General features: G+C 41.0%; 1 protein-coding gene across 1 annotated transcript; it reads right to left on the reverse strand.

Annotated features, from left to right (window-relative positions):
- Positions 1-14414: 14414 nt before the first annotated feature.
- On the reverse strand, positions 14415-38066 carry PPP2CA (protein phosphatase 2 catalytic subunit alpha). The gene is made up of 7 exons (XM_032837775.1): positions 37725-38066; positions 22672-22881; positions 19663-19836; positions 19052-19141; positions 17968-18129; positions 16770-16888; positions 14415-16003 (listed from the first exon to the last, which is right to left on the reverse strand). Exons 1-7 carry the CDS (start codon positions 37824-37826, stop codon positions 15931-15933), a joined length of 930 nt encoding a protein of 309 aa, XP_032693666.1. The 5' UTR covers positions 37827-38066; the 3' UTR covers positions 14415-15930.
- Positions 38067-67296: the final 29230 nt, after the last annotated feature.

Consider the following 67296-nt stretch of genomic DNA (forward strand, 5'->3'; position numbering starts at 1 on the left):
TTTTCTGCCTTTTAAACAAATTCTCCAAGAGATTCTTAAGCCCAGGGTAAGTTGAGAAACCTGTTTAAGTAGGTAAGGTCTCAGTGATGAATTACTGCAAAGAAAGGGCCACCAGTGTCTGTCAAAGATGACTCATTTAGCCCCACACTTTATGAATCAACCCTCTCCATCCTTCATACTCTCCTCTCAGGATGGACAAGGCTGTTACAGGACTGTCGGGTGCAGGCTGGTGACCAGTTATCCCTCATTTATTCATAATCACCAGCCCAGATCAGGAAGGACCAGCCCACCACAAGGTCCTCTAGGTGAGTAAGAGTGCAAGGAAAGGTGGGGTTCCTCTGGCTTCAAAGCTGGCCCCACGAAGGTCGAGGTCTTGTCCTAACTTCAGTCACTCCACACACTATGTGCTCAAAGCTCTTTATTCTACAGAGGGAGGAAATAAAATCAAAGAGAAAGGACATTCCCACTGTCACACAGCCACTGTGAAACAAGCTCCAGCCCCATTATGCTGCTGGACAACAACCCACATACTGAATTTTAGCTACAGCCCTCAAATGCCAGGAATATTTTCTGATTTACTACTGTTTCCGGCATACTACTTGCAAGGAAGCTAAAGGGCTCACATTCAAGTCCAGGTGGGAAAATCTGCTTTTTGTGGTAAATTCATTTCCAGAGATTATCTCCCTTTGTAAATTGAGTTTGGTTGTTGTCAGTTGTTCACAGGAGAATTCTTATGAGGACCAGCTCTCTCAGTGCGTCTGAAATGGGACTTTGCTACCCAGAATTCATTTCACACTCCCTTTGTCAGGCACCTACCCATGGGACAGAGTGAACTCTGGAGGTGTGTTCCAGCCCATAGGACTGCATAAGCTAAGAAGTAATCCAGTCCCCATGAGATCTCTGACCTTCCTTCTTTTTTCCAAAATCTAAGCCTTCCATCTAAAAATCAGACTACCTTAATACTCCAGAAAAGAGAGGGCTGAATGCAAAGAAAAAAGTCAAATTCTTGGATCTTGATTTGCAAAATGAACTCTTAAAGTAGATGGACCTTTTAGAGCAAGAAGATTTTTTGGACTACTGAAATCCCACGAGGCTGAAGGACTCAAATCTTAAATTGTATACCAGCAACAGCAGAGTTAGGACAAAGAAGGTATGACGATACCAGAACCAATTTTCCAAAAGGAAAGGGGTGAGAAAAAAATTGCAGCGAAGAGCATTGCAGTTAACTCTTGGTGGGGGGGCAGTCTCTGAGAAAGGCCTCTCTCCCACCCCCTCTCCCCATCCTCTCTGTGCAGGGATGGGGAGAGCTTAGGAACCCCAGAAAGGTTTGTAGGCTCTGAGAGTAGAGAGAATCTATGCCCTAGTCTGTGAGAAAAGTCTAAAGTCTTCCATTATGAGAAAATACGGGATCAGTTAAATAGAAAAGACAGCTGGGTATGCCTAGGCAGGTGGCCTGAAAGTATCTCAGGCTCATACCTAATATGTAGGGATCTCAGAGTCCCTCTAAATGTGTCCTAAAGCCCTAAAACATCATGGCAGTTGCTCAAAGAGGGAATAGATGGCAAAGAAGGGGCTAGTGCGATGTAATCAAGGGAACTTGGTGGACCCAGATGAACCTACACCATCCAAGCCAGAAGCCACACACAAATGCAGCCGTCTGTGGGCACAGCAGAAACCAAGGATGACAGCTCACAAGGGGCCAGGATGAGGTGTGCCTGCGTCCTGGGGCCAGTACAGGAGGATGGATGATGACTGAAGATGGGACAACTTCCAACTCTCACCTCCCACTCCATGCCATGACTGCATTAGCTCTGCAGGATGGAGCTCTGACTAGAGAGAAGAGGGACAAGAACCCTCAATGTGATTGAGTGTACCCCTGCAATGTCTGATCATACACTCACTTGACTGGCTGTGCCAGGAAGTTAAGCACATTGCATTTCTGCCATCCAATATAACAGACAAACAGAAAGTAAAAAAATAAAAGACCTATGATTTTGGCATACCCATGTTTTCTGACTTCAAAATTACGTATGGGGGCACCTGGGTGGCTCAGTCATTAAGCAACTGCCTTTGGCTCGGGTCATGATCCCAGGGTCCTGGTATTGACCCCTGCATCGGGCTCCTTGCTCAGTGGGGAGCCTGCTTCTCCCTCTCACTCCCCCTGCTTGTGTTCCCTCTCTCTCTGTCTCTCTCTCTGTCAAATAAAATTTTTTTAAAAACCTATAAAATAAAATCATGTGTGGTCACAGGTGCACAAGGATCCTGCAGACCTGGTGCTTCCCGCTTGCTGCCCACATCTTGTGTCATCGGGAAGGGCAAGTGGTTTCCTCTTTGTAGCCTCAGACTTTTTATCTGTAGGATGGGGCTTATCGCAGTACCTGCTTCACGGGATTTTTGTGCAAATTAATTATTTGAGTCACTAGGAGAGCCGAACTTAATAGCTTGGCCACACCAAGTACTTCGTAAGGATGGGGAACAATTGCAAGTCTCCCAGGTAGCTGGTGGGAGTGCAGGCTGGTAGACCAGAAGACTGCCAGTGTCTACGGAAGCTAAACCATACATCTACCCAGTGGCTCAGTCATTTCAATTACAGACAAACACCCAACAGGGATACATTCTAACGTGCACCAAAAAATATATTTAAGGGATGCCTGGGTCGTTCAGTTGGTTAAGCGGCTGCCTTCAGCTCTGGTCATGATTCCAGTCGGGATCAAGTGCTACATCGGGTTCCTTGCTTGACAGGGAGCCTGCTTCTCCCTCTGCCTCTGCCTGCCACTCTGCCTGCCTGTGCACGCTCTGTCTCTCTGACTCTTTCTCCCTGCAAGTAAATAAATAAAATCTTTAAAAAATATATGTTTAAGAATGTTCACAGCAACTTTAATAGAAAAAGCCAGGAATAACAAATCCATCAACTGTAAATTAAAAAACACCCTCATGCATTCACCCAGTGGAAGAGTAAACAGCAAGAAAAAAGAAACTCCTGGCCCCAACAACAGCGTGGATGAATCTCATAGACGTAATGTTGAACAAAAGAAGCTTGATGCAGGAGTCCTTACCGTCTGAGTGCACTGAAATGAAGATTGAAAGCAGGCAAAAACTAATGTAGAGAGATAGCATAGTAGTTACCTGCCACAGAGGAGGGAAGCTTCTGGGATGCGAGAAATTCTCTGATCTTGATCCAGGGGATAGTGCCATGAGTGTGTCCATATATAAAAATTAACTGAGCGGTACTCATATTTGTGCACTGCATACTAGTAATATATCAAGTTTTTATCAATAGGGAGGCATACAATGTGAGAATGTATGTTGCATGCTCAGCATGGTGCCAGTGTCAATTTCTCAAGGAATTAAGAAGTTTTTGAGCTGCTGTAGCCTCTCCTTTCACATGGTTGTCCAACCCTTCACAGCCAAGGCTGGAGGAGTAATGCAAGATGTTGGGAAGGAAGGTGGGAGATTGTTGCAAGGTTCCTCTGCACAGAGTGGACTCACCTGTCCAGGGCCCAAGAGTCCCAGCTGAGGCCTTGGACAAAGCTGCAGAGAGTGCCCCCTCCTCAGCTTCCTTGCTTCTAGTGCAGGGCCCTCCTCTGGTAGGCTATGGACCCATCCTCGGGAAGCTGCTATAGAAGTTCTAGGCAAAAGTGGCATCCACACCTAAATGGAAGAGGAGAAAACCTCCTGACCCATATCTGTGCCCAACACCATCAGAGACTTGTGGGTTCCAGGCTGCACTGAAGGGTTATCAAACCAGAGTGGGCTTGCCCAAGAAACTGAGACAGCTGATGTATGTAACCTGTCCCAGGCCACACAGCAGGAAAGTGGGGAGGTGGAACTGAACCATGGATGAGTCAAAGCTTCCCAGAAGAGCATGCGATACCTCTGTTCCAGCTCCCCCCGGGAGAGAAAGTCCATGGGGATACATGGGTACCAAGATGGCTTCACAGCGCCCAGCAAAGGCAAGGACAGGGAGGTGGTCGGTCGCCCTATGATCTGGTCCTGGCCAGTCCCCAAGCACTGATTGGCTCTGGCCAGCAGATGGTGCCAGAGGGCCAGGAGTCATGCAAAACAGCCCCCCCAACTGAGATGCCCCCAGAAGCTGCCCTCTCTACTCTCCAGGACAGAACCTACTCTCTATTCCAGGACAGAGCTGCCCTCTCTACTCTCCAGAACCCTGGTGTGACCATCAGAAGCTGAATGCCAGTACAGCTTGACTACACACCCACAGTGTGACCCTGGAAGTAGCTTCCAGCCGTGTAGGCCACAGCATCCCTCTGTGAAATCAAGGTCACATGCACAAGTCCTGTCAACAGGGGCCAGGTATGCTCAGTCAAATGCAGGGTGGTGTAGGCCGCCAAGGGCTGTTTTGTAGAGGGTAGAGGAGAGCATCATGACAGGCATGTCCTACCATCTTCCACTATATCCTCCCTAGCGGAACCACAGGACAGCAGCCCCAGTGTGGCATCTGAAGCCCAGCACACGGGCAAAAACCACAAGAGAAGGCAATCTGTCTGAGAGGTCCACAGCACAGCCTGCCAGCTGGCTACCCATGGAGCTCCAGGCCCGACCCTGAGATGCTGAACATTCCAGGAGCCAGACTTGGGGAGATACCAATGAGGGGAAGGCAAGTATAACTTGCTTTTTATATTTTTATTTTTTGAAAGAGAGAGCAGGGGCAGAAGGAGAGAGAGAATTTTAAGCAGGTTCCACATGCAGGGCAGAGCCCAGTGTGGGGCTCAATCTACCAGCCCTGAGATCGCGACCTGGCCTAAAATCAAGAGTCAGAAGCTTAACTGAGCCACCCAGGCACCCCAGCAAGTATGACTTTAATATCTCTTACAAACCAAGGGCTAGTTTGTGAATTTTGAAAGCCTAGTTAGGAAGGCCTGTTTGCCCAGGGGCCACTGAATGGCAAGGACGTCTTCTGGAGAATCTCTTGAGTACCGGCCCAACCCATGACCAGAAAGCTGCCAGTGTGCTCTGTGTCAATCAACCCGTTCGTGAACATTTACCTGGTAAGAGAAAGTGGTAAACAAGACAGAAAAAGGACTTTGGTGTTGGGGGGGGTCTGTCTTCTAGTGGGTAAGATACGATAAGCACACACAAATAAGAGAATGTTAAATAGATTAAGTATTGTGAGGAAAATAAATGCTGATATAGAAAGTGAAGCGGGGGAAGGCAGGGGCAGCACTACATGTAAGCAGAAACCTGCCGAAGAAGCCACCAGCCATGGAAAGAAGTGGGACAGCCATTCAAGGAGATCAAGTGCAAAGCCTCCAAGTTAAGAATGACCTTGGTATGTTCCAGGAACATCAAGGCCAGCATCATCAGAGCTTAATGGGCAGAGAGTGAAATGCAATGAAGGCAAGGACCAAAGCATGAGACTTGTCAGCGAAGGCACAGGAAGGTTGGATTTTATTGTTTGTATTTAGCATCCTCAGAGGACGAAGGGTAAGCAGCAAGCAGCCCGATCTGATCGACAGTTTAGAAAGATCGTTCTGTGACTGTGTGGAGCATGTAGGGAAGTAGTAAGATCTTTCAGGAGGCTCAACCCAGGGCCGGGCCAGTGGAGTTGGAGAAAGATCTATGTGGAGGTGTATAGCTAATGGATTACAAGTGGAGGATAATTGCATTTATGGTGGTGGTACTATTTACAGAGACAGGAAACACCAGGAGTTTGGGTGGGAGATCAGGACTTCAGCGTGAGCTGCATCTTAGACATTTGAGTCATGTCGAGGACACAGTTGGAGTTATAACTCTGGAGCTCAAGGGAGAACATGGGCTAGAAATAGACTTTTGGGACTCTTCAGCCTATAGATGGGATGAGATGAAATCATCTAGGTAGAAGAGACAGAAACCTAAGCACTGGGTGACACTAACATTTACCAAAAGACTTGGGAAGTAGCAGTCAAAAAGACAGGAGGAAAACAAGCCCATCGAGTGTCATTGTAGACAAGGAAAGAAATAATTTCCAGGAAGTTGTTTTGGTCAATTGCCTCCAATGCCAAAAACAGATTTTTATTTTTTTAAGAGTAGCCTTTATGCCCACCATGGGGTTGAACTGCTGACCTTGACAGCAAGAGCCACATGCGTGGGGCACCTGGGTGGTCAAGCATCCAACTCCTGGCTGTGGCTCAGGTCATGACCACAGGGCTGTGAGATGGAGCCCAGCGTCAGGCTCCGTGCTCAGCATGGAACCTGTTTAGGATACACTCTCTCTCTCTCTCTCTGCCCCAACCTTCCACCCCACTTTGTCTCTCTCTGCCCCAACCTCCCACCCCACTCTCTGTTTCGCTCTCTGAAATAAATAATCTTAAAAAAAAAAAGAGAGAGAGAGAAAAAAGAGCCCCATACTCTACCAACTGAGCCAGCCAGGTGCCCTTAAAAACTGGAATTTTTGAAAAGATTTATTTATTCCAGAGAGAGAGAGAGAGAGAACGATTGGTGGCGAGAGGGGGAGAGGCAGAGGAAGAGGGAGAAGCAGACTCCCTGATGAGCCAGGGAGCCCGACCGGAGCTCTACCCCAGACCCCAGGATCATGACCTGAGCTGACAGTAAATGTTTAACCAACTAAGCCACCCAGATGTCCCCAAACTAGAATTTAGTATGGTCAGAAAAATGTTTACTCCGCTTGGCAATGTAATAATAACCTTGATAAAGGCACCTATTTAAGTGGAGCAACGGCCGAGAAGACAATGCAAGAGAACAGATAACAGTTCTTCAAAGTTTTGCCAAGAAGAGAGGCATAGAGAAGGCACAGATGCTTACAGGGGCTGTGAGGTCAACAGAGTTTGTTTTCAGGATTGAAGATACTGGTGCCCTGCTTGTATGCTGTTGGGAATAAGCCAACTGAGGTCAACATTACAGGCTGAGCTGCAGAAACGTTGGTGGAGGTGGTGGCAGGAGGAAGAAAGTATAAATTGGCAAGGTCATCGGAGTTCTGGAGTTCGGGAGAGGAGGTGCTGGCAATTTGAGAAGAGACTACATGAATCAGTCCTCCTGAAGCCTGAGAAGGAATCTCTGGAAGCAGAGGGGATTGTCTGGCAGTAACTATGGTCACTTAGGCATTTGGATAAATGAGTCCCTGCCCGTACAGTTGCGTCCATTTCTCTGGCCAGGTCCTGCTGCTCAGGTGCAGGCGTCAGACTCTGGACAGAAAGTCCTAGCCCGGGCTACAGAAGGTTCCCATCCTGCAGCTTCCTGCTGCCCCAAACCTCCTCCCCTCAGCAGGTAAAAGCAGAAATCTCTGGAGATGTCATCCTGTGAGGGTCGGTGTTGCTCTACAAACTACACTCTAATTTTCTTTTAGAAGAAGGCTGACCTTGTGATAAATAGTGTCTAATACACTGGTGAAAATGGGTAGCTCCTTTTCATCCTTTGGGTCTCAGCTCAATGTCACTTCCTCGGAAAACACGAGCCTCCTTACCAGCCCAATCAGTGTGTTGTTAAATTTAAATAAAATTTATATAAACTGAAACATTTAAAGCTACTACGTCAATATGTATTATGCCATCAGGGTGTGGTAAAAAGGCACCTCTTACAAGAGACTCTTTCGTCACAGGAAACAAGCCTGGGATGGGTACAGGGGAAAGGGTGGGGGGAGGGGGTAACTAGGTGATGGGCATTAAGGAGGGCACACGATGGAGTGAGCACTGGGTGTTCTCTAAGACTGTTGAATCAGGACCTCTACCTCAGACACCAAGAATACATTATACATTAATTAACAGAATCTAAATTTTGAAAAATTTAAAAACAGGGTACATCCTTTTACCTCCTTGCCTCGTACCCTGCTTTATTTCTCGTCATAGCACATTGTTCTTATCTGACTTTTGTATTTATCTCCCAGGAACGTAACCTCCACAAGGGCAGACACTTGGCGATGGACATGGCTGTATTTATACCCAGTGCCTACTAACACCTGGCATGTAACTGCTACTCAGTAAGTAATTAGTTGGGCACTTTTAAATCTGTTTTCTCCTGTTTGCCCTTTTAAAGGTTGTGATATTTGAAAAGGCTCCTGGCTAACATGGAGATGTGCTCATGAGGAAACCTGGAACCACACACTTGGGATCAGAGCCTCATTCTACGCTTCCTCTTCCCTACATGCCATACCGTTCTGTGTTTATGAAGACAGGACACAGCCCTCTGCTGCAATGAAAGTCAAAATGACTCCTAAGCCCTTGGAGACCATCTAGTCTCTTGTCTGACTCCAGGTACCTGTGACAGACCACCAGCCACTACCCACACTCTCCCCAACCATGCAGTTCAGCTGGTGCTTGGCAGTGGCTGACTTACCCATGGACATTACTCAGACACCAGGCAACATGTTTTCTTGGTGCACTGCTCTGCTCCCCACCCCCGATGGAAGCAGCCCCTTACTACACTCTGGCTCAGATAACTAAGCCCTCTTGCTAGAATCACATACCCCACCCCCCACACTCTCGCTTTCCCCCTTTCTTCATATTCTTTTCATCAATTTATTCCTACCTCTCATCTCCCCCTTCAACAAGTATTTCTGCCCTTTGCCTCAAGACTTGGAAAGCCTTGAAATTCTCTCACAAACAAGAGCCATCAATATAGCACAAGGCTTGGAAGGTCGGGAGTCAGCAGGTCCCGGAGTCCTAAGGTTTTTAAATGCAAAGACTGGCTCCTGCTGACCCAAGACACCAGGTCACACAATGAATGGACTTAGGACTCAGATGTGAGTCATTCATCCAGCTGCCACCTCCCCCTCCCTCCTGCCAGAACTCAGAGGAGAGCCAAAGCAGAGCCTGGATCCTGCAAAGCTGATCCAGCAAAGCTGGTGAGGGTGGGAAAAGGCTTCCTGTGCCTGTAAGATGAAGGCACAGAACATAGAGGGGTGGCCACCTGTCCCAGTCTGTGGACGGAAAGTCCTGCTTAAGTCCCAGACAAACCAAGACAAGTGGTCACCCTGTACTGGAACTGGGCCCAATTAAGACCACACTCACAAAGCCTTGGCAAGTTACCTTAGTTTTGCCTCCCTGTTTTAACATTAAATTACTTCAGGGACCCAGCATACTTTGCACCAACTCACTACTAGTTACTTGTAAAATAATGGTGGTCACACTACTCAAGATGTTAAAACCGAAAGAGATGTGCGAGAGCATTTGCTACCATGTTTCAAAAAGGTAATGAGTACCCACACGCAAAGCTAACCTAAGTTGCCCCAAAGGAGGCAATTTAAATTACACGATTATGAGGCATGATGACCACCTACGAACAGGTAGGTTTGTATGCTAGTATATATGCCTGTGGAGGTACCCATAAACCATTTTTTTTTTTTTTAAGATTTTATTTGACAGAGAGAGAGCATGAGCAGGGGGAGCAACAGGCAGAGAGAGAGGGAGAAGCAGGCCCCCACTGAGCAGGGAGCCCGATGTGGGGCTCAATTCCAGAACCCTGGGATCATGACCTGAGCCGAAGACAGACACTTAACCCGCTGAGCCACCCAGGCGCTCCTTCCTTTCCATTTTTAATACATTTGCCAATCCAAGGCAAATGTGAAAATTCTTTTACTCTCAGGAATAGGCTGTAGTGTGAGGTGCCGAGTTGAAAATTATATTCTCGATCAGCCTCAGCAACTTCAAAATGTGGTTTATATAAATGTCCTTAAGACACACAAGTGAAGTCATTCCATTAGCTCCAGGAATGCAGTGACCAGGATACTTGACTTGGGCCAACCTCAACAGGGCCAGAGTGCAAACCTCCCTCGCCATGCTTCCCAAAGGGCCTGGCACACACTCAGCTTCTTGAAGCTGGGGTCAGACACAGAAAAAGTAATTTTCTCAGGAACCAAAAATTGTGGAGGGTTTTGCCCACCCTCCAAAGGCTGCTAAATACTTATCTCACAGCAAAGGAAAAAGAGAACTCTAATCCTTTCTCTAAGTACAGGATTCTGGGGCAGATGCCTGAATAGCTCTACCTTCTCTACCGTTTTAAACTCTTGAGACAGTAAAATGATCCATGTAAAATGCCTGGCACATGGGAAATGCTATATTAGACATGATTCATCATTAGCTATTTCTGCCATTTCAGTCTGATTGTCCAATACCTACTGTTCTTCCAAGTCATTCTGGATTCAACTACTGTCTTTACGTTAAGTAATGGTCATTCCAGCATTCTCCTCATTCACAGATGCTGAGAGCATCAGAACCCTAAACTAGTTCAGAATGTCAGCTGTCACTATAAGATTTTTACACTGAGATTATGTATTTCAGAAGCCAAACATCACTTACCCTACATTCTTCTAACATACGTAATGATGTAGGCTCTCTGCCATTCAGGTTGATAGAAATGTTCAAGTGCTTTTTTTTTTTAAAGTAAGATTTTATTTATTTGACACAGAGAGAGACACAAATAGGCAGAGCGACAGGCAGAGGGAGAGGGGGAAGCAGGCTCTCTGCTGAGCAGGGAGCCTGCTGTGGGGCTCGATCCCAGGATCCTGGGACCATGAACCGAGCCAAAGGCAGCTGCTCAACCGGCTGAGCCACCCAAGTGCCCCTGTTCAAGTGCTTCTAAAAGGTGGCTTCAACAAATACTCTTGTGAAGATCGATAAGTCATCTAGTCACATTTCTGGTCCTATTTTTAAAATCTGGCTTCTGGGGCACCTGGCCAGTTTAGTCGGAACATGTGACTCATTCTCTTGGGGTTTTGAGTTTGAGCCCTACATGGGGTATAAAGATTACTTAAATAAACTTAAAAAATAAAATCCTGGCTTCTAATTTCTAGAATAGGGTTATTTTTCCTAGGACATGATGTGAAGTTGGAAACACCAAAAGGCCTATGACACAATCAAGATTTTTTTTAAGTAATCTCTACATTCAACCTTGGGCTCAAACTTACAACCCCAAGATCAAGTCACATGCTCTACCCACTAAGCCAGTCAGGTGCTCCACCGAACATGGGGCTTAACTCCTGCCCTGAAATCAGAAATTGAATGTGAACCAGCCAAGAGCCCCTCAAGATTGTTTTAAAGATATCCAGGGACACCTGGGGGACTCAGTCAGTTAAGGATCCGTCTTCAGTTCAGGTCACAGTGCCAGGGTCCTGGGACAAAACCCCATGTAAGGCTCCCTGCTCAGCTGGGGAGCCTCCTTCTCCCTCTGCCTGCCACTTCCCCGTCCTGTGCTCTCTTCTCCCTCTGACACATCTTTTAAAAAAAACAACCCAAAGCTAAGGGCAAAATATGCTGTAGCAGCAGCAGGCAAAGAGGGTATAATCAGATCTCTTATCACCTTGACCTCTTCAAAGTCATGAGAGGTATTGCACTGCCACCCCAAAGATCTTGATTTGAATGTGCCAGCCCTTTACAACCAACTCCAGTGTGGCTATGGGGAGGTAGTGGTGAGCTGGGGTTTGTCTGTCTTTGTGGTCTTTTAGTCATGGATCACTGAAAGGATTAAAATAAAAACAGTAGTTTTGTGTGTAACAAAGAAGAGATTAATCACGCTTCTTTTGTATGATTCTGGGAAACAAACGTATGCTCAAAATCAGTTTATATAGCTTCTCCAACTCCTCTGGCCTGCTGCATTCAAAACACCTCCCAGACCCTTACTACTGCTGGCAAGGTACTTGAAAGAAAGCTGGACCCAACACAGGAAAGGCTTTTTCTACACGTTTTACAGGTGTTCTATTTCACTGTACCCCATAACCTGGCTTTTTCCCTGAGACATATTTGGACACAGCGGACCTTGGGAGTCAGGAGGCCTCCCCCTTGACCAGCCTGACAAAAACCTACCTACCAGCCTTTGCCCCTGCCCTAGTACTATGCCATGCTGAAGCAGTTTTGGATCTACTAAGCATAAACCAAATTAGAGCACTGAGTCTCCTTACAGCTCCGAAGGTATGCTAAGCCTTGAGGTAGGGCACTCAGCGGTGTCTGGCATTCCCAATGGCTTTCACTGAACCTTTCACTTAGGTCTTCGTGACTCCAGAGCAAGCACTCTTTAACTCTCCTTTCTATCACAATTCTGGTCTTTGACTTCCACCAACGGGCCCTGGACCTGCTGGCAGCTACAGCTTACCGTTGCACTAGGAAATGTCCGCTAATCATCTTTGAAGAACACAACTGGTACTGTCCATAGAAGCCTAAATGGACTTTCCCCAATGACAATACTCTGGGGATGGGTAAGGCTATCTCCAGAGGGACTGCCAAGGGGTCTAAGTAGCAAAATGAGCCGCATGTTGCATTATTAGTACCCTTTCAGGGAAAGAAAACTCAACAGCCCATCTACTCATCCCAAACCTGTTGAGGATACAAACTACTTGAACAAGTAAACTTCAGCCATGAGATCTAGAGAACTGATGGGTACCAGAGGGGAGTCGGGTGGGGGGATTGGTAAAATTGGTGAAGGGGGCTGAGAGTACACATTCTGAGGAGCACTGAGTAATGTACAGAACTACTCAAACACTAAATTGTACACCTGAAACTAATACAAACACTGTATGTTAACTATATTGGAATTAAAACAAAACCTTCAGCCATGAGAATTTGTGTTTTGCCTTAAAGAAAAAGAAGACATGGACTCTTCCCCAGCATTTACTATCTATCTCTTTTACCCTCTGGGAGAGAGATTCTGGTCCAGCTATGACAGGAATCACACATCTAGGGTTTTCTGCTCAGTCCTCTTACTCTTCATTACCACTGATCTCTGCGAGTTCAACTTTTAAACAAATTTCTGTATTACAAATACTCATAATCCATATTTTCTTTCCCTTGAATTTAGACACCAGCTGAAAAACACTAACATATTTATAGGACAGCACTAGGACTGCAACAGTGCCATTTCAGCAACACCCCATTTTTGTCTAGATGGTAGTATCTGTATATACAGAATAAAAAGGAAAAATATAATATACTCATAGTCCTAAGACATAAGCTTAAACAAAAATTGAAACAAGAATGGAGATCATCAGGAATGCCCAAAATAATACACCCATAACCTTCATAAAACAAACGTACAACTGTGAAGGGAAAAAACCCAAGTTAATCAGAAGAGTTTACAAAACCCAGAAATATGTCAAAGAATGTGAGAACAGATGAAGGCTTAAAAAAAAAAAAAAAAAGTTGTAGCTCATGGGAACAGAATCCACTACAAAGCAAACAAGTCCATCACTAAACTTTAAGGCCTATTTCTAGGAACACATTACGGCTTTTTGAAAACTAAGGGACTACATATTGTACAGGATAAAACTCCCTGTTGAAACAGTCACTGGGTATATTTTATTTACCAGAAACTACAACCACCACCAATCACCACAAAGGTCAGTATTCCTAAATTTGTAGCTGGTATACTGAAAAAGTGAGTCTTAAATCTAAATTAAAATTATTTGGGAAACTTAAAAACACCTATGCCTGGATATGCCTTCAATTTAAATCAGAATCTCTGTGGGCATCAACGCTAAGAAACACTGAAATTACCAGCTTTATCCTACTAATCTAAAGCTAAGTCTTTCTGAAAAATATTAACTATGCTTGCATTTAAAACATTTACTGCAACCAAGAAAAGGAAAGAAGTCACCTACTTTTGCTAAGAATATTCCGTCTAAGAAATGAGCACACCATCTACCATTTCATTTTACCCTTCGAAGTTCCAAAGCAACTTCTCCAAGTTATCAGTATGGAAATCTCAAAGCCCTCATTTTCAGTTGATGTCTGATTTTTTTTTTTTTAAAGAAAAGCTTTTTAAAAAGTAATTATAAAAATTATCTTTTAATCTGCTACTAATTGAGAAATCAGCAACAGCAATTATCTATTTTTAAAGGGAAATTACTATACTTAACCAAAGCATTTTTTTTTTATACTTACTTCATTATCAAGTAGGTTATTAACACTTTCTGGTTGAGAAGGCTAAAGCTCACTCACTCCGTACAATTAGAAACTTAGTTCAAATTCTGGAAACTGTTCTAAACCCAAGCCATTTTGGCCACAACCCTTTTCTGCTAACCACAAGAATTAGAGAATTTGTACACCTGAAGGATAGTACCACATGTTGATTAGAAGAAAGGCATTTTCAAATCAGTTCTGTTACCACTAGACCTGAAAAACAGCTGCTTGGTATCTAGATCACTTGGACCCTGGGTTAAAACTACTCACACCGATGTATTTGTTCAAAAAGAAGGGCATAAAATGAGAAAGCAGAAACACAAATAGATATTTCTTACGAAAGCATAAAATAAAATGGAATGGAGACATGTAGAAAAACAGTGTTTTTTGCTTTGGACCATCAACTCCACAAGCCACCAAAAATACTGTCAGTTAGGTCCGAGGAGAGATAAAAAGAAAAAGACCTTTTTTTTTTTTTTTTTTTTTTAAATAAGCGTGTGTGTACGTTGAGTTATTTTCCTAAAGCATCTTAGATATGAAAAAACTTCCTTATCAGTTCCAAATTCAACACAATACAAAGCAAAGGAACTTTTATTACTACATTCACACAAGTAATGATTAAGTGCCCTGAAGTTTACCCTGATAGCTGAAGATTACCAAATATTAGTTTCCACAGAAGAACTGTTTTAACTTTCTAATCCTATTCAAAGGAGAAAAGGGTGGGAGGAAACTCAGTAAGTGCTTAGCACTGCCACTTCATTTCAAATGCCATTTTTGTCCTTGGGTGAATGCATATTACACCAAACCATGATCTAGCAATAGTTTTCTATTTGGTTTAACTAGTAGCACTTAAAGAGCTTAATACAGGACAATACTTTTAACAGCTTTTTTATCGGAGACAAAGTTAACTCTAAGATAACATGACAAGCAATATACAAAATCTGTCCATCATTTTTTTGAGTCCATCTAACATACATAGCAATATGGTATTTATAACCAGAAACTGCACTGACTGAGAAGTAGACACATTAGTTTTTCAAGCTCTACCTGAAAACATGATGTTTTATTAAAAGAAAAACCAAAACACTTAAATCTCAAGTTCTATGGTTTTATAGTCCAGTCTTACTGAAGTTGCAGATTTCCTTTCTTGCAGACAAGGTAATAGGTAGGAAGAACCCCACAAAGAGCACGCTGGCTCTCTGACAAATTGTACTATCTGGATTACAAATAAGTCTTGAAAATCTTCTGAAGAATGTCAAGGAGTTGCCAGAGAGATTATATAGTGACCTTGATTTTATTTTTCTTCACCTAGAATTCTATAAATTCTAAAATTTATCAATTGATGTATCTTTTAAATAAACAGCACCAGTCTTGCCCATTAATACAATTAAATTTTGACTTTCTCAGTTCTTAGTTCACAAGTTTATTATGAAAAACACTGCAGTGCTCTTGTGCAGTAACATCGTCTTATAGGAGGGGGGAAAAACAGTTCTGTTCAAAACAACTCACCAGGTTCTGACAATAACAAAGAACAACATGAGGCTGAGATTTGAGAAGGGAAATAAACTGAGTGCAGACAAATCATACAATTAAATTAAACAGTATCCCTGAAAATAAACAAAACGATTTCAAAACTCACGAGTAGAGGGGGGGCCTTGGTACTTATTTTTAAAAATGTTCATTAAGCTCCAATGATTGTTTGCTGCTATCCTTATCTACAGTCATGCTGAGTAAAGCTATAGCTAAATGGAAGTTAAATTGTATTCACGAGGTGTTAATGTTTACATCTTATTATCTGCAGTCTCTCAGAGAAAGCAAAAGTAACTACAAATAGCGCTATGCCAGAAACTGGTTTCTTGACCAACAATGTCGCTTCAGCATGCAATGAACTGGTTCATTCTAAAGTGGTCACGGCTGTTGATGACAAAAGGCTTTGTATTTTTATATGGCACATCTTTTGGTCCGTGTGAAAACAAGTTTTTTTTTGAATGTTAACTATTCTCTGACACTTTGGAGTTACTGTTGCTCTTCCCATTTCCATTAGGTCAATTTATGGTTCATGGCAATACTGTACAAGTTTAAAATTTCATTACAGGAAGTAGTCTGGGGTACGACGAGTAACATGTGGCTCGCCTCTGCGAGGTGCTGGGTCGAATTGCAAGCTGAAACACAAAACATATTTTTTGTTTATACTCCATGTATCAGTGTACTGACAATCAAGAACATTGTTCTTTCAAACTTTACAATTTTGCCTATACAATTTCAGCTTGCCTTTAATGGAACAGAATCCTATTTGTAGCCTAATCATCCAGTCTTCTAGCTGCGTGCCTCCTCAGAGCCAAGGCAAACTTCAGATAATTTTTCAAGACAGAAATTTTATACATCAGGATTCCTTCTAAGATTATTTGAAAGAAGCGTTCTACCAAATAAATAAAATTTAAAGAGTCTAATGTACTTGTATTCTCAACCCCAGGATATATTTTATTAACCCCACAATAAAAACATGTGTTTAGAAGATAAAATCCTAATAATTCACACAGGGGGCTATATAGAACAAGTTTTTATTGATGAATTTCAACATATCCTAAGTCTGTGCAAAAGGAAACACGGGGGCACCCGGGTGGCTCAGTCAGTTAAGCATCCGACTCTTGGTTTCAGCTTAGATCATGATCTCAGGGTCATGAAACTGAACCCCACACTGGGCTCTGTGCTCAGCATGGAGTCTGCCTGAGATTCTCTCCCTCTTCCTCTGCCCTCCCCACACTCATGCTCTCTAATAAAATCTAAAAACAACAACAACATGGAAATATAAAAATCAAACTGGAATCTGGATATAGCATGAGCCCTTCAACTCTTAAAACTTCCCATTCCAGCTATACAGTGTGACTCAACTGCAATAGCAGCCAACTACTTAGTGTAAATACTTACAAAGAGTATTTTAGAGTATCATCAAGTTCCATGATTGCAGCTTGATTACCACAACGATAACAATAGTTTGGAGCACTGAAAATCGTTACTACATTTCGGTCGTGGCACCAGTTATATCCCTACAAGGAAAAGAAAGGAGATAAAAACCTGTTTTACTCCCTTATTTACACAACTAAATGTGACTCAAAAAAAGCCCCTTCCAAAAGGCTTAAAAACTATTAATGTTTTGTTTCTGTATATTTTAATAATTTTCTACTCTGTTCAACTTAAAAAAAAATACATGAATTTTTCCTGAATTACAAAACTAGCTTATTATAAATAGAAAAGACACTAAAAAACACCAATCACCAAAGAATAAAGTGCTTCTTCTACATCTGGCATTCTGTGAATAGCAGTATCTCATCAGCTTCCCACTGCAGTGGCCCTGAATATAATCCAAGAATGAGTATACAGGCATTCCTTGCAGACGCAGATAAAATACTCAAGACCAAAACCACATTAATTCTCTCAGTCAGAGATGAAGGTCCCCAAGTCAATCACTGCCTCGGTACCAAGAAAATAGGCCTCTAGGTCTCCAGCCTCATTCTAAGTTCATGTGAATACACGAGTTACTTTTTAAGTACTGTACACAAATACTGTTCCCTATCTTTAACAAAGTCATACTTTTTATAATAATCACAATTGTTATTAGTATTAATCTAAATAGGACCCTAATTTTTCAAGTATGCTAATCAACATCTCATTTCCCTTTCAGTTTCTTCTTTAAAAATTACCTATAATCCTACCATTCAAAGGACCACTGAAACATTCTGGTATTTCATCTCAATCTCTCTTCCATACATACACATGTTAAACACATGAAATAAACAAAACTGAGATAAAAAATGTTACAATGCCTCTCCCCTGTTCCCTGAACCTTATTCTCCCAGGCTTAAATCCAAAGCACTACCCAGTCATTAGGAATTCTCTGAAAAACACGTCAACTATTAAAACTCATTATGATCAAAAGCTTGAGATTTTAATTTTAATGTGCACCTACTGTAAAGGCTCAGGCTACAACAGGAAATTCACTGGAAGGGATAAATTAATCCTCATTAATATCATTAATTAGCACCCCCTACCAGAAAAACACTTCCTAGTATCTTCCTTCATTACATTTATTTAAAAAGCAAATCAGATTTCAGAGATAAGAACATACCTCCATCACCAGCTGGTGAGCTCTGGACACCAAGGTGAGGCCATTGGCATGATTAAATGTTTCAGAAATGTCTTGCCCAAAGGTGTAACCAGCTCCTCGAGGAGATATACCCCAACCACCACGATCATCTGGATCTGACCACAGCAAGTCACACATTGGACCCTAAAAAGCAAGTTAAGTTTTAAAGTGCCTCTTACAAAAATGATTTTTGAGTATTTCATCAGAGGGAGCACCCTATGAAGTCACACTTTGAGTGGTATTTGCTAAACAAAGTTTAAGGTTTGCTTTAAAGTCAAGTATCTCGTCAAATAAACTAATTCCAAATGTTTTTAAAGGCATATCGGGGCGCCTGGGTGGCTCAGTCAGTTGAGTGGCTAACTTTGGCTCAAGTCATGATCCTGGGATCCTGGGATCAAGCCCCATGTCGGGCTCCCAACTCAGCGGGAAGTCTGTCTCTTCCTCTGCCCCTCACTCTGCTCCTGCTCTCCCTTTCTGTCAAATAAAAAAAATCTTAAAAAAAAAAAAAAAAGATATATCCTAGATCAATTAGCCCCAAGAGCAGTAAGTACTATAGTATGCAAAATTCAGTGTCAGACAATATAGACAAGTACTTAAGGCAGAGGCTCTGAAGACAACAACAGAGATTCTAGGCCCAGTCCCAAAGGTGTTATGATCTTGACAAGTTTCTTAATACCAGCTTCTAAAGAAAGAGGTTGTTGATAAGAGTGTTCATACCACACGGGGTCATTTTTGAGCATTAAAGGAGAGAACACATATAAGTAAGTTAGTTACGGGGGCGCCTGGGTGGTTCAGTGGGTTAAAACCTTTGCTTTCAGCTCAGGTCATGATCCCGGGGTCCTGGGATTAAGCCCAGCATCGGGCTCTCTGCTCAGCGGGGAGCCTGCTTCCCCCCCACCCCCTGCCTGCCTCTCTGTCTACTTGTGATCTCTGTCAAGTGAATAAATAAATCTTAAAAAAAAAAAAAGTTACAATAAAATTTTTTCCTCTAAAAGGTTTTCTGAAAAGATCTCATTACCAAATAAAAAAGTCAATACCTCATTAAAAAAAAAAAAAGTCAATATACCTCATGAGGAACTTCTTGTAGGCGATCAAGTGCTCTGATGTGATCCAGTGTATCTATGGATGGTGAGAGGCCACCATGTAGACAGAATATCTGGAAAGAGTGGTTTATTATAATGTTAACCTCACATAGAAGAAACTTTAAACATTCTGGACTGAACTGCAAGCAGCAGCCCACATCACTTGGTGTGACTTGTGTTTCTATATTCTACCAGAACCAGGCTTGTCTCGGCAGGGGCTGTCTTTCTTCCAACCAACTCTAACCTAGTGAATACACTCCCTTTCTCCCAGATAACATTTCTCTCATCTTAATCTCAGCATAAACTATCATCTTTCTCACAGAATTTTCTTGCCATGTCTTCTGAATACTCTTCTACGTGGACTAGTAAATAGCTAATTACAGCTCTAAGACTCATCCAGAAACAACCTGAGAGGATGGATGGGCTACATCTTCCATCCCTGTTGTCCCGATATACAGTTCAGTGCTTAATACAAAGGCGGCACTTTAGAAGTCTAGAAGAGAAGTGTGGGTGGAAAAAAGAGTGGCACCTAAACATTAGGAGAGCAGATTCATGAAAATAACCAGCAATATAAGTTTTAGGAAGGTCTACATACCTGCCCATCCACCAAGGCAGTGAGAGGAAGATAGTCAAAAAGATCTGTAAAATATTTCCAAACATTTGCATTTCCGTATTTCCTTAAACACTCATCATAGAAACCATATACTTGTGTGATCTGTCTGCTCTCATGATTTCCTCGAAGAATGGTGATGCGCTCACGGTAACGAACCTGAAACAACAAAATAGAAAACAATATGAATAGATGGCTCCTTCAAAGACTAAATGATAATTCAGCAAACTTTCTACAGGAAAAGCCAGAGTTCCAATTTTGGTGGTGGGGGGGAAAATCCCATGCCCCCAAACACTGAAATGAAATCCCACATCTACAGACATCTGTCCATGGAGAACTGGCAAACCCCATCTCAACTACAATCAAACTCCTACTACTACCAACTTTACACTAAGCATAATCATCAGCCACAGAACTCCATGAAATTTTTTCTACAGTTAGATGACTTTGAGTAAATGTCTAGGTATGCAATAACCATCATAATTACTTTAGAACCTTTCCATCAGTCCCAAACTATCCCCTGTGGGGGCTGTCCCAACTCCTACTCCCAGCAACCATTTATTTGTCTTTTCCATATTTCCTTAAACACTCATCATAGAAACTCTATATTTGTGTGATGCGTGGTCTCGTGATTTCCTCTTTTGAGATCTTTTTGTAAAATTTCATATAAATGGATTAGCACAAGATACAGTTTTTCGTGTGTCTGGCTTTATTCACTTAGAATATTTCTGGGGTTCATCTGAATATGTAACAGTGGATCCTTGCTATTGTTCCTTTTTAGTGCTGCACAGTATCCTGTTGAATGGCTATACCACATTTTTTTTCTTTATTCACCAGCAGGAGGAACACCTGAATGGCTTAAAGGTTTTGAGTATTATGAATATGTTGCTATGGTCATCTTCCTATAAGTTTCTGTAGAGACAAACAATACACTTTCACTTCCCTTGGGTATATTCCTAGTCCAATATAACTGCGGGGTATAAACATGGGCATAATGTTTTAATCTCTCCACAAACTAACACTTGGTATTATCAGCCTTACTAATGATAGTCTTTCTAATAGGTATGACTGTGACTTTAATTTGCATTTCCATGATAATTAATGATTTTGAGCATCTTTTCATGTGCTTATTGACTATTCATGTATCTTCTTGGATGAAATACCTCTTCAAGTATTTTGTCCATTTTTAATGTCTTCTTACTGAATTATAAATAGATTTTTATTATATGAACACAAGTACTTTTTTCTTAGTGATATACTTTGAGAAACAAAAAATCTTAATTTTGATGAAGTCCAATATAACAATCTTCTCAATGGATTGTGCTTTTCATATATCTTAGAAATCACTGCCTAACCCAGAGTTACAAATATTTTCTCCTATGCTTTATTCTATACGTTTCATAGCTTTAGCTTTTACATTTAGGCCTCTGATTTTGATCCATTTGTATGGTATGAGGTATCTTAAGTCCATTTTTTTGTATACGGATATCCAACCGTCCTAGCACTACTTACTGAAGTTTCCTTCCCCCATTCCCCCCTATTAGTGTGTAAGGGCTGCCACAGATAAAGTAGAACAAATGGGCAGTTCAAACAACAAAAATTAATTTCCTCACAGTTCTTGAGCCTGGAAGTCCAGATCAAAGTGTGAGCAGGGTTAGTTTCTTCTGAAGGCTTGTCTCCTTGGCTAACAAAAGGTCATCTTCTCCATGTTTCTTATCATCTTCCCTCTGTACCTGCGTCCTAATGTCTTCTTATAGGGACACCAGTCATATGGAATTAGGGCTCACCCGAATTACTTCATTTTACCTCAATTACCTGTTACAGGCCCTATCACCAAATACAGCCACATTCTAGAGGTACTGGGGGTTAAGACTTCAACATATGAATACGGGGAGGTATGTGCAGCTCAATTCAGCCCCATAACCTTTAAATATAAATTCTTAAAGGCAGCATATTCATTCTTCTGCTAATCATTGGGATTCATCCTGGGCTTTAAGTACAAATTAGCTTGCAAGGTTGTTTTCATAATATCCAGAGAAACTTACTTTCCATCATTTAATCCAACTGCTTCGTTTGCAGATGCAGAACTTAGAATTGCCTCCAAAAATGTTTTGTAGCATGTTACACGATTCAGACTAGTAGCTTCATGAACATATACATTACATATTACCTAAAATTCAGCTCTTGCCAAAACCACATCTTACCAATTCTGCAGTATTAGAGGTTTCTGGCAGCCCATTTATCATTGTGAACATTCTTTAATAAAATCTCCCCCAAAGGTAAAATCACTTTCTTTCCAAGGAAACGCAGAAGCCTGCCATTCTAAAAACTAGTGACCACTACTGTGTCTCATTTTCAGATCTTCGTACAATCTCTACAGCTATGATTGGTATAAAGCAACTTGCTTTAATTATCATTCCTATTGTTCTAGGCTGTCAAGTTTTAAAGGCTGCCAACTATTCCAGAGAGAAATCATAATTTAGATATTCACTTTTGTTGGATATTTAGATCAATTCTTTTTCTAGTATTAAACATAATGCTGAAATTAGTATTTTCACACAAATAAAGCTCTTTTCTTCTTTCTTCTTGAATTTCTTCTTCAGTAAAAATCTAATTATAGGATTACTGTGCCCTAAGATGTAAACATCCTGACATTTAGTATCTTTTATTTCAAAAGCACCTAGAAAGGTAATTATACAACCTCCCCATCCCGATTAAATGAAGAAACATTTTTATTGGACCAGCCTTCTAACATTTCTCAAGTAACTTGAATAAGAATAACCTTTTAACTTTCATTCAGAATGAAGACAGGCATATAATTTTTAAGTCCCAAACCTGAATACTGCATTCCTAAATATGGAATTTTATTCTAAAACGTAACATTCAGAGAAAAATCACAAATCACACATCAAAACTGGGAGGGGAAAAAAAAAGAAGAAGAAAAAAAAAAAAGAAAACCCAGTACAAAATGACCCCAAACAAAATCGAAATTACCTTAAGAGCTACAAGCAGAGTAACTGTTTCAACTGAATAATATCCTCTGTCAACATAATCTCCCATAAACAAGTAGTTTGTATCTGGTGATTTGCCACCAATTCTAAACAGTTCCATGAGATCATGAAATTGCCCATGTACATCTCCACAGACGGTGACTGGACATCGAACCTCCTGCACATTGGATTCTTTTGTCAGGATTTCTTTAGCCTACAGATGGAGATAAAATAAACCAATACATTTGGTATTAAACAACATTTAAAAAGATGTTTACTTAAACATAACATAGATTGAAGAGCAGACTTAGTGTAAGATGAAATTGTAGGCATCGACAGTTCCATTAAAGAGAACAAAATATGGGTAGATTCCATCTACTGGTTATGTCACTCTTGATACTTAGAAAAAACATGTGTCAAGATGTATAGTTCCATTCCTCTAATCACTATCAGTTTTTAGGCCTATCAGTTACCATCTAACTAAATGCTAAATAGTTCATTATGAGCAGCCATATAAGAATAATGAAAATGGTACAAGACATGCAGATACCTAGTTCCTTAGCTTTAAACTTCTACTTATAATATGCTGGCACTCCAGTATTCCAAGATATGAAGAAAGGTTTCTAATTTCTGCTTAACTGGTTTTTTTTTGGGGGGGGGGGGGGACAACACATAAAAATTTCACCTGTATTTTTATAATTTTAATGCTAAAAATACAAACTTTTTGTTTCACAACTGTAACTACTCAATATACATGGTTTTTATAAAGTTGTCTGGTAGTATAAGCATTCCCTCATATAATCACAAATCCAAACATTACTTTTTAAGGGCAGCGTAACATTTCACTCAATCAAAAGCTTATCAGTCATTCAGCACGCATTTACTGATCATTTACCTTACCCCCAAAACCAAAGTGCACTGGAGAACACCATTCACTTGCTCATCATCTGAGTGATAACAATGTTCCAGGCCTTGTGCTAGCCACTGGGGGACCAGAGCATACAAGATGGGTCACTGGGGACAGGGGACCACAAACAAGAAACCAAGCAACAAAGTACAGGCTACGTTAAGTGATAAAAGGAACAAAGTAAATGGTGGAGACCCATTTAAATAAGATATCACAATGAACAAGAGAGCCCATAAAAGCACAGTGCAGCACCAGCAGCAGACAATAAAATGATCAGGTCAAGTGCTAAGACAAGCTAGAGTAAGCAGAGTGTTTCAGGATCACAAAATGGGACAGCTAGGAAAACTGCCTCAGGTCAAAGAATGGGTGGGAGTCGATTATAGGAAGGGAATGCCAGTAGGAAATGGGAGGAGGTGCAACATAGGCAAAGTGTGATCATGTGTATACATTCTCAGGAAGAAGAAAAGGTCTACATGGCTGAAGCATACCACTTAAGAGTAGAGAAAAGGGTCTACTGGGGTAGGTTCAGGGTGAACCAGCTCTCCTGGATTTTACTGCTCAAAGTCTGGCATCCTAAGAAATATCTCAGTTGTGTTCAAGTAAACCAATGATAGCTGGTCACTCCAGGGAGGAAATGAGGAGGAGTACAGGGCATGGACACGGACTGAAGAACAAGTCTAATCAAAGCACTATTAGAAGAAAGATACCCTAGTGGAAAACTTGATGAATGAATTTAAGATTTCAGAGGTAGGGCTATACATGTGGATATCTGAGACAGAGTAGAGCTTAAAGGCCACTAGTATTCAGTGACCAATCCACCAACAAATCTTGCCTAGTCTCCCTCCAAAACATATCTCAAATCATTCTGTTTTTATCTTTTTTGCTACTACCCCGGTCCAAGCCACCACTACCTCACCTGTATTACTATGCTAGTCTCCATACTGAACTCCCTGCTTCCATTCTTCCTGCCTCCTATTTTCCACCTAAATGTCCAAGTTAAGAGCTAAAAAACTGTTCACCAGGTTCCTTTAATTCACCACCTCATACACAACACCTCAGTAGGGCAATGTGTTAGATATAAAAGGCATTTAATATCTGTTTGCTGAATGAATCTAGAACTTATTTATATGGTGGTACTGGTTAAATCATCTTCAGGGAAAGCCATGGATGTCTCTCAGGACAACATCAACGTACAGGCCTGGAATCTGATACCAAGTTCTCTGGAGAATGAAGAAATAACAGGTAACAGTAATAAGGAAAGGTGCCTGGATATCCAGGTAGATAAAAGAAGCCCAAAAAACAGGGAATTTTATCCTAGAGGAAGGCAGCATCCATCTACCTAGGAGCGCTATTAGAGAAAGTATAGGACTTCCTCAGGAAGAGTCAGATTTCAGTTAAGCCGACAAGGTGAAAGAAATTTGTTCTGAAAATTACTTAAAAGTATTTACTTCATACACTCTACATTTATCGAGCATTTTCTTCTATGTGCAGCTAGCATTATGAAATGGTGTTCTAGAATGTACAGTGAGAGACTGTATCAGGGGAAGGAAACACACTAGAACATGGAGGTGAAACTGCTACAGCAAATTGTTGCTAATGAGCCACGATCACTAGATTTTAGGCCACAACCAAAGGTAACAAGGACTTTTTTTTTTTTTTAAGACTTTATTTATTTATTTGATATAGAGAGAGAGATCACAAGCAGGGAGAGCAGCAGGCAGAGAGAGAAGGGGAAGCAGGCTCCCGGCTGAGCAGAGAGCCTGATGCAGACTCGATCCCAGGACCCTGAGATCATGACCTGAGCTGAAGGCAGAGGCTTAACCCACTGAGCCACCCAGGCGCCCCATAAGGACTGGTTTTAAGGCAGTGGTATGCAACCTTAGCCATATATTAAGAATCATCTGTGAAGCTCTTTAAAAAAATATATATATAAATATATATACGTTAAGGCTACTCCTCTCTCAAGCCAGAATCCTTGGTAGTGGAATCCAAGCATCAATAATGTTTTTTAGTCTTCCCTCCTTATTCCACACCAGTGCTTTCTTAGGTGCAGTGAAGTTTAACAACTATATATACATATATGTGTGTGTATTTTTTTTTTTTTTTTAAGATTTTCCTTACCTGAGAGAGCACAAGTAAGCACGATTGGGGGGCGGGAGGGTTTGCAGAGGGAAAGGGAGAAGACTCCCTGCTAAGCAGGGAGCCTACTATGGGCTCCATCCCAAAACCCTAAGATCACCACCTAAGCTGAAGGCAGACGCCCAAATGACTGAGCCACCCAGGTACCTCTAACAACCATTATTTTCAAGTCTCAGAAATATTTAGGGAGCCTATTTCAAGACCCTGACCAATCACTGACATCCAAAAATTAGTCATTATTTTGTTCTAAGTTTAGAAAAAATTTCTGCTATGCCTCAAAAGTGATTTATCTTAAGAAATATATATAATCCATCTTGCTAGTGTAATTCCGATTTCCCATGATTTATTATTACTAAAAAAGCAAAATTTCTCTAGGCATATTCCATAAGATTGTTTGGCATTAATACCATGTCCAGTGTTTTTAGCACCTGGCACACAGTAATGAAAATAGCCATGAATACCATGATAGGTCCCACCTAAAAGAAATTTGTAAGTTATTCAGAAGTTTTAAAAGAGCAATGACATAAGAAAACAGATGGTCACAACCACATAAATCTTGCAATTCTATGAGAAATTAAATTCTAAAATACATCTCTTGACACCTGCTTACCTGCAAGACTATTCTCTATATAAATGATAAAAAGTTGCCATTCACAACTGCCCAAAGTTTCTTATTACTATCTACTCAAAATTTCTATTCAAATCATAAAAGGACAATTAAACCTAAATGCTAGTTGTTCCTTTTATTTCAATTTTGACATATCCTAATGACAAGCACTGTACCTTTACTTCTATTCTATTCTATTTCTTAAGGAGGCTCCACTCCCAGTGTGGAGCCCAACACCGGGCTTGTACACACAATCCTGAGATCAAGACTTGAGCGGAGATTAAAAATCAGATGCTCCACTGACCGAGCTAGCTAAGCGCTCTGATCTTTAATTTTACTTTTAAAACTGTGCAAGTTATAGTGACACATCCTTTGGGAAAAAAAAAAAATGAGCAGCAGATAAAACCAAATGTCCCTTTTGACCATTCTCCACAATCCCATTCCTCTTGGGCAAAATAACCACCAAGAGTATTCTGATGTACATCCTTTTGAAACCCTCTTTACTACAAGTTTTACATATGTATTATATGCTACAAGAACATAATTGTTTTCTTTTGCACTTTTAAACTAGGAACTGTTTTATTCAGCAGCCTGTTTCTCTCTCCAACAGTTCATACTGGAGATCATAATGCACACATATAGACCTGATTAATTTCTTGTGCTGGAGGTAGGTAGTCCCTGAGATTATAATAAGGGGAAGGGAAGGATGAAAAGGTAAAAATGTTGCAATGTATATCCTAGTATTTGCTCCCTGGTATACAGACACTTCCTGAAAGAAGATACCATGAAGAGGACCCATTAGCAGATCTAACAGTTAGCTTCTTTTTATGTTGACATTACAAAATTGTCCTCCAAAAAGGAAGACACTGTATTTATAAACTAAAATAACTTCTGTGTCTGGGAAAGCCCAAACTCTTTCTTCTCTTCCTACCAAATTTCAGACCAGAACAATTATAAATTCTAGAGAAAACAGTATTATGCATCAAATGCCATCAAGTCAATTACTAAGTATATTTTAACAACAAAAGCTCAAGTTTACATAGAATTTAAGTATACTATTTTTTTGGTCTCAACTCAGCTTTCAGAGTTACTACACCAAAATACACTATTCCAGAACAATAATGGTTGCAGATGTCCTCAATGAAGATTATTTTACAGGGGCACCTGGGTGGCTCAGTGGGTTAAGCCTCTGCCTTTGGCTCAGGTCATGACCTCAGGGTCCTGGGATGGAGCCCCATACCAGACTCTCTGCTCGGCGGGGAGCCTGCGAACCCTCTCTCTGACTGCCTCTCTGCCTACTTGTGATCTCTCTCGGTCAAATAAATAAATAAAATCTTAAAAAAAAAAGATTATTTTACAGTCAAGAAAAACTAATTACAGAAAAAGAAATGTCTGAGAAGCTGTGCTATCACAGGAGTCAGGCCCCTTTCAAGTCTCAGAAGCACCTAACGAAACCCCCCTAGGGTCACCTAACGGGACCTCTAATGAGTCATCTTTACGCTTACCTTAGCCAAAAGGGCAAGAATCCATCTAATGAGTGACCTTTAGAACCTGCAGGCCTTTGCCAACCATCAGTTTCTAAGGTAGATATACAACTTCAACTATCCAGCTTAATATTCAAGGTAAATGGCAGAACGAGATTTTCAAAGCAACTTAATTAACCTTAGAGAGGTTTATACTTTTAGTAACTACCTTTTCACTTTCCGGTATTCTAACTCCTCCAATTTAAAGCCTCGTGTCACCTGAATTATGCAAAGAAGCGAAAACAAAAGATACACATCCAAAACTTTTGCTTCCCCTAAAACATTTTTTGAGAGTTTCAAAAAGTCTCCGCTAATGAACATTTGGGGAAAAAAATAATTAAAAATAGTGTGATCAGCACCATAATTGATTTTTTCTTTCTTCATTGATTCTTCAGTAGGAACCCTACTGAAATTCAAATGGCATGAACGGAAATCAGTGAATTCAAAGAAAAAAGATCTAATAGATGTCATATAAAACTTCATAGAACAAGGCTGAAACTGGAATAAGCTAGTCCAATAATAAGAGTTTAACTAAAAGTTATTTTTCTACAGTCCTAAAATTCAAACAATTTGGAGATTCACTTGAAGAAAAGAAACCTTTAGAATTTATTATTAATGTCCTGCCTTCTGAGTTCAGATTCAGGAATCCTAAAATTTTCAACTTACCATCAGGTTTCCTGGGTATGGGCAATTCCTAACCACCATAATAAAATGAAATTTCAAAAAAGCAAATTTAAGTTAGATTCCTAAAATCATCCAAGTCAAGATGTTTCAAGGAAGACAAGTAAAAGAGAAAAAATGAGGAACCTACAACAGATTCACAAACCATTTATATATTAACTTCCTAAGGGCACACGATAGCAATATAATTTCTCCTTACGTGTACCGTAGAAAAACATATTTAAGCATTTTTATATTGAAGTCATACAGTATCTTCATGCATTTTTATTACTAACCCAAGCATTTTAAAATGCAAAATGATTACAATTATGTACAAGTTCTTTGTATGAAAACAATGGAGAACATTAAAATGTTGATAGTTTTTTTTAAGATTTTATTTATTTGACAGAGAGCACAAGTAGGCAGAGCAGCAAAAAGCAGGTTCTCTGCCTAGAAGGGAGCCCAATGTGGGACTAGATCCCACACTGGGATCATGACCCGGGCCAAAGGCAGCCGCTTAATCGACTGAGCCACCCAGGTACCCAAAATGTTGATGGATTATGACTGTCTTTTTTTTTTTTTTTTTAAGATTTTTATTTATTTATTTATTTGACAGACAGAGATCACAAGTAGGCAGAGAGGCAGGCAGAGAGGGAGAGAGGAGGAAGCAGGTTCCCTGCCAAGCAGAGAGCCCCATTCGGGGCTCGATCCCAGGACCCTGAGATCATGACCCGAGCTGAAGGCAGAGGCTTTAACCCACTGAGCCACCCAGGTGCTCCAGATTATGGCTATCTTAAATCTACCACCCCAACAAAAACTACTCTCATTTCTTTGTATTCCCTTCCAGCTTTTACCCACATACAGACCTCTTGCTTAAAATTGGTAAATATCTCAATTTCTGTCCTAAAGTTCATACTCATGGGGACGCCTAGGTGGCACCATAGATTAAGTGTCTGCTTTGGGCTCAAGCTGGGATCAAGCTGGGATCAAGACCCAAGTTGGGCTCTCTGCTCTCAGATTCTCCCAAGGGGAGTCTGCTTCTGCTTCTTCCTCTACCACTGCCCCTCCCCCCACTCATTTGCTGCATGCTTTCTCTCTCAAATAAGTAAAATCTTTAAAGTTCATATACGAAGCCAATGTCCTATAGCATTATAGCGATCATTTTAAAATGCCTCATAATATCCTCCCAGATTAATATATGTACTGTTTATTTAACTTCCTTTCAGATTTTCAATTGTGGGAATAAAGAGCAAAATAACGCTAACGTTTTTTGATTACAAAGTCCATAAAGTTCAATTATTCCCAACTTACATACACAATAATAAATGTTAGAATGCACTCATTCACATCTATTTCAAAAAGAAAATGTTGCCCTCTGATTTAACTGGTACTTTTTATTTTGGAGTTCAAACTTTCTATTCTGTTTATTTACTATCAGTTATTCTTCCTCCTACACAGATGGTCCACACAAATTCTTTTGAGTATCTATCAACAGAGAGCTAAGTGATGCTCTTTTATATATTTTTCTATTAAAAATCTGATTATTAATTCAAATGTTCACTGGAACTCTATTTTACTAAATTAAACATTTCACACTTTTTTAAGTTTTTTTTTTTTAAGATTTTATTTATTTATTTGACAGACAGAGATCACAAGTAGGCAAAGAGGCAGGCAGACAGAGAGGAGGAAGCAGGCTCCCTGCCAAGCAGAGAGCCCGATGCGGGGCTCGATGCAGAGCTCAATCCCAGGACCCTGGGATCATGACCTGAGCTGAAGGCAGAGGCTTTAACCCACTGAGCCAACCAGGCGCCCTGGAAACTATTTTAAAAAGCAAATTCATGGGGTCCCTGGGTGGCTCACTCATTTAAGCATCAACTCTTGCTTTTGGCTCAGGTCATGATCTCAAGTGTGGTGGGATCTAGCCCAGCATCAGGCTCAGCAGGGAGTCTACTTGAGATTTTCTTCTCGAGCTCTCTCTCTAAAATAAATAAATAAATAAAATTTAAAACGGCAAATGTGCAAGCAATAATAAATTTTTTCAATACCATAAGAGAATTTGCTTCATAATGCTTTTATGAAAAATAACAGGTAGGTTTTCTTGATTTTCATTAATTCTGCAAATAAATTAAGGTTCAAGACAAACTAGTGTATACAGCTAGATTTTTACTTTGGTGTGATACATAATGTAGACATACTACTAGCCCTGGAAGCAAATAAATCTTGAGTTAATCATCTTCAACTATCAAACCTTTCTTCATATTAGGTGTTTTTCATTAATTACACCAAACAGATGCCTCTAACGTTTTATGAAATATTTTGGTCTTCCGTATGATTACACTGTATGTATACTATCTGTGTGATTATACTATAAAAGTACTATAATCCTCCATATAATGTTCTACCAACTAGTAGTTACTACTTGGTTTTAAGGTTAGGATCAAACCAAAAGAAAAAGGTCAGGGATGTGGATAATTCTAAAATTGTATTAAAGGAAAATACTTAGAGATAAGTGGGTGGCTCATTCAGTTAAACATCTGCCTTCGGCTCAGGTCATGATCCCAGGGTCCTGGGATGGAGTCCCACATCAGGCTCCCTGCTCAGTGGGGAGCATTCTTCTCCCACTCCTTGCTGGTCCCCCTGCTTTTGTGCGCTCACACGCTCTCTCTGACAAATAAACAAAAACTTAAAAAAAAATTAAAATATTTAAGTTCATATTCTTCCACTTACACATGTGTCAAATGCACATGTGTAGGAATTAAAAATCCCATTCCTGCATAGAGGAAAAAATTTATATATAACAGAGAAATGTTGGTATATATGTAGTTTAAAAATTCTCACCACAACAAATATCATGAATGATATTTGACCACTCTGGATGTTTCAGTTTCCTCCCTCATCTATACCAAGTGACTTGGCCTATGGTCTTTAAGGTTCCTTTCATCACTGAAATTTTACTAAAGCAATTCTTAAGCCTTTTCACCAAATCATATATACCCAACAGAAAAAGGTAGTGGGCACTACTGCCAGTTTACAAACAATGGGTGGCAGACTAATGACATGAACTTGATCACCATTAGCACAAATATTTTAAAACCTTTCCCCTCTAAAGAGTTACTTCAAGTTTAAACTCCTGACTAATGAATGTGAAACCCTACTATTAGTGCAACAAATTAACAAATCCCTAAAATAATGCTATTTAGACAAAACTAACAGTGAAAATGAGTAATTCACATAATAATAGCTTAATAAATTTTGACTGAATAAATTCCAGAACTAAATATACACAGTCACTCAGTTAATAGCACCACTGACACTCCATAGTCTTTGTGAACTACACTTTGTATATAATTCTAACTAGGTAAATCAACTCTGTCTCCCAAGAGCAGTATGGAATAAGGTTTACAATCTTCTTGTAGCCCCCTCAACATCCATACTCCTATCTGTAGTAGTAACTAAATGACTGAAGCAGAGGTGAGGGCATGGAGTACCACAGTAACTGGCCAACTGGTCACATACAGTTTATAAAATACAGATTCAGATATAGACAACTCTGTCACTGCCTTGTTCATCCAACCCAAACCACACTACCGATATTTAAGTAAGTAATAGTAACTCAGTACTGTTAAGAAATTAAGCAGTTAATCCCAGATTGCGCTTTACAATTTTTTTCACAATCCATCCCCAGCCACTTACTGGCAGTCAGACCCCTATTTCAGCTGCTTCTACCACTTCTGCAGAAGCTGAAAGAAACACTATTTAAAAAAGCAAAAAAACAAAATCTTTTCCCTTCATAGTTCTAGTCCAATTCCTATCTCACTTGTGTGGGAAAGTACAGCTTGAAGGTTTTTTCAGACAAGGAAGTTAATGAGAAAAAGAAAAAAAAAAAAGGAAATGAGAGATGGGTCAAAAAAGTTAAAAAAAAAAGGGGGGGGGTTCTCTGCCATACCAAACTTTCCCTCTCTTCTGAGCACCCTCAAAAAAGACCCTCCCTCTGTGAAATGTGTAAGCCTGATGATTCATAGACCCGTACCCCTGGGGCAAATAATATATTATATATTAATAAAAATAATTAAAAAAAAAAAAGACCCTCCCTACCCTCACCTCAACACAAACCTAGTATCTCCAGGTTTTCCTAGCTCAACCTCCTCCAACCTAAACAAAGAATACGTCACAGGTAACTGACAAATAACTTATAATACCAGCAATATCGTCGGCCATTAAAGAGGGGTGGGGCAGAGACACCTGACAGGTGATACAAATGTTACCCACAAACTCCACCAGTGCCTCTCATGCTTTCTGTAGCATGAGTTTCACCTGCCAGTATTTGTAGGCCGAACTCCTGACTTTGACAGAGAAAAGAAAAGGACAGCCGGGGGACCTGTGTTTCCAAATAGTAGGACTGTTCACCTTTTCGATGCTTCCTCATTAAGTCAACCCAAAACCAAGTGCATTACTGCTTCATGACCAGGAGATCATGAAACACACACAGACACATACAGGTAGGACTGACTGCGGAAGCCATGATAAAAAGGCATTTTACAAACTGTACTGAACAATATAAATGTTAGATTTGCTTTCCAGGTATAAAGTTCTGTTTCTCGACCATGATTTGCACTAAGGATACACACAAAACGAACTGGCATTTTCTTCTCACTAATGTTATTTGAAGGGTAAATGCAGCCAGCCACATTCAAAATTGAAAAATTAACTGTTTCCTCCTCCAAGACAAAGTGAGACAACACAGTGTGACATAAAGAGGAAGCTTTCAAGCAATGAACAAAATGCTTTATTTTACAGAGCTGTTGATTCCACAATTCAGTTTGACTCCAATTCAGCTCCATTTTTCATTAACACCACCTAAGAGGGGAGCTGTGGAGCAACATTAGAACACTGGGCGGAGAATCTGTAAGCCTGCACATTTCACTTTAGCTCCTGAAGTCAAGTCACTTCACCTTTCTTTCTTTTTTTTAAAGATTTTATTTATTTATTTGACAGAGAGATCACAAGCAGGCAGAGAGACAGGCAGAGGGGGGAGGAGGAAGCAGGCTCCCCACTGAGCAGAGAGTCTGGAGCTCAATCCCAGGACCCTGAGATCATGACCTGAGCCGAAGACAGAGGCTGAACCCACTGAGCCACCCAGGCACCCTCACTTTACCTTTCTGAGCCTCTGGTTTCCATCTATCACTGAGAACGATTACTGTCTCATAAACTTAAGAGAACTGTGTATGTGAAAATATGATACAAACATCGTTCTGCATCATGCTTTCCCTTTGTTCTCAATATTCAAATTACTTTTATGGAAATGAGCCAAACAACCTTTTAAATGGTTGTGGTTTTTTTTGTTTTTTTTTTTAAGATTTATCTAGCCATTCCAGATGGAAAGAGACAGTGAGGGAGAGAGGGAGGGTGAGCAGGGGGATGGGGGAAGGGAGTGCTCCCTGCATGAGCAGGAGGGCCAGAGGGAGAAAGAACCTCAAGCAGACTCCAGGTTGAGCTCAACATGGGGCTCAATCTCACCACCCTGAGATCAAGACCTGAGCCAAAAACAAGAGTCCGAAGCTTAACCAACTACACCACCCAGGTGCCTCCAAACAATCGGTTAAATTAAGCACACATATAGACTCACAAAAATTTATTAACCACTTAATACAAAAATTTAACCTTGGTCAAGCATTTTGTAGTTCATCCAGTGAGAAGGAGGGTTTGCTTTTTACCATACTCATGTAACAAATGTGAGGCCTTAGTGACTGCATTTTATTTATAGTGTTTGCAGAGCAATGGAAAAGAGCATACCTAGGTAAAGAACTCCTTTGGGGAAAGGAAAAAAAAAAAAACAAAAAACAAACTGGCTATCAAACAACATTCTCCACAAGTTTGGAAAGACCTGAAAGGACAAAGCCAAAAATCTTACCTAAATTAAACCGCTGATGAAATCACGTAATAAAAGACCGTTTACTATGGTTGATACTATTTAATTCTTCCAATCTCTAAGTGGAAACATAACTTCCAATTATACAAATGTAGTAATGTTACTGACTATAGAACTGTACCTGAGACAAAACTGTATGCACTCACCACAAATTTTCAACAATGAACTAAAATTATGATCCTCAAAATGACAAAGTATACTCCACATACAATCATCTTGGCTTTGATATAAATCTTAATCACACTGTGAAGGGAAAAAATGCTTAACTAGTCAATTGCAAAAAAAAAAAAAACAAACAAAAACCATATTTACTTTTGTCTATAAACACACACCTAGATTCTCTGCATTTTGAACACCTACCACTATTAACTACTAATGGGAGACCATAATAATGGTCTCTGAATTTTTTAGTCACCATTACCTCTCATGGTATACTTCTATCTTTACCATTTAAATATTTCATTCAGATCACCTACCACCTTCAGGTAGATAAAAGGAAGGCTTTTGTGTTACTTTTCCTTCTTAAAATTAAAGAAATGATCAACTACTACCAAGTACCTATCTCCAACAAGTATTTTTTCTTTAAAAGGATAATCTATTATACGAATGAAAAATAGTTCCCTCAAGATTTTCAAAATACATAGTTTTCACTAGATGTGCTATTGGCTGTTCAATTACGAGTGAAAAGAGAATTTGTGCTGTAGTTTCCTAGTACAAAAAATCATTTCAAGTCATGCATCCTAACTCATTTCACATACCTAAAAAGCTGCCTTAAAACTTAGTTTGTGGGGGCGCCTGGGTGGCTCAGTGGGTTAAAGCCTCTGCCTTCCGCTCAGGTCATGATCCCAACGTCCTGGGATCGAGCCCCGAGTCAGGCTCTCTGCTCAGCAGGGAGCCTGCTTCTCCCCTCTCTCTCTCTGCCTGCCTCTCTGCCTACTCTGTCAAATAAATAAATAAAATCTTTAAAAAAAAAAAAAACTTAGTTTGTGAAGTTAATATACTCCGCAGTTCAAAAACTTACAAGTTAAAAAGAGTATGAAGACTGCATAATATTTCCCCTCAAAGAACCCATTTCTTGGGAACCTAACTTCAAATATTATTTCCACCTTTTTGGCTCTAAGAACAGAAATCTGGACATAGTAGAAAGCAATGGAGATGTAAGTATACATTGGTAAATCTCACTGTATCTTAGTTTTACAAAGATGGGGAAAGCAATCACATTTAGCACATGCATAAATCTTCACACACCCAAACTAAAACACCCACTATTATCTCCTGCAGTCTCTAACACAAACCCTCTGCTTCTCTCGTTCATCTACTACTTACCTACTTCCAACCAGATACAGGCTCCTTGAGACTGAATGTGATTATACTTCATTGCTTTTCATTTCTCTCATAAAAGTAAGCAATTGTGAATAGTAAGCAGGTGTTCAATATTTAAACACAACATACTAATTTAAACTGGATTATATAATCTCAGATTAGAAGGGAGCCTGGAACATCTATTTTAACTCTTAGTTTCAGTAGCAAAATGTGGACTAGGTGAGTGTCCCAAGGTCAGTCACAACTGTTCTGCAACAGAAAGAGGACTAGTGCCCAGGTCTAACTTGGAAGTCCAGTGGTCTTCCAATTACACCATTACCTCTCTTCCAATGTTTTCTACACAAATGACTAGTCACCTCACCAAACGCTGACTCAAAGTCTATATAGTACTGATCCCTAAAAGTCATAAAATCATCACAGCACCTAGAAATTAAGACTTGACAGTATACGTTAAGTAAGTTTTAAAAGCCTCTTGTTAAACCCTTCATACGAACACCATCCTTATCTGATGAGGGTAAAGAAGGAACAGAAGACACTGCTAACATTAAAATTCAGCTCCAATAGGTAATTTGCCACCTCATCAACTAGTAGAGTTGTTCAGGCTAACGATAAATAAATCTGAATTTGACTCATTTAAATTGCAATTATTCACACCACAGTTTCTGAAAAAGCCTGCATTAGGAGTATATACATCAAACTCATGAACCTAATTCTCCCATCAAACCGCAAACGAGTCAGCATAATTGCTCTCTAATAATGCTCTTCACTGACACAAAATGCAAATATGGTATTCCCCAATTCTGCACTAAAATGAAATACTACCAAGTTATTTTTGACAAGAGAAGTTAAACTATCTGTAGTGGAGATAAACATTTTCTATATATTAGAAAACTGAGTCCTAAAACTTCAAAAATATAGCCAATAACTAAATAGGCTACCTGTTTCCCCAACCCCTAGGTAAAAACAAAACGGAATCAGGTAATTTAAAATGGACTTATTAAAAGCTCAATCAACAGCTATTATTACTATCCATACTTACAGCCTCAAAAATACAAACAAGTAACTTTCCCACCAAAGAGCGCGTGTACAAAATCTGCTGCTCGCAGTTTACGTTGTTTCTTTTTAAAAATAGATGGCAAAATGCCAAGTACGCTCAGCTCACAGAAGGGTTTCACAGTACCCAGTTTGAGTCAGCATAGAATTCATAGATTAAACCAACACTTGATTTCCAATCCCAAAGCTCCTTATGTGGTATGACTCACCAAATTCTCCACTTCTTCCAACTCTGAAACCTAAGTTGTAACTCCTCCCTGCACCTACCACCATGACCTTCGTAGAAACTAGGTTAGAGAAGTATTTTTAAATTCTTTTAACACACATTTTTAAGTCAGTCTCTGGAAAGGACTGCTCAGTGAATTTAACAAAACCACCAGGGACAGCAGGACTAAAGGTCCTCGGATGCGTGTGTAGGACCTTTAGACAAGTCTTGGGGTCCGGCCTACGAGCTTGCCTTTGGGGGATCCTCTGGACAGCTCTGGAACCAAGAATGAGGCCTGAGCACAAGTAAAAAGCCTCTTATCCGCCTCACAGTAGAGTCCTACACCCGCATCCCAGGCCGCAGAACCGACGTCCTCTTACATGCACCTCAAAACCGACCCCGACCCGAACACACAGGGTCTCTGCGCCCCCAGCCACCTCGCCCGGCCCCAAGGCGGAGAGGCTCGGAAGCCCGGGAGTAGGGTGAACGGCGCCATTTTAGGCGGCGGTGGCGGCGACAACCAATCCCTGCGCTGGAGGCAGGGGGCGCCGGGTCGCCCGGGAGCCGCCGCCAAGCCGCGCCGGGCGCCGGTCTGGGAAGCTAGGGGGGGACCCGAGCCGGCTGCCTCCGCCATGTTGCACCCTCCCCACCGCCGCCTCCTTCCCGAGGGGCTCGGCCCGCGCCGCCTCCCGCAGCCGGAGAGAAACTCACCTTCTCGCAGAGGCTCTTGACCTGGGACTCGGACAGCTGCTTGCATTCGTTCAGCTGCTCGATCCACTGGTCCAGCTCCTTGGTGAACACCTTCTCGTCCATGATGCCACCCGCCCGAACCGGCTGCCGCTCCGCGCTCCTCCCGCGCCGCCGCCCGCACACGGGCCACACGCACACGCCACCGCCGGCTCCCGGGGTACCTGTGTGGCTGCTGGCGGCTGCTCGGCGCTAACGCAAACCCGCGGACTCTCCCTGCAGCACCCGGCCACCGGCCGCTGCCCTCCTCCGCTCGATCTAGCCCCGGAGCTCGGCTCTCTGTAATGGCGGCCGCCGGCGTGGTGACATCACGCCCGGCGTCAGGAGGCGGCGGGGTGGAAGGGCCGGGACTAGAGCTGCGCAACTGCAGAGCCAACCCCGGTCCGCAGCCAGAGCGGCTTGGTAGGGCGGGAACCAGGGGCCAAGGCGCAGGCGCGACGTAGCCGGCTGGTAACTGAGGCACCCTCGCTGGTAGGGCGTGGTCGCCCAGAAGGGAGAGGTCGAGAGAGAAAGGGAAGACCCAGGCTAGGCGAGCGCCGTTCTTACAGCGCAGAACCGGGCTAATTCCGGAGCATAGCGTACTGCGCGGCGCGGACGCCAGCGTGGCGCAGACACCGCCCCGGGGTCGGAGGGTGTTGGGGGGAGAACCTAGTTGCCGGAGACTTTTTCGGTAAGGTGAGCCGGCTCTGCGCTTCACGCCGCGTTTGCATCCAGGTCACAGAAACTAGAGTTGTGACCCCGTGGTGCGCCGGAGTTGCATGGGATACCCAAATCTTTGAGGGCAGGAACGGGCGCCTAGTGGTAGCCCGGTTGGGGTGGCCACCTCCGCCTCTGGGCGCGGCAGGCACCTTGTAATTAGGTCACTCGTGGGCGGAGGAGGGTGTGTCTGCCCTGGGAGTGCCGCGCGGTGCACCTGACTACCGCCCCCGCACCCCGCACACACCTGTCCTCGGGCCTAAGGTGGACGGTGGGGCGCGATGCCTGCGGCCGAAGCTTGGGCTTTTCCCTGAGCCTCCGACCGCGCGCCTGGCTTCCACAAACCCCGCGCAGCCTCGCCCGTTGTTGCCTCCCGACCCAGGTGTGCGCCTTCCTATCCCTTGGGCTCCTTGTGGGAATGAGGAGGAGACAACACCCCCCTCAACCCCTACCCTCTCTGGCCTACTTTGTAGAGGGGCGGCGACCCGGCGGTGTTAGAAGCGGCTACAACACGCGCTTTAAAGAAAGCTCAGATACCTTAGGATCGGATCTCGGTCTGGCTGTGAATCTCTTTGGGGTTTGTGAAATGTTTTCACATCCCCATGTCCCTGCATTCACAGAAATGTTTGGCTCCGTAAAGCTCCAGTTATGTCCTGCATCCCACGCTTGGGAGAGAGAAGGGTTATCCAGACAGGTAAGATATCCTGCGCTGGTGGAAGCTTGTATTCTCCCAATAGTCGAGGAACAGATAGAAGAGAGAGGATGATGTCCACAGGACCTGGCAAATGTACCTTTCCAAAGGACATTTAACCTTAAAGCGCAAGGCAAGAGCTGACCCTGGTCACTGGTCTTCTAGACTTCCTACCCCCAATAGCAGTTGACTCTGCTGAACCCAACTGCTCACTCTACATCTCTGACGGCATCATCCCAACCAAAAGGGTGAAGAAAGCTCTGGAGGCCTGGATCAGCCGATGATGAGACTGAAAATTGTCCTTCATCCAAAACAACCTGCCTAGCGAGGCTGACTGGCTGGGCCTTCCCAGACTGAAAATGACAATTCTGCTTTCCCTTCTATCTCCCAGCAGCATGCCCAAAGGAAAGTGTCTCAGATCTACTCCCCCAAAGGCTTGTGACATAATTTACCAGACTTGGAAAAAAAATTATTTTAGCCCAAATTCTGAGCATGTTTTGCAGTTATCATCCCCAAATAATAGAGGAGTAAGAGTTAAGCTCATGTAGAATGTATGAGGAAAAAATCATCACTCAGTGCTCATGATTATAAAGCCATGCCCAGTGTGCTGTTCACTGTTGCCCTGTACTGTGTGAGAACTGGTCCTGTCTCATAGGGCAAGAAGCAGACAAGCACTCAGAAAAGAGAAGGGACTTCCAAGGTAGTGATCAGGATTTGAAACTTTATACTCCCAAGTGCAGGGTCTCAGCCACACTCATACAACTGACCTCCAAGTACTGAAATATGGAACAGGGTCAATATGATTTCCCTTTGCCTGAGTTATCTTAACTAGTAAGGTAGGGGTGATATTAATTTGGTTCATTAAAAAGTATTGAGCACCATAAGGGCTGCATTCATTCAGTGTTTCAGAAGTCCTTGAATGGGTGCCAATGTGTACTGAGGACATCAAAATTTTTAGCATCTACAGCAGCATTTTACAAAGTGCTTCCATGGACCATAGTTCCAATGAGAAACAAGTTCCTTTCAAAAGGAAATTTAGAAAATGCCATACTGTCAGAAGTTGTGTGGTTAAAAAAAAAAAAGCGAACAAAATAAAAACTTAATGGGTATTATCCACCCTAAAAAACACTATTGAGCACCTACTATGTGTTAAGATTGTAAATGAGTGGGTTTTTCCAAAGTAATGTGAGCTCCTGGTTGGTAGCCCTAATGTAGGTATTATTTTCTCTTGATGCAGATTACTTGGCTCACCACCACAAACTAGAGGGAAGATATAATTATATATACTTAAAACATCCTGCCAAATAATTAGATGCCATGACTTAACTTAAGGAATGAATTCTAGGAAGCTCTTATTAGCATTCAAGCCATGAAGTAAAGCATATGTGATTACAAACAATACAGAACTAAATCAGAATGTCTTTTCCTTCAGAAAGATTCTAGAACATTTTCCTACTCTGTGGAACTCAAACTAGCTGTGGATCTAAAATGTCAGTTTGATTAATCTGGTCTTGACTAATTGGACCTGACTGTTTAAATTCTAGAGCTGAGAAATACTTGGAACAAAAAGTTAAAAGCAAAAAAAAAAAAAAAAAAAAAAAAGACCTTCAATTTCTTGGCAAAAACCAGAGAATGAATAAAGCAAATATGCTTTGAGAAAGAATCTTTGCTCAGATGGCAAACTCAGTATACAGTAAGTCTAAGTGTTGCCTATGATGTTTAAACATAGCTATAAATGAACATCATCTGATGATGGGGGTAGGGTAGAAGGAAGATGACCTTCAGCAAAGAACTTTATAATAAATACCTTAGCCAAAGTATAAAAATTGACATTAAACATAGAGAAGGAATGAGCTGTATCTTTTTGTCAGCAATTCTCTTGGCCTTACCATTAGTTTTATTTTGTTGTTGTTCCTTCCATTCCTTCCAGTTCCCTGACTTTTAAGCTTTACTGAGACAGAAAACAGAGTCATGTAGGTAAGAAATGGCTCTAGAGTCAGATGGGCCAGGTTTGAATTCTGGTTCTGCCTGAAGTTTGGCAAGTTACCTAACTTCTCTGAGTTTGTTTTCTCATTAATAAAGTGGAGATAATCGTAATTGCCAAATAATAGGGTTCTTCTGAGAATTAAGTGAAATTATAAATGTAAAACACACCACAGCATATAATAAACGTCCAGTATTAAAGTGTTAGATATCCTTCCTCCTCCTCCTCCTCTTCTTCTTCTCCTCCTCCTCCTTCTCATCCCTCTCCTTCCCCACCTCCCCCTCCCCCTTCCCCCACCCCTTTCTCCCCTTCCTCCTCTTCCTCCCCCTTCTTCTTCCCCTTCTTCTTTTTGTTAGAGGGAAGGAGGGGACAGGGAGCAGAGGGAGAGGAAGAATCCCAAGCAGACTGCACAGAGCCTGACTTGGAGCTCCATCTCCTGACCCGGAGATCATGACCTGAGCCGAAATCAAGAGTCAGATGCTTAACCACCTGAGCCACCAAAGCGCCCCTAGGTATTCTTATTCTTATTACTTCTAAGTGGTCTCTGATCCTAAATATACTCTAATGCTACTTGGAGCACCTCAGTGTCTGCCATGAAATACAGAGTGGTCTTTGGAAACAGAACATAATTGTATCAAAAACATCATATAGAGGGTGCCTGGGTGGCTCAATGGCTTAAGCCTCTGCCTTCAGCTCAGGTCATGATCTCAGGGTCCTGGGATAGAGTCCCACGTCAGGCTCTCTGCTCAGCAGGGAGCCTGCTAACCCCTCTCTCTCTGCCTACCTCTCTGCCTACTTGTGATCTCTCTGTGTGTGTCAAATAAATAAATAAAATCTTTTAAAAAAATCATATAGGGGCACCTGGGTGGCTCAGTGGGTTAAAGCCTCTGCCTTCAGCTCAGGTCATGATCTCAGGGTCCTGGGATCGAGCCCTACATCGGGCTCTCTGCTCAGCAGGGAGCCTGCTTCCTCCTCTCTCTCTGCCTGTTTCTCTGTGATCTCTGCCTGTCAAAAAAATAAATAAAATCTTTAAAAAAAAATCATATAGACACAAAGCCATCAGATGAAGTGAGGATGGGAGGGGCAGGTGGAAGGATTCAAGAAAAGAGGGTAGAGGTGAAACAAAAAGAACATCCCCTCTCTTCCCTTGACATCATGCAAACATTCAGGAAGACCTGTTGTATAGAGAAAAAGACAATGAGGAATAAATCCAAGAATTAATACAGTTGGTCAGTCTTATGTTCCTGTTGTGCCAGAATCTTTTCTCTGAAAAGGGTGCCATATCTGATAACATACACTTTGCACCAAGGCCTTCTATGCCCCAGAAGCTCCAAGATAAATACTTACTTAGTGAACATTTTAATGGCTATGCCCATGAGAAACATGCCATGCTCTGGCCTATTGGACCTGCCCAGCTACCAGAAGATTTTGGTATCCATCCCCATTTTTCTTTGTGATTTTCAGAAAAATTAAACTTACATTGCCCTTTCACCTGAAATTAGAATTTTATAGATGTGGCCAGAATGTTGTGGCCAGGAATTCTGCCACAAATATAATAAAACTCTTTCACCCAGCATAGATGCAAAAAGGGGTTTGAGTCCCAGCTCCAAGAATTCTAGGACACCATGCCCCAAATGTTACAGCTGTCTGTTCCAAAAGCAACATTTAATTGGCACTTACCACGTAGCAGGCTTAGAGAGGCACATGGGGGACAGGTGATGGGAAGAAGTGCAGAAAAAGTGGGGAAAACCCAGAGGTGCATAAAACACAGCTCACTGAGCTTATGCTCCAGCAGGGGAAGACAGACGTTATGACAGATAAATCATTTATTAAACATGTATGGAAGAGGAACAGCCTTGTTGCTTGAGGTGGCTTGGGAAGTATTTCCACAGATGCCGATGCTCGAGCTACATCTTGAAGGAAAATCCAGAATTCTTCAGCTGAGAAGAGAAGAACTAGCTGTTAAAATCACTCCCATTTAAATCATATCTATTCTAGATGTTTTGAAGAAAACATAGGAAACTATGCCTCCATTTGTTTATTCTACAATGTTAAGGTATCAGATTCTTCAACTCCTGTGTGTTCGTGTTGAGGCTGAGGAATTTTTTCCCCCAGAGTCTATTTTCCACTGTCTTGTCCAAATGGGATACCAGATCCTGCCTGCTTAGCTTGAGAAAGGCATTTTATCTCTTGTGCCTTGATCACATCAGAGCTTATATTTAAAGCATGAGTGATGAGAAGAGACTGCAGCTGAGTCCCTGGCTCTGTCCCATCCCTTGAGCACCCTCCTCCTCTCCTCCTCTCCACTGAGGGCTCTAGAGGCCATCCTACAGTGGCTGGTGAGGACCAGAGCTCGTCAGAGCCATGAGTAAAATCTCTGTTCTACAATCCAGGCTGCACTTACTGGGATCTGCCACAGGGGCTCATCAGAAACCCTCAAGGAGTGGGCTACCTGGCTTTCACTCACGTGTGCCCCTCTACACACACCCATGTTTGATGATTGGCTGGCTTGTGTGAGCTCAGGCTCAGACACCCCTTGGAGGCCTCAACCTGTGTTGGTTTCAGTTACATATCAAGCTGTTCAGTTCCCAGTGGAGATCATTCTGGTGCAGAGGCCAAGATACTACCATTGGACACACCCTTTGAGGAGCCTCCCACTTTTTATGGTTTCTGTGTCCTCATGCAAAGTTCTTGAACCTCCTCACCATCAGTATTTTCATCTGTAGGATGGGGGTCATAATTGTACCATCCTCATAAGTTTATTTTAAGCTTTAAATAAATGAATCCATGTAATGCTGTTAGCACGTAACAAGTACTCCACCTACATTAGCTATTATTATTATTATTGTTATTAACTATTTTTATAATAAAATTATTTCTGGTTGTAAAAAAATTAATGATCACTGCAGAAAATTTGTGAACTACTGACAAGCTTAGGAAGAAACAATCACAGCATCCAGAAATAAGGGCTATAATCATTTTGATGTATAGTCTTCTCAGCTTTTCTTGGTATGCATATATATTCAATATATATAATATAATGAATGTAATATATAATAAATATAAGTTCTCACTTACATACAAAGTTCACACTGTTCTGTAATTTGTTTTATTCAACTGATCTATCATGACATTTTCCCCATATAGTTAAACACTCTTAGAAATTTTTTTTTTTTTAAGATTTTGTTTATTTGAGAGAGAGAGAGAGCACGAGATGGGGGAGGGTCAGAGGGAGAAGCAGACTCCGGGCTGAGCAGGGAGTGTGATGTGGGGTTCAATGCAGGGCTCAATGTGGGGCTTAATCCCTGGCCCCTGGGATCATGACCTGAGCCAAAGGCAGGTGCTTAACCAACTGAGCCTCTCAGGCATCCTTAGAAAATATTTTTAAAAGACTACTTTGTTTTCAAGTATATCAATGTAATACAATTTATGTAACTAATCCCTTAGTTTGATATTTCCTATTTTTATATTTAGAAATACCACAGTAAGTGTCCTGTTCATGAATGTTTCTCTGCATCTTTGTTTATTCCTTAAGATAAATGCTTAAAAGTGGGATGACTGTGCCAAAGGCTCTATAACCTGTTTTTGTTTTGTTTTTAATGGCAGGTATATAGAATTGGATTAACCATAATCCTTTGTTCTGACACTCTCAAAATTGGTATGGATGGCCTGATTTTGTTGTTAGGTAGTAAATTCATCAATTTTAATAATGCATTTGGTACCTGTCAATCCACAACCCAAAACAAAAGTTAGGGCCTCAGCAATAACCAATATTGAAGCATAAGGCTCTCCACCCCATCTTGTGCTTGTTACCCAAGGGAACCCATTCCAAATTTTATGTTTATTTCCTTTTCTTTTTATATGATTTTGCTGGATCTGTATATCTTCCTAAAGAGTAATTTTTTAGAACTGTCCTTGGCTTTATAAAAACGACATCAAGCTGTATGTAATCTTTGGGGACTTGCTTTTTCCACTTACTTTGCTAAAATTCATCCATATCATTGTAATCCGCTGTAGTCATTTTGCCTTGTATTAAATACCAAATGTGTAGACGAAACAAGGTATATCATCCAGTCTCCCAATGATAGGCAAGTACATTGTTTTTAAGATTTAGCTCTTGCTCCCACTGCTGCTATGAACATTGTACTGTAAATGTCCCCCATTGTATACGTACAAGAGTTTGTACCAGTTTGCACTCCCACCAGCTATAAACGAGAGAGCCTCTGGATCCACATTCTCTGTTGTTCAAGGGGCTGGCTCAGTCTACTTCCCTCCAGCAATAATATATAAGAATGGCAATTTCTGCAAACTCTTTCCAACTCTATGGATCATTAAAAATTTTTGACCATTTGACAAGGAAAAGATACCTCCCCCTTCTATGTAACTTTGTTGTAAGGTTCTGACTCCTCTAAAAGCCAAGAGGGAAGGGGTTTGGCTCAGAGCATTGTTTCCAGTCTGGTAACTTCAGTGACATTTCTGGGACTGATTCCCCAGTAGCTCAGCTGCTTTCCCATGTCCTAAAAGAGGTGACATGGTTGGAAGGAGGGACTGAGGGGGGCCAGGATGGGAAACAAGCCCAACTCACCACAGTGGAGTCTTGTCTCCTAGTCCCAGCCCCTGCCAGTGTCAGATCACTCCTTCTCCTTGATGAAGCAGCCATTATCTCTTCCCTACCCCCCACCCGAGAAAAGCCAGTATAATACTACCCTTTGTTACTTGAATTGATAAATTTAAACCTCTTTCCCAGCTCTGCAGTAAAAGAACTTTCTATTTTGGGCTTAGTGACATAGCCCAAACCAACCAGAGAGCAGCAAGCTGTAGCCTGAGTTAATAGTCTTTCTCCAACGGAGGGAACCTACAAGCAAACAGAAGGACCTTCTAAAGTACATCATCTGCATATCAACAGGCAGCCTATTTGCTTTTCTTTCTGCTGACAGATCTATTTCAAAATTCGAAATTGAACAATCCCTAATCTTCAGGGTAAACTGATGAGTAAATCCTGAACAATTTCTTATATCATTTTGCCAGGAATTCATGGATATCCAATCGTGTACCTAGGGCTGGGCTAGGTATTGTCAGAGGAGAGAATTCTGTCTTCAAGGGGAATTCTAGCCACCCCAGAATATACTGATTTGAGGAGTGCCTAAAACATTTACCTAAGAATATGCTTTCCCCCTTAGGCCTTTTCCCTGCCCGAAATCTCACATTGCTGCAGTGTCCTGAGTGTCAAGAAACCTTCAGGAGTACACAGAAGTTGCGCTTATAGGAGGAGCAATCTGTTTAAACCATTGGCACTGCTTAGCATAGAACCACAGCCTAAAACAGGACAGATGACAAGTAAGTTATCTCCATCTTTGTTTTGGCAAACTTTATCTTATGGGAAGCTTCAAATACACACAAAAGTAGACATAATAAACCTCCATGTACCTATCACCAGGCTTCGGCAATTACTTCGGCAATCTTATTTTATCTGTACCCCATCCTCCCTCATCTCCATTTTAAATCCAATTTAAAGTAAATCAGATATTTTCATACTTAAATACTTCTGTATGTATCTGTAACAAATAAGGGCTCTTTTTTCAATAACCATTTTATCACATCTTTAACAGTAATTCTTTAATACCATCTAGTATCCAGTCAGAGGTCAAATTACCCTGGTTTTCTTAAATGTCTTTCTTTAATGGTTTATTCTAATTAGGAGTCAAATGCTGTCATTTGTATTTGTTGATCTAACTCATCTGTATATCTAATTTTTAAATTTTTAAATTAAACAGCTTATAATTCTTTAGTTTTTAATTTTTTAATTTTTATTTATAGCAGTTTCCTCTCTTTTTACTGCTCTTCTTTTGGTGTTACTGAAGATAGTGGGTCTTTTAGTTACTATTGCTGTGTAACATAAAACAAACACCAATTTATTGTGTTTATGGATTCCAGGTGTCAGAAACTCTGCACAGTTGGGATAGCTTCTCTCTGCTATCTGGGGCCCCAGAACTACCTGGGGCCCCAGCTGTGGAGATTCAAAGTCTGATGATGAATTCATAACTGGGAGCTAGAAGCATCTCGGGTTTGTTTACTCACATGTCTGGTGTCTGAGCCTGGAGCACTCAAAAACTTGGACTGCTGACCAGAGCACCTACACACAGCCTCACCATGTGGCATGGCTTCCTCCCAGCTTGGGAGTCTCAGGATAGTCACCTTAGGGCTCCAACTCCAAGCATTCCAGCTAGCAGGTGGATGCCAGATCATCACTTTTTATCACCTAACCTCAGAAATTACATTCTTGCTTTTGCTGTGTTCTGCTGGTGGCAAGCCAGTCCAAAGCTCCGGCAGACTTCAAAAGAGTAGAACCAGACTCCACCTGTACCGAGGAAGGGGCAAAGCTGCAGAAGAGCCTGGAAGGATGACAGCTATTGTTGCTCTACTTGGGCACAGGATGGTCTGTCAAGCCTGCCTTTCCAACATCAACCAGAGAAACGTTGCAAATCATGGAACCCCTGTGGAAGAGAGAAAGTTGGGGGAGCTTATTTTGTTTGCAGGGTCATGTCCCTCAGCTGGGTAGATTATACCCTTAATAACCAAGGGGGTGACTGGGCTGAGAGCCAACTGCACTTGCTGTAACTGTGCCTGACTCTAGGGCTGTGTCGCCGGGAAGAAGAGGCGCTTACTCTAATACATGTAAGATACTGCAGGGACAGGAGGTTTCCCTGGGTAGTAAAAGGTCATTCCATCCACCTTACACTTCTCAGATCTCAGATACCTATTGAACACACACCACTTTAAAGAATATTATGTCTTTCTTTTGTTTTGTTTTGTTTTGTTTAAGCAGCACCAAGTTGACTTAGAAATATCTCAAAAACGGTGCTGGATTTACTCATATATTTGTTAAATGGTGCAAATTTTTAGCCATCAGGCACTTTTTGATCGCATCGATCTAGAATGTTCCAGATGTATCTTGCAAGAAGCTTAGACACTGTGTCCCAATCTGACCCATCTGCTGAAAGCCTTGAGTGAAAGCAAAAAGTCAACACAGGATGCACAGGAAACCAGGCCAAACAGAACCCAGGGCTTTCTTCTCTTCTTTGCAGTCCCTATTCTTCATTAACATAGCTTTTATAGTTTGGCTAAAGCCCCAGGGAAGTAAATGCTTTCATTTCTGTTTATGGCTATCAGGAAAATAAAATAATGTAGATAAGGCCAGCTGATTTTCAAGGATTTTAAGGACCAGGAGAGCACCAGATCAACCTGAGTTTGATAAGGACAGGTGTGTTACAAGGAAGCTCACACAAGTCCAGATAGAAGAGTCTCTCCAGTGATGAGATTATTAAAAAGCTATGATCACGTTGATCTTATCATGCTGCTCGTCAACAGGGGGGTTGAGGAAAGCCTCAAATGGCAAGGTCCAAGGCACCTTTTTTGTTCAATTAGGCCTCAGGAGTGGAGTGTTAAATTAACCGCACTTTTCAGCTCAGGACACATTCTCTTGGTCAGTCCGTACAGGGCTTCTCTTTTAAGTACGTATGCCTGTATTTTCTCCTATTACCACCCCTCACTCCTATCCTTCCTCCCAAACATTCTAATCCATTTACTTATATTTTTTGGCTTCTGTGTATTCATGTGGATGTGTGTTATTGTCTGCTCTGCATGTATTTTAATTTACACGATAGCGGTGTGTCACAGATCTTCCTCCATGTCTTACTGTTTCCACTCCACACTTTGTTTTTAAGACCTCTCACATTGCTCTGTGCACATCCAGTCCATCCTTCCTGGCTGCTGCAGAGTACTCCAGTAAAGGGCACCCCTAGGGCCTCTGACTTTCCACCATCCAAAACAATGCTGCCATGAGCAGCCTCATATGCGACCAATTTGGGACATGTGAGACAACGTCTCAGCCATAGGTGTTCTTAGTGCATTAGAAAAGACACCTCCTTCCTCTTGGAGAAAAGTGCCCCAGAGCAAAATGCAAGGCTTGGCACGCTAGAGCTCAGGCTGGGTTTCAGCCCCACGTCACCCCCTCAGTTGGAGTCTTGTTCAGGGCACAACTATAGGTGGTGGCCCTAACAACAAGCATTCCTCGGTTCTTCCGGCAGGTTTCAACTGTTTGCAACATCACTCCTGGTTGGTACACGAAAGGGAAAGGTGCCAACGAGCACAGAAATCTCCTCATGGAATCTGTGTCTACTTCATTTGCTCATGCAGGGCTGCATTCCTTGGGCACTTTATACGTGGTTTGACGCAGTTTGTGGGAGCACCATGGTTAGTGTACGAGCTCCACAGGAATCAGGGAGTCAGACACGATCTGACAGTACACAGAGGGTAGTGCAGATATACCTGCCTGAGGCCAAGGCAAAGGGCCCAAGTACTTCACTCCCTCATTTTGTCTTGGAGATGGCAGAGAAACATCTTCTCTCTTGATGTTGTTGTCACATGACACAGGCGAAGTGGTCAGGCTCATATTCACAAGGCAGCAGCTCTGGCTTTGCCACAAATGGTGGATATCTGGCCCTGAGCCATCCTGCTCTTGGCCCTTGGGGAACATTCTGTGGCCTAAAGAACTAAGAATTGATGGTCCTTAGGTCCTTACTCAAGGTCTCCTGGACAGGACAAGGACAACTCCTTTAAACGGGTCAGATTTCAAATCCATCAGAAATTCTTAGTGGCCATTGAGATATATCTAAACCCTCTTAAAATAACTGTGTGTGGAGGTCAATGAAACACCTAAGTTATATAGAAAGCTGTTTTTTTTTTTCATGCTGACATTTTCTCAGCTGTCAAATGAGGATAAACAAAATGAGAACTTCTAGAAGAAGACAGAAGTCTTAATTTACAATTTTTCAGAAAGGAATCACTACATTTCTGGATTGTGCTTGTCAGTTTAGAACTACACTTAAGTATTCAGAAGAAGCCTGGATAACAGTCATTCGTGCAAGGATGTGAGTCACACTGAATACCACAGACATTACTGTAATTGTGTGCAGTTGTGAATAAGCAAGTGGTAGGCTTTGAAACATGCCCAAGAACAAAAGTACAAATCAGTTGCATGCATTAACACCAGGGACTGGAAAATATTGACCACTAAGTGGGCCTATGACAGGAAAAGAAACACAATATAAGTTTCACATTCAGAAAGAGGAGCACAGGTTAACACTTGGAGATGCTGCCATGTGACAAGAAAGATCCAGAGATTCACAAATGGCCTGGCTGCTTCACGTAGGACAAAGCATCCACCATCACGGAGACCTGACTTATCCTTCTCAGATGGTTCCAGCATTACTTCATCCTTTTCCATCCCTCACACCAGAAATACATGGCCCATCAGAGTCCTGGAGCTTACTTGTTCCCATTGTGTCTCTTGGTTAGATCCCCATCCTGAAATCCTGGAGTCACTAACTCACATCACTGGCTTGATGTTTAAAGAGTCTGGGGAGCCCTCTACACCATGTGAATAAAAAGTCAGCATTTCTCCCTGCTTTGTCAGCCAAGGCCCCTGCTTTTTTTTATTAAGAATGATGGAGACCACAAGTAGATTTCAAATGTTCTCACACAAAAAAGAAAAATGGTAAATATGTGCTGTGATGTAGGTATTAGCTAAAGCTATGGTGGTAATCATTTTACAATACAGAAGTGTATCAAATAACACATTGTACACCTAAAACTTACACAATTTTCTATTTCAATTATATCCCAGTAATGCTGAAAAAGAAAGGAAGGTAGGGAAAGGAAAGGAAAGAAGAAAAGAGGAGAGGGGAGGAAGGGAGGGGAGGGGAGGAAGGAAGGGAGGGAGGGAGGAAAGGAAGGAAGTGAGGAAAGAAACGACAGAGACCAGAATTGGCTCCTGTAGCTCACTGCAAGATCTCAGATTGAATTTGGATTCTGAGGCTACCTTTTCCACCCTCTCTCCTATTTGATTCCTAGTCTAAGGTATGTCATATTTGTTTATTTACGTGCTTGTTTATTGAATTTAAAAGTATCTTTCTTCTAGGTGAGGGAATGGGTGAAACAGGCCATTGAGATTAAGCAGTGCATTTGTCGTGATGAGCTCCAGGTAATATGAGGAATTGTCAAAAGCTGAAGGGTATATCGTACACCTGAAACTAATATAACACTGTATGTCAACTAACTGGAATTTAAATAAAAACTTTTAAAAAATAAATAAAAATATCTTTCTTCTGAGAAGCTCAACTCAAAAATTTTTAAGAAGGGTGCCTGGTTGGCTCAGTTGGTGGAGCAGGTGAATCTTGATCTTGGGGCAAAAGTTTGAGCTCCACATTGGGCATAAAGATTACTTAATAAAAAATAAATAACAACCTTCTAAAACAATTTTAAGGAATAGCTACTTAATAACTATCAAGAAATTATGGTTTCACCAGATGACTAATTAAGAAGAAATGAGCCCAAATTAAGACAAAGGAGATTTGAGGTGGCTCCTGAAGTATTTGGTGAAAGAGAAAAATTCAGGCTGGATTAGGCCATGGGCAGAAGGATGGGAAGTTTATCTCATTCCATAGCCCTTCAAGGAACAGACAGAGCAGGAGACCTGCATAGTCTAGATTCAAGGCATGCTTGCCTGCAGGCAGGGAAAGGCCAAGGCTCCTTATACATCTGGTAACACTTCAGAAGAAGTGTTGCTCTAGTTGCTAGTTGCTCTAGCCAGCTGAAATTTTTTATTCCTAACCACTGAACAAGAACCTATTCCTAGAAGAAAAAGGAGTTCTGGGAGCCTGTCTAGGATTCCAAGAGCTCACATAACCTTCTATATCTGCCCTCCCGAGCCCCTAGAGAATGGATATGTTCACTATTGATTTTCCTAACCACTTTTTAGAGGCCAAGGGAAGGGGAATCGTAAATGTTATTGTCCATTTAGTGGCCACAAGTTTCAAAGAATCAAATAAATCTTACCTGTTGTATCAAAGCTACATTTGGCAGCTATCCATGCAGAATCAGTATACAAGGTTTCTCCTAAAGAAAACTTCCTGGAGGATTTGAACAAGGCCAGACAGGGAAGACACGACATCACTGCAGTTCCCAGTGAGCTCCTCAGAGCACACAGGTGCGTGCGTCCATTCCAATGACTGGCAGTTTCCTGGCCTTTCTCAGTGGGGGTCCAGCATGTGCCTGAGAAACTTTCCCTCTGCTGCCTCAACCAACAGCTAGAGAATCAAGAATTCTAAGTCGGCATACCAGGCTGCTTAAGCAATGACAAATCTGCTTCACTTCCTCCTTTGTTTCCTAACCGAGAGTGTAGTCCGGTTTCAGTGTGGAGGCCAGAAAGGGCTGACGATGTCACCACTTCCCCACAGCGGTTCATTCCATCATCTCAGCAGGTAAGCCACCTTCCCTACACTTCTTTTGAAAGCCAAAGCTAGAGATTACAGTCCTTAAACAGGGCACTCAACACATCTCTTGATTCCTGGCAGACTATAATTTTCAAAACAAACCTCCAGAACTTGGGGAGTTGGCCAATAGTATGGAGACTTGGTGACTACTATGGGCCCAGCTGCATAAGTGTATGGCTTGGAGCAAATCTATGCACATTCAGGGCCTTTGGATAACCTTTAAGGCGATGCTTGGTTGGGTGCCTTTGGCTTAGGTCACAATCCCGGGGTCCTGGGATCCAGTCCCACTTTGGGCTCCTTGCTGGGTGGGGAGCCTGCTTCTCCCTCTGCCTGCCTCTCTCACTATCACTCTCTCTCCCTCTCTCTCTGACAAATAAATAAATGAAATCTTTAAAAAAATAAAGCGATGCTTTCACCTTTTCCAGCAATAAGATTTTCTACAACTCTAGATTAGAAGAGGAAAGGGGCTACAGTTACTGCAGAAGACTTCTGGTGGTAATTTCACCTACCTAGAAGAATTAGAGTCCTGTAGAGCCATGCCAAGAACAGGTATGTGGTATCCACCCCTTGGGGATGAATTCTGGAATAACCACTAGCTCACTGGAGAACATGCCTGCCATTCTCATCTGTTTCCTTCCTTTTTCCCTCCTTTCTCTTCTCTACCTACCCAGAGGCCAGATTATTTCTGATTTACAAGAAGAAAAAGTATGATGTATTCCCCCTAGTTTTAGGGAGAATCATCTTGGGATGGAATTGAATTCAGATGTTCCTGACACATAAACTGATATTTAGATAATCACCACCCTTTTTGCAAGCCTTTTGAAAAATACTGGCTTACACTGTTTGATCTACTATCTTTAACACTTTATCACCCTTGAGAAATCATAGTACCATGCGGATGAAGAGCTGATTATGTGGAAAGTCCTGCCACGAAGAGATTACTAGTCAAATTGAAGATACAAGCCAAAGGAGAAAAAGCATAGGCAAATGCATAGGAAAATAATCACAGCTCTACAGAGTTAGTGAAGGCTTGGAGATGGGGAACAGACTGACTAGTATACTATGTACTGAGAAGAGAAATGACTGGGCATGCATGTTTTTCTAGAAACAATTCATTAATATTTCTTTTTCATCGCAGTACTTGGCCCAAAATCTAAAGAGTGGTCATCTAAAAATTATGTATAATTTCAAACATATACATAAGTAGACCTTTTTTAAAGCTAATAATTATTCACTAATTCATGTAGTATTATAATGGTCCCCCATGCACTCATTATCCAGCTTCAACAATCACCAACTCCTACCCATTGTACCCATGCATTATCATTTTATCTGCACTCCCACCAACTTCCTCCATCCAGTGTTGTTTGAGGCAAATCCTAGGCATCATATCATTTCATGTATAAATATTCAACATGTATATCTAAAAGATAAAAATTCATTTTAAATTGAATCACTCTCACACTTGAAATTAATAATTCTGTAATAATCAGGTGATCATGTTTTGGTCAGCATATAAAAAGTGTTGACCAGTGTGGAGAGGTGTGAAATACTGCCATTGCCACAGACTGCATGATGAAATGGGACATATTCCTAGCTTTGCCAATAAAACATCAGAAATTGGGTGATGAAATCTTATAATCAATCTAATATTTATTATTTGTCTATTCTGCATTTCAGAGTGGGGAATCAGGGGATGGAATCCCCCCAAAAGGAAAATTAAAGAGCCTGCCTCCTAATGAGCAATTTTCTTAGGACAAGAGGAGAGTCCATGTAATTAGTCAATGTCATGGTGTCACATGTTGCCTCAGAGCTATACACACAACTCAGGAATGTGAGCTGGTTCTGTGGGTGAGGGAATTACTTGTAGATCCAGAGCCAGACCAGAAGCAACAGTCTATGAGAGTTTTCCAATTCCTAATTCTACTGGTTTCTGTTTCTCTGGAAATATTTTAGGAATTTATTGGACCTGTGATAACATTTAGTTTCATTCACAAGGGTTAGAAGAGAAAGTAAAATTACGTAACAAAGGGGGCGGTGCAAAGGATATATACATATTCCCTGTATTCCTTTGTACTGATCAACAAATGCTCTTTTAAGAAGGTTACATAAACACAGAGGTTAGTTTATGCGGTTCCCAAAGATTTATGTGTAAAATATTCTTTAAATCAAATCCTATTTTTAAAGTTTTCAAATAGAAAAGCTGATTGTAAGCTAATTCATGTTCTCTAATTCATGTTGTTTGTGAAACTAGATTTTTTCTTGAAGATTTTATTTATTTGAGAGAGAGAGAGGGAGAGAGGGCATGAGTGGGGAGGAGAGGCAAAGGGAGAGGAAAGAGCAGGCTCTCCAGTTGAGCAGGGAGACCTACACAGGGCTCCATCCCAGGACCCTGGGATCATGACCTGAGCCAAAAGCAGACGCTTAACTGGCTGAGCTACTCAGACGCCCCGACACTGAATGTTTTTTCTTTTTGCTTTCCTTTTCTTTTTTTTTTTTTAATGTTTTATTTTCTTAACATGAAACAATTCCAGTGAGGCTTGCAGAAGGAAATCACATATTCTTGGGGCTGCACATGCCTTTGCTCCTGCACCACTCCCGCCAATAGCCACCTAACTGGTTTGTATGCCTCTCCTCTTCCTCCTCCCCGAGTTGTCTTCCTAAAGCACTTAGCTAGTTCTGCCACTTCACTTATAGGCATTTAATGCTTCCATCACCTTTCAAAAATCCCTAATTCTCTAGGACAGCATTGCGAGTTCTGAGGTTTGTCCCTGACTTATTAGAACCTTGTTCTCACGGCTCTCTACTCTCCACATGTCTTATTCTCTAGCCACATCAACCAGTAAATGTTTTTGGAACATAGGCTATGTTTTATCAAACAATGAAACACTGAATTCACTTCTTAAAATAAAGGACAGTATAGACCAGTGATGGAGAGCAAAACCTTCATGTCAGACTGGTTCGGATATCGGCTCTGTCACCAACCAGCTGTGTGACTGATAAAAATCAGTTAATCTGCATGAGCCACAAGTTTCTTCAAGCCTGAAATGGGAATGATGAAAGTACCTTTCCTATAAAGTTGCTGGCAAGATTTGGTTGGATTAAGCAGGCAAAATGCTTAACACAGCGCCTGGCACATAATAAACATCCAATAGATAACCGCTGGTATTTCAATCTATTGAGGTCCATCTAACATCAAGAAACACCACTCCTTGAAGCCTTTAGAGTTCCCCTAGCTGACAGTCACCTCTCCGCCAGGATCCTACAGATCATTCATACCTTTCTCAGCACTACTTTCTGCCTTGTATTATTATTATTCTGATACACATCTTTCTTGTTCTATTTTGTTGAATTCCTGCCATGTACTAAGTGCCATGGGGAATAAAAGATGAAGAACACTTGGCTCTTTGCCATACAAGTAGTGCTCAGAATCTAGTTACCAAACAGACATCGGCAACTCAAATACAACTCACCAATGTTTGTTCAATAAAGTTGTGGTTCATTAGCATTATTAAGATATTGTTTCCCTAAGGTCTTCTTTTACAGAAGAATCTCAAAGACTGAGCTAGATTTTAATACAGGGACCATTTCCCCTACTAGTAAACAGAATTTATGGGGCACCTGGGTAGCTCAGTTGGTTGGGCACCTGCCTTCGGCTCAGGTCATAATACTGGGGTCCTGGGATCGAGCCCCGCATTGGGCTCCCTGCTCAGTGGGAAGCCTACTTCTCCCTCTCCCTCTGCCACTCCCCCTGCTTGGTGCTCCCTCTCTCTCCCAAATAAATAAATAAAATCTTTTAAAAAAATAGACAGAATTCACTTTTGGAGAGCAAATGCAGTAAAAAAAAAAAAAAATTGAGGGGCACCTGGGTGGCTCAGTGGGTTAAAGCCTCTGTCTTCAGCTCAGGTCATGATCTCAGGGTCCTAGGATCGAGCCCCACATTGGGCTCTCTGCTCTGTGGGGAGCCTGCTTCCTCCTCTCTCTCTGCCTGCCTCTCTGCCTACTTGTGATCTCTGTCAAATAAATAAAATCTTAAAAAAATAATTAAAAAAATTGAACATAGCTGAGTTTAGGGCACTTTCAAGGGAAAACTATTTAAGTGTTGTTTTGAGATTGAGATGATAAAATCAGACTATGACTTCCTCTGCTCCCAAAGCTTTTGCCAAAATAAACACACAAAGTGTTAGAGCTAAAACATGGCACAGAGCTAGAAGTAATTCTATCCTCCTTTTCCTGCTGATGCAATTGTGATGTCCATTCATGGTGTATTTCTGATTCAAGGGCAGATGAGATGGTGAAGGCTGCACATATATCTTGGATTGTCTAATGCTGCCTATAGATAGTCAAGACCATGAGGTCAGTGACTACAACTGGGTTTCAGCTGCAGAACACCAGCAGTCCTAATTGCTGAACAAGTCCTCTGCCTTGTACTAAATAATGTTCTAAAAGTCAGTGCCAAGTTCGCAATGTCAACAAGACTTCAAGTGAGACCGCTCAGGTTCCTGCCTCACCCAAATACCAGGAGATGACACCCGCGCGACTCCTATTACAACAGCAAACAATGCAGTTGAACAGCATAGCTCGACCATATGACTGGGCATATGTCATCAAGATGGGTCCTCATGAAATAATTAATTGCTCTGGGCTGCTAAAGAAAGAGGAGTGGCTTATTCTTCTGGACAGAGCTCACCACTCCCTTTCTCCTGCTGCAGGCTGGCTGAGCAGTACAACCTTGTGGCAGAGCTAAGCTGGTCTCCTCAGTCTATCTCCATAATTCTAGCTCTGTGGGTAGCTGTGAGAGAGGAAGCTCTACTCTACCATGGGCAGTTTTGTGTTTCCAAAAACAGATTCAAATGTCAAATATAAGGTCAAGCAATGGATTAAATGTTTTAAGGACAGTTCATTCCGAGAAAGCTAAAAACATTAAAAAACCCCTAATTAAATCTTGTGTTTTAATGATAGTATTAAAGAATTTATTTCCAGCATTTGTAGCTCTTCTTCCTTTCTTTTCTTTTCTTCACAACTGATATGTCATCTGGCATCTTGAGTATTACATTCAGGAAAGTGATGCTTTTAATCACAAGCATCAGTAGCCTTATGTTTCCACGCCCAGTAATTTCTATTTTTACCCCTAAAATATTCAAATTGTCACATGGTCACCCCTGTGCCAACAATGAGACCACAACTTTCAAGACTGCCTGATGGACCTGGCAGAGGATGCCAGTCTGTATTAGTTCAACTGACCCCTGAGAGTCTGAATGTTGGGCAGGTAGACTAAGGAAAAGCTGTAAGTACAGTAACTACAGAAGTAAAATATGTGAGAGATGAGGGCTGCTGGTTGTATTAAAACCACCTTTGTATAGCACCTTACAGGTTTGCAACCTACTGGCATGTACATTACCTCATCCAGTCATCACCTCACTCTTTTGTCTCATCCCACACCCTTCTTCAGTTTCAGGAAAGAACCAGAATGGTAAGATGACAAAATCAGCATTTGCTTAGCAGGAATTATTAGTAAACAAAGAAGTCTTATATTTCTGTCTTACCTGATGGTAAATATTGAGTTACCTGCACAACCATCTAATGGGGTGTTACAAATTAAAGATATGTCACAAGCATTCTTTACACTAGGCCTACACGTTGACCAAAAAACAACATTATCACAGGGTTAAATGATTACCAGTGATGAACAAACCAGGTATCTGTGGAAATGGCTGCCAGGTTCCACAAGCCACCTGAAGAAGTCTAGATTCTCAGCACATCCATGGAGTGAGCAGCTGCCCTCTGCTCAGGGAGATCTTCAACCCAACACATGTTCAACAGAACTTCACTGAATGCCTTGTGCAGAGCAGCCCATCAGCAATTAAAAAAAATTAAAACAGAGATCTGATTCAAACAGGATATAAAAATATAAGAAATATGGAAACTTGAAGACTGAATAGTTGATATTAACCAAGTGTTAATAACTGTTATAAAGACCTATAATTATGTCCTTGTAAGAAGAGGTCTTAGAGTTGATACATATTGAAATGTTTAGGGGAGAATTACATGATGTCTTGGATTTGCTCCAAAATCATGTAAGAGAGGAGGAAATGAGCGGGGAAATAGATGAAACCAAACTCCCCACATGTTGATAACTACCTAAATCTGGGTGATGAGTACATGGAATAACATTATGAGACTCTGCCTACTCTTTTTTTTTTTTTAAGATTTTATTTGTTTATTGGACAGACGGAGATCACAAGTAGGCAGAGAGGTAGGCAGAGAGAGAGGAAGGGAAGCAGGCTCCCCACGGAGCAGAGAGCCAGATAGTGATGTGGGGCAGGGCTCCATCCCAGGACCCTGCCTGGGATCATGACCTGAGCTAAAGGCAGAGGCTTTAACCCACTGAGCCACCCAGGCATGCCAAGACTCTGCCTACTCTTGCATACATTTCAAACTTTCCATAACAAAAAGTTTTGTTTTGTTTTTTAAATTTTGGAGCACTGTAAACATAAATTAAGACTGGATATAAGGAATCCTGCCAGAGATGCCTGGTTGGCTCATTCAGTAGAGTGTGTGACTCCTGATCTCAGGATCATGAGTTTGAGACCCACACTGGGTACAGAGATTACTTGAATAAATAAACTTAAAAAGAAAAAAAAGGAATCTTGCCATATTAACATGGATCAACATTAAAAAGGTTGGGGAAAAAAAGTATTGCAGAAGGATATATCCTGAATGATGCCGTTTATATAAAATGCCAAGCATGTCAAGCAATACAATAAAACAATACAAAACAAACTCTTAAGGGCACATGCATAAAATTAGGAAGACAAGTAGGGGAATGACAGATACAAATTTCAGAACCATGGTTATTGGGGTGCAGGAAGGGAATGTAATTGGGGAGGGTTATACAGGGGGATTCAACTATTTTTGTGAAGTTTTACATAAGGTCATGAACACATATGTGATTATTTTATTTTTCTCTATTCACTTTTGTCCTTGTGAAACATTCCGGAATAAAAGGATACACAAAAATCAAAATTGGGTGCCTGGGTGGCTCAGTGGGTTAAAGCCTCTGCTTTCAGCTCAGGTCATGGTCCCAGGGTCCTGGAATAGAGCCCTGCATCAGGCTCTCTGCTCAGCAGGGAGCCTGCTTCCCTCTCTCTCTGCCTGGCTCTCTACCTACTTGTGATCTCTGTCAAATAAATAAATAAAATCTTTTTAAAAAATCAAAATTAAAAAATGAAATGGAAAATGGAAAATCACCTGGGGATGTTCTAGAAGGGTCCTGCACTTCTTGTATTGATTTCTAAGAACAATACCCATTGCCACCCCAACCCTTAGCTTGTAAGAATTGCTTCTTTTTCTGTTAAAATATTTTTTAGTATCAAAAAATCATACTGACAAAAATATAGTTAGCATACTCATATAATAATAATGAAACAAACTCCCATGAACCATGATTCAAGAGATCTGACAGCACTAGTACCACTCTAGTTCCTTGGTGCTCTCTCTGTTCACATTCCGGGCAGACAGCTGCTATCCTGAATTTTGAGTTTATTATTCCTGGCTTTTCTTTATAATCTAATCATATGTTGTTTATTTAAGATATAGTTTTGCATGTTTTTAACTTGTGCATGTGGAATCACACCTTGACTTGCTTTTTTTTTTTTTTAAGATTTTACTTATTTATTTGAGACAGAGAGATATAAGCATGGGGTTTGGGGGAGGGGCGGTACAGATGGAGAAAGAGAAGCAGACTTTCTGCTGAGCAGGGAGCCTAATGTGGGGCTTGATCCCAGGTCCCTGAGATCATGACCTGAGCCAAAAGCAATCAAAAGACACAGGGTATCAGAATGGATAAAAAAAAAAAAAAACCCATCTATATGTTGCCTACAAGAAACTCATTTTACACCCGAAGACACCTCCAGATTTAAAGTGAGGGGGTGGAAAAGAATTTACCATGCTAATGGACATCAGAAGAAAGCAGGAGTGGCAATCTTTATATCAGATCAATTAGATTTTAAGCCAAAGACTATAATAAGAGATGAGGAAGGACACTATATCATACTCAAAGGATCTGTCCAACAAGAAGACCTAACAATTTTAAATATCTATGCCCCTAACATGGGAGCAGCCAACTATATAAACCAATTAATAACAAAATCAAAGAAATACATCAACAATAATACAATAATTGTAGGGGACTTTAACACTCCCCTCCCTGAAATGGACAGATCATCCAAGCAAAAGATCAACAAGGAAATAAAGGCCTTAAATGACACACTGGACCAGATGGACATCACAGATATATTCAGAACATTTCATCCCAAAGCAACAGAATACACATTCTTCTCTAGTGCACATGGAACATTCTCCAGAATAGATCACATCCTGGGTCCTAAATCAGGTCTTAACCGGTATCAAAAGATTGGGATCATTCCCTGCATATTTTCAGACCACAATGCTCTGAAGCTAGAGCTCAATCACAAGAGGAAATTTGGAAAGAACCCAAATACATGGAGACTAAACAGCTCCTTCTAAAGAATGAATGGGTCAACCAGGAAATTAAAGAAGAATTGAAAAAATTCATGGAAAAAAATGATAATGAAAACACAACCGTTCCAAATCTGTGGAACACAGCAAAGGCAGTCCTGAGAGGAAAATATATAGCGGCACAAGCCTTTCTTGAGAAACAAGAAAAGTCTCAGGTACACAACCTAACCCTACACCTAAAGGAGCTGGAGAAAGAACAAGAAAGAAACCCTAAACCCAGCAGGAGAAGAGAAATCATAAAGATCAGAGCAGAAATCAATGAAATAGAAGCCAAAAAAAAAAAAAAAACAATAGAACAAATCAACGAAACTAGGAGCTTGTTCTTTGAAAGAATTAATAAGATTGATAAACCCCTGGTCAGACTTATCAAAAAGAAAAGAGAAAGGACCCAAATAAATAAAATCATGAATGAAAGAAGAGAGATCACAACTAACACCAAAGAAATACAGACAATTATAAGAACATACTATGAGCAACTCTATGCCAACAAATTTGACAATCTGGAAGAAATGGATGCATTTCTAGAGACATATAAACTACCACAACTGAACCAGGAAGAAATAGAAAGCCTGAACAGACCCATAACCAGTAAGGAGATTGAAACAGTCATCAAAAATCTCCAAACAAACAAAAGCCCAGGGTCAGAAGGCTTCCCGGGGGAATTCTACCAAACATTTAAAGAAGAACTAATTCCTATTCTTCTGAAACTGGTCCAAAAAATAGAAATGGAAGGAAAACTTCCAAACTCATTTTATGAGGCCAGCATCACCTTGATCCCAAAACCAGACAAGGATCCCATCAAAAAAGAGAACTACAGACCAATATCCTTGATGAACACAGATGCAAAAATTCTCACCAAAATACTAGCCAATAGGATTCAACAGTACATTAAAAGGATTATTCACCACGACCAAGTGGGATTTATTCCAGGGCTGCAAGTTTGGTTCAACATCCGCAAATCAATCAATGTGATACAACACATTAATAAAAGAAAGAACAAGAACCATATGATACTCTCCATAGATGCTGAAAAAGCATTTGACAAAGTACAGCATCCCTTCCTGATCAAAACTCTTCAAAGTGTAGGGATAGAGGGCACATACCTCAATATTATCAAAGCCATCTATGAAAAACCCACCGCAAATATCATTCTCAATGGAGAAAAACTGAAAGCTTTTCCGCTAAGGTCAGGAACACGGCAGGGATGTCCATTATCACCACTGCTATTCAACATAGTACTAGAAGTCCTAGCCTCGGCAATCAGACAACAAAAGGAAATTAAAGGCATCCAAATCGGCAAAGAAGAAGTCAAACTATCACTCTTTGCAGATGATATGATACTATATGTGGAAAACCCAAAAGACTCCACTCCAAAACTGCTAGAACTTGTATAGGAATTCAGTAAAGTGTCAGGATATAAAATCAATGCACAGAAATCAGTTGCATTTCTCTACACCAACAACAAGACAGAAGAAAGAGAAATTAAGGAGTCAATCCCATTTACAATTGCACCCAAAACTATAAGATACCTAGGAATAAACCTAACCAAAGGGCTAAGAATCTATACTCAGAAAACTATAAAGTACTCATGAAAGAAACTGAGGAAGACACAAAGAAATGGAAAAATGTTCCATGCTCCTGGGTTGGAAAAATAAATATTGTGAAAATGTCTATGCTACCTAAAGCAATCTACACATTTAATGCAATTCCTATCAAAATACCATCCATTTTTTTAAAGAAATGGAACAAATAATCCTAAAATTTATATGGAACCAGAAAAGACCTCGAATAGCCAAAGGAATATTGAAAAAGAAAGCCAAAGTTGGTGGCATTACAATTCCGGACTTCAAGCTCTATTACAAAGCTGTCATCATCAAGACAGCATGGTACTGGCAGAAAAACAGACACATAGATCAATGAAACAGAATAGAGAGCCCAGAAATAGACCCTCAACTCTATGGTCAATTAATCTTCGACAAAGCAGGAAAGAATGTCCAATGGAAAAAAGACAGCCTCTTCAATAAATGGTGTTGGGAAAATTGGACAGCCACATGCAGAAAAATGAAACTGGACCATTTCCTTACACCACACAGGAAAATAGACTCAAAATGGATGAAGGACCTCAATGTGAGAAAGGAATCCAACAAAATCCTTGAGGAGAACACAGGCAGCAACCTCTTCGACCTCAGCAGCAGCAACATCTTCCTAGGAACATCACCAAAGTCAAGGGAAGCAAGGGCAAAAATGAACTATTGGGATTTCATCAAGATCAAAAGCTTTTGCACAGCAAAGGAAACAGTTAACAAAACCAAAAGACAACTGACAGAATGGGAGAAGATATTTGCAAACGACATATCAGATAAAGGGCTAGTGTCCAAAATCTACAAAGAACTTAGCAAACTCAACACCCAAAGAACAAATAATCCAATCAGGAAATGGGCAGAAGACATGAACAGACATTTCTGCAAAGAAGACATCCAGATGGCCAACAGACACATGAAAAAGTGCTCCATATCACTCGGCATCAGGGAAATACAAATCAAAACCACAATGAGATATCACCTCACACCAGTCAGAATGGCTAAAATTAACAAGTCAGGAAATGACAGATGCTGGCGAGGATGCGGAGAAAGGGGAACCCTCCTACACTGTTGGTGGGAAGGCAAGCTGGTGCAACCACTCTGGAAAACAGCATGGAGGTTCCTCAAAATGTTGAAAATAGAACTACCCTATGACCCAGCAATTGCACTACTGGGTATTTACCCTAAAGATTCAAACGTAGTGATCCGAAGGGGCACGTGCACCCGAATGTTTATAGCAGCAATGTCTACAATAGCCAAACTATGGAAAGAACCTAGATATCCATCAACAGACGAATGGATAAAGAAGATGTGGTATATATACACAATGGAATACTATGCAGCCATCAAAAGAAATGAAATCTTGCCATTTGCGACAACTTGGATGGAACTAGAGGGTATCATGCTTAGCAAAATAAGTCAATCGGAGAAAGACAACTATCATATGATCTCCCTGATATGAGGAAGTGGAGATGCAACATTTGGGGTTAAGGGGGTAGGAGAAGAATAAATGAAATAAGATGGGATTGAGAGAGAGACAAACCATAAGTGACTCTTAATCTCACAAAACAAACTGAGGGTTGCTGGGGGGAAGGGGGTTGGGAGAAGGGGGGTGGGGTTATGGACATTGGGGAGGGTATGTGCTATGGTGAGTGCTGTGAAGTGTGTAAACCTGGCGATTCACAGACCTGTACCCCTGGGGATAAAAATATATGTTTATAAAAAATAAAAATTAAAAAGAAATGGTCAGAGGACCTGAAAAGACATTTTTCCAAAGAAGACATACAGATGGCCAACAGACACATAAAAGATGCTCAACATCACTTGTCATCAGGGAAATGCAAACCAGAACCACAATGAGTTATCACCTTACACCTGTCAGAATGGCTAAAATAAAAATAACAAGAAATAACAAGTGTTGACAAAGATGCAAAGACAAAGGAAAACTTGTGCTCTGTTGGTGGGAGTGTAAACTGGTACAGCCACTATGGAAAACAGTATGGAGTTTCCTTGAAAAATTAAAAATACAAATGCTATGTATTTCAAGCATTCCGCTACTGGGTATTTACCCAAAGAAAACTAAAACACTAATTCAAAAAGATATCTGCACCCCTATGTATACGGCAGATTATTTACAATAGTCAAGATATGGAAGCAACCTCAGAGTCCATAGAATGGATAAAAAGACATGGTATATATATATATATAATAGAATATTACTCAGCCATATTATTATTATTTATATGCATATTTCAATGAGATCACATCACTTGCAACAACATGGATGAACCTAGAGGGCATTACACTAATAAAATACATCAGACTGAAAAACAAATGCCATATGTTTTCACTCATATGTGGAATCTAAAAAAAGAAAGAATAAACAAACAAACAAAAAGCAGAATCAGACCTGTAATATGATCACCAGAAGGGAGAAGATTCAGGGGATGGAAAAAATGGGTGAAGGGGAGGGGAAGTACAGGCTTCCAGTTATGGAATGAATAAGTCACAGGAATAAAAGTCACAGCATAAGGAGTATAGTAAGTGATACTATAATAGTGATGGTGACAGACCGTAGTAGCTATACTTGTGCTGAGCAAAACATAATGTATAAACTTGTCAAATCAGTATGATGTACACTTGAAACTAATGTAACATTGTGTGTCAATTATACTCAAATAAAATTTTTTTAAAAATCTATGAGCAATCCAAATTGTATCACCTGGAGAATGAATCAAGAAACTATCTATGTAGAGAATGGATAAAGAAACATATTGGAAGGTCTGGCTGGATCAGGTGGTAAAGCCCGTGACTCTTCAACTCAGGGTCCAGAGTTCAAGCCTCATGTTGGATATAGAGCTTACTTAAGTAAATAATAGTTTGGGGTGCCTAGCTGGCTTAGTTGGTAGAGAGTGTGACTTTTGATGTTGGGATCATGAGTTTGAGCCCCATGTTGGGCATAGAGATTACTTTAGAAAAAAAGTAACTGTGGTATATTCATTCACACAAGGGACTACTACCAGCAATTAAAAAAGACTAAACTACTTTAAATGGATAGCTTTTATGACACATTAGACATTTCTCAATAAGGTTGTAAAAAAGGAATGAATTGAATACACATGTACAACACTGATGAATCTCAAAAACACTGGCAAAAAATAAACTAGGTACAAAAGAATATTTACTATATGGTTCATTTACATATATATTATATGATTCCATTTATATAATATTCAAACACAATAATACTAATCTGTGGGAACAGAAGTCAGATAGCTATTGCCTCTGGCAGGAGATATTGAATGGAAAAAGGATAAGGTGGGATATAATTGTTCTATATTCTGTTTTGGGTGGTTGTTACATAAATCTGTCACAACAAATGAAGCTAAACAGAATCTGTGCATTTTATTTTACAGAAACTATACCTCAAAAAGAAGATATCATTAAGAAAACGAATAGACATACCACACATTGGGAGATAATGTTTATGATGTATATTTGTGGCAAAAGACTAATATCCAGAATATATCAAGGACCTCTAAAAACTAGCAATAAAAAAGCAAACATTCCAATTTAAAATGTACAAAAAATGTGCAAAGTATTTGAAAAATCAACAAAAAAGATATGAGGATGTCCAATAAGCATGTGAAAAGATGCTTAACATCATTATTTACCAGGGAAATGCAAATTAAAACCTCAATGAGATACTACTATACATTCACTAAAATGGATAAAATGAAAATGACTTATATCAAATGTTTATAAAGATGAGATACAACTGTAACTTTCATCCATTGCTGGTGGGTATGTAAACAGTTCTCTCATTTTAGAGAATTGTTTGGTTCTTTCTTTCTTTCTTTCTTTCTTTCTTTCTTTCTTTCTTTCTTTCTTTTTAATTTGTCAGAGAGAGAGTACAAGCAGAGGGAACAGCAGGCAGAGAGAGGAGGAGGCTCCCCTCCCTGCTGAGCAAGGAGCCGGATGTGGGACTCAATCCCAGGACCCTGGGATCATGACCTAAGCTGAAGGCATACATTTACTGACAGAGCCACCCAGATGTCCCTGTTTGGTAGTTTCTTAAAAATTTTAATATATTAAAAAATTTTTAAATATATACCTACCCTATAACCCAGGAATTCCACTTTTAAGCATTTTCCCAAGAAAAATGGAGGTTTATATCCACAAAAAGGCTTATACAAGGAAGTTTATAGCATCCTTAATCATAATAATTAAAACAACTCAAATATGCATCAACAGGAGAATGGATAAAGAAATTGTTTTATATCCATACAACAGAACACTACATAGCCCTAAAAAGTAACAAATAACTGACACCTGCAAACCATGGATGAATCTTGAAAACATCACACCAAGGTATATATACTGAATTCCATTTATATGATTCAAATTTCATGAAGCCTAAAAATGGACAAAACTAATCTATGGTGTTGGAACTCAGAAAGTGTTTGGATTAAAGATGAACAGAAAATTCCCTGGAAAATGGACTAGGGTGATGGAAATGTTCTAGATCTTATTTCAGGTAGTGCTGCATGGGTGAATACAATTGTCAAAACTCATTCAAGGGAATACTTAAAATCAATTCAAAAAGCCCTGAAATGAAGATAAAGACATTTTCAGAAAAACAAACGTGTATGTTTTTCACCAACAGGTCTGCACTAAAGAAAGTGTGAAAGGGTAGTTTTCAAGCAAAGAA

Source organism: Lontra canadensis, unplaced genomic scaffold (genome assembly GCF_010015895.1).
Source record: "Lontra canadensis isolate GAN:19392208 unplaced genomic scaffold, GSC_riverotter_1.0 scaffold99, whole genome shotgun sequence".
Classification (NCBI taxonomy): domain Eukaryota; kingdom Metazoa; phylum Chordata; class Mammalia; order Carnivora; family Mustelidae; genus Lontra; species Lontra canadensis.

What these genes read in the sequence shown, in the direction of transcription:
- PPP2CA (XM_032837775.1), bottom strand. Translation starts at nt 37,826, where the DNA reads ATGGACGAGAAGGTGTTCACCAAGGAGCTGGACCAGTGGATCGAGCAG. An exon ending in TCAAGAGCCTCTGCGAGAAG is followed by an intron (nt 22,882 to 37,724) that starts GTGAGTTTCTCT and finishes CTCCATCTGTAG; the next exon opens with GCTAAAGAAATCCTGACAAA. An exon ending in CTCTGCTTGTAGCTCTTAAG is followed by an intron (nt 19,837 to 22,671) that starts GTAATTTCGATT and finishes TTGTTGTTTCAG; the next exon opens with GTTCGTTACCGTGAGCGCAT.